This window comes from Hyperolius riggenbachi, chromosome 5 (assembly GCF_040937935.1).
Source record: "Hyperolius riggenbachi isolate aHypRig1 chromosome 5, aHypRig1.pri, whole genome shotgun sequence".
NCBI lineage: Eukaryota > Metazoa > Chordata > Amphibia > Anura > Hyperoliidae > Hyperolius > Hyperolius riggenbachi.
This window is the reverse complement of record NC_090650.1, coordinates 200,269,646-200,341,734: the sequence shown is the minus strand read 5'-3', so window position 1 is coordinate 200,341,734 and position 72,089 is coordinate 200,269,646. Positions and strand designations below refer to the sequence as shown.

The following is a 72,089-nucleotide window of genomic DNA, read 5'->3' as shown; positions in this document are numbered from 1 at the left end:
CACCGATCATGGCTAGCAGGCTGCTTGTAAACATAAGGGGAAAGAGATCCCCTTTGTTTACATGCATACAGCGCTGCAGTCTCCAGCAGCGCTGTACAAGATCGGCGATCCCCAGCCTCTGATTGGCCGGGGATCGCCGTCCTCTCATAGACTGATGCCTATGAGAGGTGGAGAGCAGGACGGATTGCCGTCCTGCTCAATTCTTTAGGCAGAGGGGAGGAGGGAAGGAGAGGGACAGCGCAGCGGCAGCGGCAATGAGAGCCTCTAAGAGGCTGAAGAAAAAAATAAATAAAAGTGACCTTGGCGATCGGACCCCTTAGGGACAAAAATAGGAGGTGAGTCCGATCGCCATATTCCTTAGCTGGGCTGTGCAGGAGGCTGAAAAGCATGCACAGCCCAGTAGTGAAAAAAAGTGCCTGGTCTTTAGCGGGGTTTAACACTACAGTCATCAAGTGGTTAAACAATGATGCTGGCCAGCTTCCCTGCTCGCTACACAGTTTTTTTGGCAGTTGGACGGAGCAACTGTCATTCACTAAGTGCTTTTGAAAATAAATATATCCCTAAGAATCCCCTATAAAGAGATGGACTAGTCCAAAACCTTTCACTTCTGTCAGGTTTCTACTATCTACTGTAAGTGACAGCAACATAGGAGAAAAGTAATTTATGGCTCATTTTACTCTGGAAAAAATGTACTTCTTATTTGTCTGTGTTTGCACTTATTTTAAATTTTACAGTTTTTCGCTGTAGCACCCCTTTAATGCTGGTTAAAATGCTCTTTAGCGTTTTTACTTAATTTCTGAATGCCAGTTTGTAGCTTTTCCAGCATATTAATGTCATTTCTTAAATAACAATTTAAATTTCACTTAAAACACAATTTATGGTTTATTAATTACATGTTAATATTAACCTCCCTGCCGGTTATCCCGAGCTCAGCTCGGGGTAACCTGCCGCGGAGGATTCCTCAGGCCCTGCTGGGCCGATTTGCATAATTTTTTTTTGTTACACGCAGCTAGCACTTTGCTAGCTGCGTGTAACTTACGATCGCCACCGCTCCGCGCCGATTCGCCGCAACCCGCCGCATCAGAGGGTGCCCCCCCGAGACCCGTGCGCTGCCTGGCCAATCAGTGCCGGGCAGCGTCGAGGGGTGGTTCGGGACTCCCTCTGACGTCACGATGGCGATGACGTCGGTGACGTTATCGCGCCCGTCGCCATGGCGACGGGGGAAGCCCTCCTGGAAATCCCGTTCAGAACGGGATTTCCGGATGGGTATATGCGCCGGCGGCGATCGGCGCATTCGGGGGGACGCCGCAGGGAGGGGGGAAGCATGTAGCTAGCGCTAGGCTAGCTACATGCTAAAAAAAAAAAAATAATGCCAAAAAACACCCTCCCTGCCGTGCGCAGCAATTTTTTATAACAGCAGGGAGGTTAACATACATTTATACGTGTGTGTGTGTGTGTGTATATGTATACCGTATTTTTCGGACCATAAGACACACTTTTTCTTCCTCAAACATGGGGGAAAAAGTGCCTGCGTCTTATGGTCCGAATGTTCCAAATTCTGCCCAGCCGCAAGTTGTCCCCGCCTTAGTCCCCGCGGCTGTCCTATCCTCCCGTCTATCTATGGCACCTGTGGGGGGTTTGCAGTCTGTGGAGGGGCTTGCAGGATCCTAATCTGTTTGTTATACCGCGGCTGTCCCGGCCCTCTGTATAGGCGTGTTCCCGCCCCCAAATGCCGCCCCCAAACGCCGCCCCCCCCCCCCCCCCCCCGCCCGGGTCCTCCTCTGCCCGGTGCCCTCTACTGCCTTTCCCCAGCTCTCTAAATGTTATGTGGGGAGTGGGAAGGCTGCCGCTTACCGCCGGATGATAGCGATGTCCTCCGGGAACAGCGGTATCCTCGCTGTTAACAGCCGCTGGGTGGTCCGGGTACAATGCGAAAGCCTCTCTGCCTTCACTTCCGCTTACATCACCAAAGCAGCCTTCCCACTCCCCACATAACATTTAGAGAGCCGGGGAAAGGCAGTAGAGGGGACCGGGCAGAGGAGGACCCGGGCAGGGGGGGGGGGCGGCATTTGGGGGCGGGAACACGCCTATACAGAGGGCCAGGACAGCCGCGGGATAACAAACAGATTAGGATCCTGCAAGCCGCTCCACAGACTGCAAACCCCCCACAGGTGCCATAGATAGACGGGGTAAGAAGAGATATCGCAGGGGGACATATTAGCACACAGGGGGCCACCAAGGGCACACAGGGGGCCACCAAGAGCACACAGGGGGCCACTAAGATCACACAGGGGGCCACTAAGATCACACAGGGGGCCACTAAGCACACAGGGGGCAACTAAGCACACAGGGGGCAATTAAGCACACAGCGGGCAACTGAGAGCACACAGGGGGGCACTTTAGATAACACAGGGGCACATAAGGCATTTAAGTGGACACAAGTAGCACATATGAAGACACAGGGACAGAGGAGGACACAAGGGAGACACTAATGGTACACTTAGGGGACACAGGAGGTACAAGGGGGGGCATATTAATTAGGGAGGAGAGAAGATCCATAAGAGACCCCTGCACCATGGATAGAGATGTAGCGAACGGTTCGCCGGCGAACGGTTCCAGGCGAACTTAGGGGGTTCGCGTTCGCCTGCACCAGGTGAACTTTTGCGGAAGTTCGATTCGCCCCATAATGCACTATGAGGGTCAACTTTGACCCTCTGCATCACAGTCAGCAGGCACATTGTAGCCATTCAGGCTACACTAAGCCCTGGAGCCCCACCCCCCTCTTATATAAGTCAGGGTCCGGCGGCCATTAGCCTCACGCGTGTGCCTGCTAGAGAGAGGAAAGGGACAGCTGCTGCAGACTTTGGGCTTGATTCACAAAGCGGTGCAAAGTGTTTGCACGCCAGTGAAAAGCCCCTTATCACGCCTAAACTCACTTTAGGCGTGATAAGAAGAAACTCGCGCGAAGTTACCGCGCGCGCAGCACCCGACGCTTCGCGCGAAGCTCCCATTAAACCCTATGGGACTTTGCGCGCGCTCTCATGGGACTATGCGCGAAGAGCAGGAAAAAGCGGTGATAACTCAGTGGTGAAAAGGTCATCACGCCTAAAGTCTTTTAGGCGTGATAACTGGGTTATCACCGCTTTGTGAATCGAGCCCTTTTTCTCCTAGGGACAGATTAGTTAGGTTCTAGGCTGCTTTGCTTGCTCCTGACTGATTATTATTGCTTTTAAAGCACCCAGCAACAGCTCTTTTCAGAGCTCATCCTGTCCATTTTTTTTTTCTGTGTGTCAAACTGACACTTTTGTTGCATGCACAGCCTTGCTAATTGATATTGTGAGTGCCACTGCCAGCAGCCCAGCACATTCAGTGACTACCTGTGTGTGTGACAGGGAACTGCACATTGTACTACCCAGTACTGCATATACCCCAGTACCTGTTGTGTTTACTTAACCCACCTCATCACTGCATATACCTAGCTTTGTGTTGAGTGAACCCAGCTCACTGCATCTAACTACCCAGTACCTGTTGTGTTTACTTAACCCACCTCATCACTGCATATACCTAGCGTTGTGTTGAGTGAACCCAGCTCACTGCATCTAACTACCTGTTGTGTTGAGTGAGAACCCACCTGGCCACCTCACTGCATCTAACTACCGGTTGTGTTGAGTGAGAACCCACCTCACTGCATCCTAAATACCTTTACTGTTCAGTGAACCCAGCTCACTGCATCTAACTACCCAGTACCTGTTGTGTTTACCTAACCCACCTCATCACTGCATATACTGTACCTAGCGTTGTGTTGAGTGAACCCAGCTCACTGCATCTAACTACCTGTTGTGTTGAGTGTGAACCCACCTGGCCACCTCACTGCATCTAACTACCTGTTGTGTTGAGTGAGAACCCACCTCACTGCATCTTAAGTACCTTTACTCTTCAGTGAACCCAGCTCACTGCATCTAACTACCCAGTACCTGTTGTGTTTACTTAACCCACCTCATCACTGCATATACCTAGCGTTGTGTTGAGTGAACCCAGCTCACTGCATCTAACTACCTGTTGTGTTGAGTGTGAACCCACCTAGCCACCTCACTGCATCTAACTACCTGTTGTGTTGAGTGAGAACCTACCTCACTGCATCTTAAGTACCTTTAATGTTCAGTGAACCCAGCTCACTGCATCTAACTACCTGTTGTGTTGAGTGAGAACCCACCTGGCCACCTCACTGCATCTAACTACCTGTTGTGTTGAGTGAGAACCCACCTCACTGCATCTTAAGTACCTTTACTGTTCAGTGAACCCAGCTCACTGCATCTAACTACCCAGTACCTGTTGTGTTTACTTAACCCACCTCATCACTGCATATACCTAGCGTTGTGTTGAGTGAACCCAGCTCACTGCATCTAACTACCTGTTGTGTTGAGTGAGAACCCACCTCACTGCATCTTAAGTACCTTTACTGTTCAGTGAACCCAGCTCACTGCATCTAACTACCCAGTACCTGTTGTGTTTACCTAACCCACCTCATCACTGCATATACCTAGCATTGTGTTGAGTGAATCCAGCTCACTGCATCTAACTACCTGTTGTGTTGAGTGAGAACCCACCTGGCCACCTCACTGCATCTAACTACCTGTTGTGTTGAGTGAGAACCCACCTCACTGCATCTTAAGTACCTTTACTGTTCAGTGAACCCAGCTGACTGCATCTAACTACCTGTTGTGTTCAGTGAACCCAGCTCACTGCATCTAACTACCTGTTGTGTTGAGTGAGAACCCACCTCACTGCATATAGCTAGCATACCCCCGAGATGGACAGAATGGACAAACCAGGTAGAGGAAGAGGTAGAGGCAGACCCAGAGGAAGGCCACCAGGCACCGGCAGGTCTGTGGCTGTGCGAGGTGGTGTTGCTGTGATTTCGTGCGGACCTGCCCCAAAATACAGTGCTCAGAAGAAGGCACGTGCCATCACTTCCCAAAATCGTGAGGAGGTGCTTGAGTATTTAACACAGAACACCTCATCTCCCGCAGCCACCAGCGCTACAACAAGCACCACATCCGCTGCATTTGACACTTCGCAGGAGTTATTTGGTGGTGGTGGTGAAATCACTGATTCCCAGCCACTACTGCAACAACAACAAGAAGGCGCAGGTACACCACCTCATACGTCTGAGTTAGGTGGCGATAGTATGGACGTAAAGTGTGTGGATGGGGATGATGGTGGACCACCTGAAGTTGGTGCACTTGAGGAGGTGTCTGAGGAAAGCGCAGCTGGCCAGGAGGATTATGATGACGATTATACGGATACCACATATGTTCCCGGTAGAGGAGATGACCAGGGGGACAGTTCAGAGGAGGAGTCAGAGAGGAGTAGGAGGAGATGACTCCATGATAGAAGCAGAGGGAGCTCGTCCTCAGAGACAGCTGGGGGCAGTGTCCGGCGCCATGTATCACCAGCTATGGCCAGCCAGCCAACATGCCCTTCAACGTCAGCTGCTGATGCCACCGTAGCCATCACCCCAGGGGGGCTCAGCGGTTTGGAATTTTTTTCACGTGTGTGTCTCAGATCGGAGCAAAGCCATCTGTTGTCTCTGCCAGCAAAAATTGAGCCGTGGAAAGGACAACTCTCACGTAGGGACAAGTGCCTTACGAAGGCACCTGGAGAGAAGGCACAAACAGCTATGGCAAGAACACCTGAGGAAAAGCAGCACCCCTCAAAAGACAAGCCACCCTCCTTCTCCTCTTCCTCCTTCAGTTGCATCGTCTTCATCCACTTTCTCCCTTGCACCTTCACAGCCACCCTCCTCCACACCGCCTCTTCCCTTCAGCGGTTCCTTCTCCTCTGCCCACAGCAGTACCCAGCTGTCCGTGAAGGAAGTATTTGAGCGGAAGAAGCAAATGTCTGCCAGTCACCCTCTTGCCCGGCGTCTGACAGCTGGCGTGGCGGAACTATTAGCTCGCCAGCTATTACCATACAAGCTGGTGGAGTCGTAGGCTTTCCGTAAGTTTGTGGCCATTGGTACACCGCAGTGGAAGATACCAGGCCGCAATTATTTTTCACAAAAGGCCATACCCAAACTGTACCGTGCAGTTGAGAGGCAAGTGGTGTCATCTCTGGCACACAGCGTTGGGTCAAGGGTCCACCTGACCACGGATGCCTGGTCTGCCAAGCACGGGCAGGGCCACTACATTACATACACAGCCCATTGGGTCAACCTGGTGACCGATGGCAGCAAGCAGGGAGTACGTGGCTGCGCAGAGGACCGACTTGTCACACCTCCATGGCTTGCAGGCAGGCCTCCAGCCACCTCCTCTCCACCTGCTATCACCGCTTCACTGTCGTCATCCTCCTCCTCCTCCTCCTTGGCTGGTGCCGCCATCTCCTCTCCAGCTACACAGCCCCAGCACCCCAAGGCCTATGCTGCATGCCAGGTGCGACGGTGTCATGCAGTGTTAGACATGTCTTGCCTGAAAGCGGAGAGTCACACTGGAGCAGCTCTCCTGGCTGCTCTTAACAAACAGGTGGAGCAATGGCTGACCCCGCACAAGCTTGAGATCGGCAACGTGGTGTGTGACAACGGCAGCAATCTCATTGCTGCGTTGCATTTGGGAAAGCTGACACACATACCCTGCATGGCACATGTGCTTAATCTGGTCGTGCAAAGATTTGTGTCCAAGTACCCAGGCTTAGAGGACGTCCTGAAGCAGGCCAGGAAGTTGTGTGGGCATTTCAGGCGCTCTTACAAGGCCATGGCACGCTTTGCGGAGATTCAGCGTAGAATCAACTTGCCGGTGAGACGCCTGATTTGCGATAGCCCGACTCGCTGGAATTCCACCCTGCTGATGTTCTCTCGCCTGCTAGACCAGGAGAAAGCCGTCACCCAGTACCTGTATCATTACAGTACAAGGACACAATCTGGGAGGATGGGGATGTTGTGGCCCAACAACTGGACACTGATGCGAAATGCATGCAGGGTCATGAAGCCCTTTGAGGAGGTGACCAAACTGGTGAGTCGCGATGAGGGCACCATCAGCGACTTGATCCCCTATGCCTACTTCCTGGAGCGTGCCGTGCGTAGAGTGGTGGATACAGCTGTGGAGGAGCGTGAACAAGAAGAGTTAGGGCAGCAGGAGTCATGGGAGCCATTTACACATGAACCCGATGTTTCCAAAACACCGGCGGCAGCACAGAGGGGGGAGGAGGAGGAAGAAGAGGAGTCGTGTGGGGAAGGAGAGGAGTCAGACTCTGATGATGGTGATGATGAGGAAAGTGTTTCTGTGGAGGAGGAAGAGGCGGCGGAAGGAGAACAACCGCGGCAGCCACCACAGGGGGCTTCTGCTGCTCCACGTTCCCGTGGGATTGTTCGTGGCTGGGGGGAGGAAGAGGAGTTGCGTCCCGTCACTGAGGAAGAGCAAGAGGAGATGGAGAGTACGTCTGCATCCAGCTTTGTGCAGATGTCCTCTTTCATGTTGTCCAGAGGGACCCCCGTATCAAAAAACTCAAGACGAATGACCTGTACTGGGTGGCCATGCTACTAGACCCTCAGTACAGGCACAAAGTGGCGGACCTCTTAGCAACTCAACAAAAGGCGAAAAGGCTTTACAATGCATTTAAGGGTGATGTGGCTGCACAACGCAATCAAGGTACCACTGGCAGTAACCCTCCTCCTCCCAAGTCCACGCAGGCAAGAACAGGACGCTCCAGCGATCTCAGGGTGATGTCGGACATGCGGACGTTCTTTAGTCCAACTCCTCGCCATAGTCCTTCCGGATCCACCCTCCACCAACGCCTGGACCGGCAGGTAGCCGACTACCTGGCCTTGAGTGTGGATGTAGACTCTGCGAAAAGCGACGATGAACCCTTGGACTACTGGTTGCGCAGGCTTGACCTGTGGCCAGAGCTGTCCCAATTTGCTATACAACTTCTCTCTTGCCCTGCCGCAAGCGTCCTGTCAGAAAGGACCTTCAGTGCAGCTGGAGGCATAGTTACTGAGAAGAGAAGTCGCCTAAGTCACGACAGTGTTCAGTACCTGACCTTTATCAAAATGAATGAGGAATGGATCACGGAGGGCTACTGCACGACCGAAGACTAAGTCAGTCCCCACACACAGCATCTCTGCCTGCAGGCCGCTTGACTGCCTTCTCCGCCACTACCAACAGGGTCCAGGACTCTAGGCGGATTCCTGAATTTTTAAGGTCGCTGCTAGCAGCGGCCGCTACACTATTTTTTTTGGTGCGTGTACATGTGCCCATCCCCCTTCGTGATCATTACCTTGCCGCGGTGAAGGGGCTTGCGCATCACAATGAAGCAATGACCGCCGGCTATTTGAATGTCTCGGGTGGGGGTGGCACACAAAAGATAATAAGGTCGTTGCTTCATTGTGGTCAGATAAAATTTGATCAGCTGGACAGTCACTGTTCTGTCATTCAGCTACATCAGCCGGGCGAGCATATGGGCTGAAAAGCCACCATCACCTGCACTCTCGTCATGGTGCGCACCAGTCCAGCACGGCCGTCACTACACAAACGGCTGTTTGCGGTCACTGCATACCTTTCACTGCATCTGTGACTGCACATTATACCTGGCAGTCAGTGCATAACTTGCACTTGAATGGATACACTTTTAAACAATTTAAAAATACAACCATCTAAACTTTCAAACAATTTAAAAATACAACCATCTATCATTTTCAAAAAATTAAAAAAAAAGGGCAAACAATCTTGCCCTCCGTAAAACATTCTTGGCAAATGCTTTCGACTTGGTTTGTCTTCCGCTGGCTCAAGGGTCCATCTGACCACAGATGCCTGGTCTGCAAAGCACGGTCAGGGCAGCTACAGCATGGGTCTCAGCAGGCTCCCACTTTGGGCCGGAATCCAACCTTCATTCCCCGCGGTGACAATGGCAGACTTGCCCTCCATAACGGATTCCCGTTAAAGGATTTAAAGTTAATTCATTTCAAATACACAGCAGGGCCTCGAAAGTCCGCCTCCTGTATTGTTATTTTTGGTCACTACCTCGGGGCGGGCGTGCATGCCTGCCTGCTGCCCTCCTTGGATGTGTAGTGGTAGCCGTTTCTCAGGCTCCACACCGGATTCCATCCCTCATTCCCCAGCCGTTACCCGGGGTCACAAATGGCAGACTTGCCCGCCTCCATATGATTCTCGAGAAAGGAATGTGGTGTCATCTTTGCCCGCCATAACTGGTTCTCGTTAAAGGATTTAAAGTACATTCATTTCAAATACACAGCAGGGCCTCGAAAGTCCTCCTCCTGTATTGTTATTTTTGGTCACTACCTCGGGGCGGGTGGGTGTGCATGCCTGCCCGCTGCCCTCCTTGGATGTGTAGTGGTAGCCGTTGCTCAGGCTCCACACCGGATTCGAACCCCTCATTCCCTGGCCATTACCCGGGGTCACAATGGCAGACTTGCCCGCCTCCACAGGATTCTCATTGTAGCGGTACTGAACAAGTACACAGCAAGTAGAAAATGTAATTTAAAAACAAAACGTAAGCTTTTTAACAATGCCATGGAAAGTTGAGAAGGAAGTCACACATTACCTGACATCACAGAGTGAGGAAGAGCAATCTCGCCATGTTGCGCAGTAGTCCAGCATGGCCGTCACTACACAAACAGCTGTTTGCGGTGCGTTACACAGTGAGTTTGGTGTGTCAGTGTGAAGCAGTACTCTAATTACACTCCCTGATTGATGTATACACATGCATTTTTTTCCCCTGGTTTTTATCCTCTAAACCTAGGTGCGTCTTATCGTCCGAAAAATACGGTATATATACATATATATATATATATATATATATATATACAGTATATGTATATATGTATATATATATGTATATATATATATATATATATACATATATATATATATATATATATATATATATACACACAGGTCCTTCTAAAAAAATTAGCATATTGTGATAAAGTTCATTATTTTCTGTAATGTACTGATAAACATTAGACCTTCGTATATTTTAGATTCATTACACACAACTGAAGTAGTTCAAGCCTTTTATTGTTTTAATATTGATGATTTTGGCATACAGCTCATGAAAACCCAAAATTCCTATCTCAAAAAATTAGCATATTTCATCCGACCAATAAAAGAAAAGTGTTTTTAAAACAAAAAAAGTTAACCTTCAAATAATTATGTTCAGTTATGCACTCAATACTTGGTTGGGAATCCTTTTGCAGAAATGACTGCTTCAATGCGGCGTGGCATGGAGGCAATCAGCCTGTGGCACTGCTCAGGTGTTATGGAGGCACAGGATAGGGGCCTTAAGCTCATCCAGAGTGTTGGGTCTTGCGTCTCTCAACTTTCTCTTCACAATATCCCACAGATTCTGTATGGGGTTCAGGTCAGGAGAGTTGGCAGGCCAATTGAGCACAGTAATACCATGGTCAGTAAACCATTTACCAGTGGTTTTGGCACTGTGAGCAGGTGCCAGGTCGTGCTGAAAAATGAAATCTTCATCTCCATAAAGCTTTTCAGCAGATAGAAGCATGAAGTGCTTCAAAATCTCCTGATAGCTAGCTGCATTGACCCTGCCCTTGATAAAACACAGTGGACCAACACCAGCAGCTGACATGGCACCCCAGACCATCACTGACTGTGGGTACTTGACACTGGACTTCAGGCATTTTGGCATTTCCCTCGCCCCAGTCTTCCTCCAGACTCTGGCACCTTGATTTCCGAATGACATGCAAAAGTTGCTTTCATCTGAAAAAAAGTACTTTGGACCACTGATCAACAGTCCAGTGCTGCTTCTCTGTAGCCCAGGTTAGGCGCTTCTGCCGCTGTTTCTGATTCAAAAGTGGCTTGACCTGGGGAATGCGGTACCTGTAGCCCATTTCCTGCACATGCCTGTACACGGTGGCTCTGGATGTTTCTACTCCAGACTCAGCCCACTGCTTCCGCAGGTCCCTCGAGGTCTGGAATCGGTCCTTCTCCGCAATGTTCCTCAGGGTCCGGTCACCTCTTCTCGTTGTGCAGCGTTTTCTGCCACACATTTTCCTTCCCACAGACTTTCCACTGAGGTGCCTTGATACAGCACTCTGGGAACAGCCTATTCGTTCAGAAATTTCTTTCTGTGTCTTACCCTCCTGCTTGATAGGTCGGCAGTCTTACCCATGATTGCGGTTTTGAGTAATGAACCAGGCTGGGAGTTTTTAAAAGCCCCAGGAATCTTTTGCAGGTGTTTAGAGTTAATTTGTTGATTTAGATGATTAGGTTAATAGCTCGTTTAGAGAACCTTTTCATGATATGCTAATTTTTTGAGATAGGAATTTTGGGTTTTCATGAGATGTATGCCAAAATCATCAATAATAAAAGGCTTGAACTACTTCAGTTGTGTGTAATGAATGAGAAGGACCTATATATATATAAACTGTATATATATATATACTGTATATATATATATATATATATATATATATATATATATATATATATATATATATATATATGCTATATTGAAGCACAGCCTTATGGCGCATGGAGCCGCCAATTAAGTGCTTAAAATGCTATTTTGCATTTTAAAGTAATAGCGCATACAACCTTTAAAGTTCATTTAAAACGCTATTTATTGTTTAAGGCATAATGTGTATATTATTGCTATATTCCTATGCATTTAAACTTTCTTCATACCATAGGCTTTAATAGTACTGCATTATAAGTGTGTATAATATATGTAAATATTGTGACCACACCTACAACTTAGCCCAAACCCCAGAGAGTGCACTATTGACTCTGTACTGTCGGTCAAAAGAATTAGGTGTCCAGATTTTTTTGACGTCTTGTCTTGCAAAAATGAGAAATGTGGTTGGCAATACTGCTTCAACCACACAACTGCCAATTCACCAACTTTCCTGCAGCTCAAATTATTATTTGCCAATTTTTTTGTAATATCAAGATTTTTGTGTTGTAAGGTGTGTTCTAAATCCAGCAGGCTGGCAGACTCATGTTTTCCAGTGATCTCCAGCTTAAGAGAATTTAGGTAAATCAGGCCAATTATTTCAATAAAGTGCTTTTAACACTGATAGTTTGACACTTACAGTATGAAATACATCATTAAAGCAAAAGGATTCCAGTTAATCTGAAAAAAATACTGCACAGTTTATAACAAGGTCAAGTAGACATTTTTTTTTAGCTTTCATGTTGTCAAAGAAGTAGGTGAATATCTAAATACTGCTCACCTCTGTCATCTCCCTTGTCATCTCTTGTCTTATGATGCACCTTGTATCCAAGCCAACAGATTCCTGCTTCACCTAGCAACATCAGCAATGTGACTTTGTAATGAATGCTGGCAGTGTTGTCAGCATCTCTCAGAAGCTACTTGTCTACAGAATTATGTTGTAAAAGGTGAGTTTAAGGAAAACTTCTAGATGTGTTAAATGAAAGTAAGCTATGTTTATAATGGCTTATCTTTGATATCTATATTCATTTGCTTATAATCTACATTAAACACTTAACGATAAACATCCCCTTACCCGCTTCATTTCTGCCTGCCTCATTCAAACCCCAGATTGTTAATGAATATATAATGTGTTTTAAAGGAATACTGTAGGGGGGTCAGAGGAAAATGACTTGAACTTACCCTCCGCTTCATTCTCACTGATGCTCCAGCCCCGCCTCCGGTTCACTTCTGTAATTTCTGACTTTAAAGTCTGAAAACCACTGCGCCTGCGTTATCATGTCCTCGCTCCCGCTGATGTCACCAGGAGCGTACTGCGCAGGCACAGACCATACTGGGCTTGCGCAGTACGCTCCCGGTGAGATTATTGGGAGCGAGGACACGGCAACGCAGGCGCAGTGGTTTTCAGACTTTAAAGTCTGAAATTCCAGAAGCGAACTGGAGGTGGGGCCTGTGCATCGGTGAGTGGCTGCGCGGGCACAGGATGTCTGCGGGGGACCATTAGAAGCCCCGGGTAAGTTCAACTCATTTTCCCCCAACTCCTCTAAAGTATTCCTTTAAAGAAGACTGACTTGCTTCCCACACACACCCCTAAAAAAATCACAAACCTCCCTACTGTCCAATCCACTCCCCTTCATTGCCACCCCCCCCCCTGGGAGGGGCATTGAATGACAGTAAGACCATACATTCCATTATGATAGCAATTAGTGATGGTTGTAATCTGCTAATTATGATTAGGCAAAATGTTGTGTACATTTTCACAGTTATGACCATACATAATTACAATTTGGACATTCAACTAATTTTGAATAATCCATTTGTAATGTTGCGTAATTTTCACTTAATGTTTTGCATAATGTGTGCCAACTTTAGTGCCTAACAGCTAAGCCCCCATACATGTTATCATCACCAAAATTGCTATGTTTGTTAAGGAGAAGGGTGGGAAAAAGCCAAAAAATACCTTGTCGTTTTTGAGAAAATCAATTTTTAAAATGCAAAGATAAATCAGAAAAATGACAGTTTAAAAACCATTTTCATTTTTATTTTTAAAATCTCAAAAACTACAAGGTGTTTTTGAAAAATATTTTTTTTTGCTTTGTTCCCACTATTGCCCTTACCATACATGTCAGCGCAGGTCAGAATAATCAAAAGGTATAGTACACAGTCCTACTTCACCATAGTGGTAATTTAGCTTTTATGTATTCATGTGGTCACCTTCACCCAAAGATGGAAAGGGGCTCACTAGCTATCAACAACCTACATTATACAGTTGTATGTATCACATTCATCAATCCAAGAACCTAGAAGTGGTATGTTAGAAGTCCAGAGGCTTTCCAATCCCTTGGTTAGAATCACTCTGGTAACCAGGATATTAGCATAAAATTAAACCAAAACGCAACTTTAAGTGTAATCGTTTATTTACAAGGCAAATTCTCATAAAAAAAAAAGAAAAGATTTAAAAGACTTACACACAGGGTCCAGAACATGCAAACCCCCGAAAAAATGTGCGCATGTTTGCTGGTCAACAGCCAATTGTTTTGCAATCCTGCATCATCAGGACCCCCATTTACAAACTACATTAATTACAATTTTATCTGAAATTTTGCAGTTATGATGCAAAATTACAATTGTGCAAAATTTGAGCTCATCACTAATAGCGATAACAAGAACCCAGCTATTCTAATGTTTCTGACCTTGATGTAAGCATATTGTGTCTGATCAAGCCCAACACAGTATTTTGCAGACCAACAATAGGAGGTAGAGCCGCTACAACCACCAATGCAAAGCCGATGGGGAGCCAGGGATCCAGCATCTCCAAGCACAGTTTCCAAAAGGATGTCTCGCTACACCAATTGGCAGGGTAAGAAATCTAAGTCTTTATTTAGAACATCAAATGACACTCATAGCTATGATTTTGCAGACAAGTGTAAATCACAGAGATCCAAGAACACGGTGTGCCTGCCGGCCTCAGAGGGATCATTAATCACACGGGGAGTCCAATGCGGTCAGAGGCCCATCACACCTCACCATAAAGTCCATATAACAGCAACAATCCAAAAGGACTCGACCCTCCAGGAGTGTAATACAGCACAATATTTATTTTTATACAGCGGTGTTACAGCACACTAAAAAGCACAACGTTTCGGGCAGAGGCCCTTTCTCAAGTGCAAATCACAGAGATCTCAGTTGCATATATACAATAAAACAATCCATTCTGCTAACAACTAGAGATGGCCCGAACGGTTCGCATGCCAACAGTTCCAGGCGAACTTTCGGTGGTTCGCGTTCGCAAGCGAAGGCAAACTTTTGCGGAAGTTCGATTCACCCCATAGTGCGCCATTAGGGTCAACTTTGACCCTCTACATCACAGTCAGCAGGCACATTATAGCCAATTAGGCTACACTCGCTCTTGGAACCCCAACCCCCCTTTATAAAAGGCAGGCTCCGCCGGCCATTACACTCACTCGTGTGCCTACAATAGTGAGAGAAGGGACAGTTGCTGGCAGACTCTCATAGGGAAAGATTAGTTATGCTGTTATAGGCTTGTTGGCTTCCTCCTGGCTGATTCTTATTGCTAAAATAGCACCCCACAACAGCTCTTTTGAGAGCTAATCTTGTTCTTGTGATCTATTTTTTTTCTGTGAGTCACTCACTGACACTTGTGTTGCATAAACAGCCTTGCTAATTCATACTGTGTGTGTGCCACTACCAGGCCCAGCATATTCAGTGACTACCTGTGTGACAGGTGCACATTGTAATACCCAGTACTGCATATACCTAGTACTTGTTGTGTTTAATGAACCCACCTCATCACTGCATATACCTACCTTTTGTGTTGAGTGAACCCACCTCACTGCATATACCTACCTTTTGTGTTGAGTGAACCCACCTCACTGCATATACCTACTTTTTGTATTCAGCGAACCCACCTCATGACTGCATATACCTACCTGTTGTGTTTAGTGAACCCACCTCATTACTGCATATACCTACCTTTTGTGTCGAGTGAACCCACCTCATCACTGCATATAACCTACCTTTTGTGTTCAGTGAACCCACCTCATTACTGCATATACCTACCTTTTGTGTTGATGAACCCACCTCATCACTGCATATACTTACCTTTTGTGTTGAGTGAACCCACCTCATCACAGCATATACCTAGCTGTTGTGTTCAGTGAACCCACCTCATCACAGCATATACCTAGCTGTTGTGTTCAGTGAACCCATCTCATCACTGCTTATACCTACCTGTTGTTTTCAGTGAACCCACCTCATCATAGCATATACCTACCTGTTGTGTTCAGTGAAACCACCTACCTACGTGAGTGCACGCAGTGTGATATATCACTCTGTGCATACCTGTTAACTGCACCTGTGTGACTGCACATTGTATTAGTCAAGTCAGTGCATACCTTTCACTTCATCCACCCCCCCCCCCCCCCCGATATGGACAAAACGGACAAAACAGGTAGAGGAAGAGGTAGAGGCAGACCCACTGGCAGGTCTGTGCGAGGTCGTGTTGATGTGATTTCGTGCGGCCCTGGCCCAAAGTACAGTGTTCAGAAGAAAGCATGTGCCATCAACTCCCAAGATTTTCAGGACGTGGTTGACTATTTAACACAGAACACCTCATCTCCCGCAGCCACCAGCACTACTACAAGCACTGCATCCGCTGCATTTGACACTTTGCAGGAGTTATTTGGTGGTGAAATCACTGATTCCCAGCCACTACTGCAACAACAAGATGAAGGTGCTAAGCAAGTTACACCACCTCATATGTGTGAGTTAGGAGACACTATGGACGTAACATGTGAGGAGGAGGATTATGAAGTACCTGCTGTTGGTGCAGTTTTGGAGGTGTCTGAGGCAAGCGAAGCTGGGCAGGATGATTATGATGATGACGATGATATGGATCCAACGTATGTTCCCAATAGAGGAGATGAAAAGGGAGACAGTTCAGAGGGGGAGTCAGAGAGGAGTAGTAGGAGACGAGTTGCTGAAAGAAGCAGGGGGAGCTCATTGTCAGAAACAGCTGGTGGCAGTGTCCGGCGCTATGTATCGCCACCTATGGACAGCCAGCCAACATGCCTTTCAACGTCAGCTGCTGAGGCCACCATAGTGCCATCACCCCAGGGGGGCTCAGCGGTTTTGAAATTGTTTAGTGTGTCTGCCTCAGATCGGAGCAAAGCCATCTGTTCTCTCTGCCTCCAAAAATTGAGCCGTGGAAAGGCCAACACTCACATAGGGACAAGTGCCTTATGAAGGCACCTGGAGAAAAGGCACAAACTGCAATGGGAAGAGCACCAGAGGAAAAGCAGCATACAAAAGAAAAACCCTCCTTCTCCTCTTCCTCCTTAAGGTGCAGTGTCTTCATCCACTTTCTCCTTTACACCTTCACAGCCACCCTCCTCCACTCCGCCTCTGACCTTGAGCGGTTCCTACTCCTCTGCCCACAGCAGCCAGGTGTCCGTGAAGTAAATTTTTGAGTGGAAGAAGCTAATTTCTGCCAGTCACCCCCTTGCCCGCCGTCTGACAGCTGGCATGGCGGAACTGTTAGCTAGCCAGCTGTTACCATACAAGCTGGTGGACTCTGAGGCCTTCCATAAATTTGTGGCCATTGGGACACTGCAGTGGAAGATGTCAGGCCGCAATTATTTTTCTAAAAAGGCGATACCCAAACTACACCGTGAAGTGGAGAGGCAAGTGGTGTCATCTCTTGCACACAACGTTGGGTCAAGGGTCCACCTGACCACAGATGCCTGGTCTGCCAAGCACGGTCAGGGCCGCTACATTACTTACACAGCCCATTGGGTCAACCTGGTGACCGATGGCAAGCAGGGAGTACGTGGCTGTGCAGCGGACCAACTTGTGACACCTCCATGGCTTGCCGGCAGGCCTCCTGCCACCTCTTCTCCGCCTGCTACATCCTCTTCACTGTCGTCATCCTCCTCCTCTTTGGCTGGTCTGCGATCTCCTCTCCAGCTCAACAGTCCCATCTCCCCCGGGCCTATGCTGCATGCCAGGTACGACGGTGTCACACCATCTTAGACATGTCTTGCCTCAAAGCGGAGAGTCACACTGGACCAGCTCTCCTGGCTGCTCTTAACAAAAAAGTGGATCAGTGGCTGACCCCGCACCAGCTGGAGATCGGCAACGTGGTGTGTGACAACGGCAGCAATCTCCTTTCCGCTTTGAATTTGGGAAAGCTGATACATGTACCCTGCATGGCACATGTGCTGAATCTAGTCATTCAAAGATTTGTGTCAAAGTACCCAGGCTTAGAGGACATCCTGAAGCAGGCCAGGAAGTTGTGTGGGCATTCCAGGCGGTCTTAAACGACCCTGGCACGCTTTGCGGACATTCAGCGGAGAAACAACTTGCCGATGAGACGCTTGATATGATATGAATTCGACCCTGCTCATGTTCTCTCGCCTGCTAGAACAGGAGAAAGCTGTCACCCAGTCCCTCTACAATTTCAGTAGAAGGACACAATCTGGGGAGATGGGGATGTTGTGGCCCAACAACTGGACACTGATGCGAAACGCATCCAGGCTCATGTGGCCGTTTGAGGAGGTGACCAACCTGGTGAGTGGCAGTGAAGGTACCATCAGTGACTTGATCCCCTAAGCTTACTTCCTGGAGCGTGCCGTGCGTAGAGTGGCGGACAGGACACTCCAGCAATCTCATGTTATGTCGGACATGCAGGCATTCTTTAGTCCAACGCCTCACCTTAGCGCTTCCGGATCCACCCTCCACCAACACCTGGACCAGCAGGTAGCCAACTACCTGGCCTTAAGTGTGGATGTAGACACTGTGAGCAGCGATGAACCCTTGGACTACTGGGTGCGCAGGCTTGACCTGTGGACAGAGCTGTCCCAATTTGCCATCTAACTTTTGTCTTGCCCTGCCTCAAGTGTCCTGTCAGAAAGGACCTTCAGCGCAGCTGGAGGCATTGTCACCGAGAAGAGAAGTCGCCTAAGTCACAAAAGTGTTCAGTACCTCACCTTTATCAAAATGAATGAGGCATGGATCCTGGAGGGCTACTGCCCACCCGAATACCAAGTCAGTCCCCACACACAGCATCTCTGCCTGCAGGCCTCTTGCCTTCTCTTCCACCACCAACAGGGTCCAGGACTCCAGGCGGATTCCTGAATTTTTAAGGCCGATGCTAGCAGTTATACTATTTTTTCTGGTGCGTGTACATGCCTGCCTTATTTTTCTGGCTGCAGTGCAACTGCAACAACAAAACAAAAGGCATGTACAAGTGCCCATTCCCCTTCGTAATCATTACCTTGCCACGGTGAAGGGGCTTGCGCATCACAATGAAGCAATGACCGCCGGGGGTGGGGGAGGGGGTTGGCACACCAAAGATAATAAGGTCGTTGCTTCATTGTGAACAGACCAAATTTGATAAGCTGGACCGTCACTGTTGTTCTATCATTGAGCTACCACAGCTGGCGACCATATGGGCTGGAAAACTGCCACGGCCTGCACTCTGGCCATGTTGCGCATCAGTCCAGTGCGGCCGTCACTACGCAAACAGCTGTTTGCGGTGCGTTACACAGTGAGTTTGGTGTGTCAGTGTGAAGCAGTACTCTAATTATACTCCCTGATTGATGTATACGCATGCAAGATGTTTGAAAGCACTTTAGCCCTGCAATTTAGAATTCAATGTGATTTCTGCCCTTAAAACGCTGCTTTACGTCAAATCCAGATTTTCCCCGGGACTTTTGGTGTCTATCCCACTCATCCATGCCCCCCTCTAGGTGTTAGACTGCTTGAAACATCTTTTCCATCACTTTTGTGGCCAGCATAAATGTTTCTAGTTTTCAAAGTTCGCAACCCCATTGAAGTCTATTGCGTTTCACGGAAGTTTGCGCGAACCGGACCTTTTGCGGAAGTTCGCGAACCCCGTTCACGAACCTAAAATCGGAGGTTCGGGCCATCTCTACTAACAACCTAGCATGCCACTTATTCTGATGGCTACTAGCAGAAGAAAATCAATTTCAAACTAAGGACCTGTTTCCATTACATGCGGTGCGATGCGGCTACATAGCTGCATCGCACCACGGGTGTCCTGAAACCAATCCACGGCAATGGAACAGTTTCCATTGTGTGCATTACATGCGGAGTGGTGCTGAGCGATCCGAGAATCTGCAGCATGCTGCAGATACTCGCACAGCCGCATCCGCTGGCCATCCCCTCTATACGCTTCCGCATCTCCCGATGCAAAAGTGACTCATGAATGGTGGTGGAAGTGATGCGATGTGGCTAGGTAGCTGCACTCATATCACTTCATAGTGGAAATGGGCCCTAAGAGTAGCGGTCCATTATCCCTTGTGGAGTGCTTTGGTGAAGAGCAAGTGGTTAACTTATAGCAGATACCTTAGTGATGTAGATTGGCATTCATGATTGAAATGTTCCTGATTCTGGCTCTGTTCATGTATTGTAAGTGTTGCTTTAGTATATACTGTATACAGTACAGTGGAAGCTTGGTGTGAGCATAATTCGTTCTGGAAACATGCAGTCCTATGTCAAAGTAAATTTCCACATTAGAATTAATGGAAACTCAGACAATTCGTCACACAATTTACTTTAAACATTTATAGAAAAATATTCAATACAAAGTACTGTACTGTATAAAGAAACATGCATACAGCAAAACAAATGAACTTTCACTTTATGTTTAAAAAGAATTGAGGCTGGTGGAAACGAGATGATGAGGCTTATTGTGCAGGAAGACTTTCATTACAATGAACATAATTATTGCTATCTGTTGGCTCACCCCAATCTTTTCTTTTTGTGCCGCTTTTAAGGGGAACCTGAAGTGTGTAAAATTATTTAAAATAAACACATGACGTAGCTGCAAATAAATATTACATACTAATCATACTGTCAGTTCCTCTCAGAAGCTCACCATTTTCTTCTTACAGTGATCCCTACCAGTTCTGACAATATTTTGTCAGAACTGAAATATACCAGTTGCTGTCAGTTATATATCAGCAGCTGTCAGTTACAACTGAATGTGCAATGTAATGTCCAGGTTTCCCTATGGCTCAAGTGGGCGATATTACAGTTTAAAGGAGTTCTTTCGCGAATAAAGTAGGCAGTTAAAAAATGTGACAGATGACAGGTTTTGGGCCAGTCCATCTTTTTAAGGGGGATTCTCAGGGCTTTCTTTGTTTTCAACAGCATTTCTTGAACAACAGTTGCAAAATCGAACTGACATAATAGTGTGCAAGTGATTAGGGAGGCCGGCTGGTATCTTGCTATTTTGACAGTTAACCACTTGAGGACCGTGGGCTTTCACCCCCTTAAGGACCAGGCACTTTTTTTCCATTCAGACCACTGCAGCTTTCACGGTTTATTGCTCGCTCATACAACCTACCACCTAAATGAATTTTGGCTCCTTTTCTTGTCACTAATAAAGCTTTCTTTTGGTGCTATTTGATTGCTGCTGCGATTTTTACTTTTTATTATATTCATCAAAAAAGACATGAATTTTGGCAAAAAAATGATTTTTTTAACTTTCTGTGCTGACATTTTTCAAATAAAGTAACATTTCTGTATACATGCAGCGCGAAAAATGTGGACAAACATGTTTTTGATGAAAAAAAACCCATTCAGCCTATATTTATTGGTTTGGGTAAAAGTTATAGCATTTACAAACTATGGTGAAAAAAAAGTGAATTTTCCCATTTTCAAGCATCTATGACTTTTCTGACCCCCTGTCATGTTTCATGAGGGGCTAGAATTCCAGGATAGTATAAATACCCCCCAAATGACCCCATTTTGGAAAGAAGACATCCCAAAATATTCACTGAGAGGCATAGTGAGTTCATAGAAGATATTATTTTTTGTCACAAGTAAGCGGAAAATGACACTTTGTGACAAAAAAAAAAAAAGTTTCCATTTCTTCTAACTTGCGACAAAAAAAATGAAATCTGCCACGGACTCATTATGCCCCTCTCTGAATACCTTGAAGTGTCTACTTTCCAAAATGGGGTCATTTGTGGGGTGTGTTTACTGTCCTGGCATTTTGGGGGGTGCCTAATTGTAAGCACCCCTGTAAAGCCTAAAGGTGCTCATTGGACTTTGGACCCCTTAGCGCAGTTAGGCTGCAAAAAAGTGCCACACATGTGGTATTGCCGTACTCAGGAGAAGTAGTATAATGTGTATTGAGGTGTATTTTTACACATACCCATGCTGGGTGGGAGAAATATCTCTGTAAATGACAATTTTTTGATTTTTTTTACACACATTTGTCCATTTACAGAGAGATTTCTCCCACCCAGCATGGGTATGTGTAAAAATACACCCCAAAACACATTTTACTACTTCTCCCGAGTACGGAGATACCACATGTGTGACACTTTTTTGCACCCTAACTGTGCTAAGGGGCCCAAAGTCCAATGAGTACCTTTAGGATTTCACAGGTCATTTTGCGGAATTTGATTTCCAGACTACTCCTCACGGTTTAGGGCCCCTAAAATGCCAGGGCAGTATAGGAACCCTGCAAATGACCCCATTTAAGAAAGAAGACACCCCAAGGTATTCCGTTAGGAGTATGGTGAGTTCATAGAAGATTTTATTTTTTGTCACAAGTTAGCGGAAATTGATTTGTATTGTTTTTTTTCACAAAGTGTCACTTTCCGCTAACTTGTGACAAAAAATAAAATCTTCTATGAACTCACCATAGTCCTAACAAAATACCTTGGGGTGTCTTCTTTCTAAAATGGGGTCATTTGTGGGGTTCCTATACTTCCCTGACATTTTAGGGGCCCTAAACCATGAGGAGTAGTCTGGAAATCAAATGCCGCAAAATGACCTGTGAAATCCTAAAGGTACTCATTGGACTTTGGGCCCCTTAGCACAGTTAGGGTGCAAAAAAGTGCCACACATGTGGTATCACCGTACTCGGGAGAAGTAGTATAATGTGTTTTGGGGTGTATTTTTACACATACCCATGCTGGGTGGGAGACATATCTCTGTAAATGGCAATCTTTTGATTTTTTTTACACACAATTGTCCATTTACAGAGATATTTCTCCAACCCAGCATGGGTATGTGTAAAAATACACCCCAAAACACATTGTACTACTTCTCCCGAGTACGGCGATACCACATGTGTGGCACTTTTTTGCACCCTAAGTGTGCTAAGGGGCCCAAAGTCCAATGAGTACCTTTAGGATTTCACAGGTAATTTTTGTTTCAAGACTACTCCTCACGGTTTAGGGCCCCTAAAATGCCAGGGCAGTATAAGAACCCCACTAATGACCCCATTTTAGAAAGAAGACACCCCAAGGTATTCCGTTAGGAGTATGGTGCGTTCATAGAAGATTTTATTTTTGTCACAAGTTAGCGGAAATTAATTTTATTTGTTTTTTTTTCACAAAGTGTCACTTTCCGCTAACTTATGACAAAAAATAAAATCTTCTATGAACTCACCATACTCCTAACGGAATACCTTTTGGTGTCTTCTTTCTAGAATGGGGTCATTTGTGGGGTTCCTATACTGCCCTGGAATTTTAGGGGCCCTAAACCATGAGGAGTAGTCTTGAAACCAACAATGTCGCAAAATGACCTGTGAAATCCTAAAGGTACTCATTGGACTTTGGGCCGCTTAGCGCACTTAGGGTGTAAAAAAGTGCCACACATGTGGTACCGCCGTACTCAAGAGAAGTAGTATAATGTGTTTTGTGGTGTATTTTTACACATACCCATGCTGGGTGGGAGGAATATCTCTGTAAATGACAATCTTTTGAATTTTTACTTACAATTGTCCATTTACAGAGAAATTTCTCCCACCCAGCATGGGTATGTGTAAAAATACATCCCAAAACACATTATACTACTTCTCTTGAGTACGGCAATACCACATGTGTGACACTTTTTTGCAGCCTAGGTGCGCTAAGGGGCCCAACGTCCTATTCACAGATCATTTTGAGGCATTTGTTTTGTAGACTACTCCTCACAGTTTAGGGCCCCTAAAATGCCAGGGCAGTATAGGAACCCCACAAGTGACCCCATTTTATAAAGAAGACACCCCAAGGTATTCCGTTAGGTGTATGGTGAGTTCATAGAAGATCTTATTTTTTGTCACAAGTTAGTGAAAAATGACACTTTGTGAAAAAAAGACAATAAAAATCAATTTCCGCTAACTTTTGACAAAAAATAAAATCTTCTATGAACTCGTCATACACCTAACAGAATACCTTGGGGTGTCTTTTTTTCTAAAATGGGGTCACTTGTGGGGTTCCTATACCGCCCTGGCATTTTACGGGCCCAAAACCGTGAGTAGTCTGGAAACCAAATGTCTCAAAATGACTGTTCAGGGGTATAAGCATCTGAAAATTTTGATGACAGGTGGTCTATGAGGGGGCGAATTTTGTGGAACCGGTCATAAGCAGGGTGGCCTTTTAGATGACAGGTTGTATTGGGCCTGATCTGATGGATAGTAGTGCTAGGGGGTGACAGGAGGTGATTGATGGGTGTCTCAGGGGGTGGTTAGAGGGGAAAATAGATGCAATCAATGCACTGGGGAGGTGATCGGAAGGGGGTCTGAGGGGGATCTGAGGGTTTGGCCGAGTAATCAGGAGCCCACACGTGGCAAATTAGGGCCTGATCTGATGGGTAGGTGTACTAGGGGGTGACAGGAGGTGATTGATGGGAGTCTCAAGGTGTGATTAGAGGGGGGAATAGATGCAAGCAATGCACTGGCGAGGTGATCAGGGCTGGGGACTGAGGGTGTTCTGAGGGTATGGGCGGGTGATTGAGTGCCCTAGGGGCAGATAGGGGTCTAATCTGAAGGGTAGCATTGACAGGGGGTGATTGATGGGTAATTAGTGGGTGTTTGGAGGAGAGAACAGATGTAAACACTGCACTTGGGAGGTGATCTGATGTCGGATCTGCGGGCGATCTAATGGTGTGAGTGGGTGATCAGATTGCCCACAAGGGGCAGGTTAGGGGGTGATTGATGGGTGGCAGTGACAGGGGGTGATTGATGGGTGGCAGTGACAGGGGGTGATTGATGGGTGATCAGTGGGTTATTACAGGGAAGGACAGATGTAAATAATGCCCTGGCGAATTGATAAGGGGGGGTCTGAGGGCAATCTGAGCGTGTAGGCGGGTGATTGGGTGTCCGCAAGGGGCAGATTAGGGTCTGATCTGATGGGTAACAGTGACAGGTGGTAATAGGGGGTGATTGATGGGCAATTAGTGGGTGTTTAGAGGAGACAATAGATGTAAACACTGCACTTGGGTGGTGATCTGATGTCGGATCTGCGGGCGATCTATTGGTGTGGGTGGGTGATCAGATTGCCCGCAAGGGGCAGGTTAGGGGCTGATTGATGGGTGGCAGTGACAGGGGGTGATTGATGGGTGGCAGTGACAGGGGGTGATTGATGGGTGATTGACAGGTGATTGACAGGTGATCAGTGGGTTATTACAGGGAAGGACAGATGTAAATAATGCCCTGGCGAATTGATAAGGGGGGTCTGAGGGCAATCTGAGCGTGTAGGCGGGTGATTGGGTGCCCGCAAGGGGCAGATTAGGGTCTGATCTGATGGGTAACAGTGACAGGTGGTGATAGGGGGTGATTGATGGGTGATTCATGGGTAATTAGTGGGTGTTTAGAGGAGAGAATAGATGTAAACACTGCGCTTGGGTGGTGATCTGATGTCGGATCTGCGGGCGATCTATTGGTGTGGGTGGGTGATCAGATTGCCCGCAAGGGGCAGGTTAGGGGCTGATTGATGGGGGCTGATTGATGGGTGGCAGTGACAGGGGGTGATTGATGGGTGGCAGTGACAGGGGGTGATTGATGGGTGATTGACAGGTGATTGACAGGTGATCAGTGGGTTATTACAGGGAAGGACAGATGTAAATAATGCCCCGGGGAATTGATAAGGGGGGGTCTGAGGGCAATCTGAGCATGTAGGCGGGTGATTGGGTGCCCGCAAGGGGCAGATTAGGGTCTGATCTGATGGGTAACAGTGACAGGTGGTGATAGGGGGTGATTAATGGGTGATTGATGGGTAATTAGTGGGTGTTTAGAGGAGAGAATAGATGTAAACACTGCGCTTGGGTGGTGATCTGATGTTGGATCTGCGGGCGATCTATTGGTGTGGGTGGGTGATCAGATTGCCCGCAAGGGGCAGGTTAGGGGTTGATTGATGGGTGGCAGTGACAGGGGGTGATGGATGGGTGATTGACAGGTGATTGACAGGTGATTGACAGGTGATCAGGGGGGATAGATGCATACAGTACATGGGGGGGGGTCTGGGGGGGGGGGGTCTGGGGAGAATCTGAGGGGTGGGGGGTGATCAGGAGGGAGCAGGGGGCAGGGGGGGGTAAAAAAAAATAGCGTTGACAGATAGTGACAGGGAGTGATTGATGGGTGATTAGGGGGGTGATTGGGTGTAAACAAGGTTCTGGGGGGTGGGCAGGGGGGGGGGGTCTGAGGGGTGCTGTGAGCGATCAGGGGGCAGGGGGGGGGAAAATCAGTGTGCTTGGTGCAGACTAGGGTGGCTGCAGCCTGCCCTGGTGGTCCCTCAGACACTGGGACCACCAGGGCAGGAGGCAGCCTGTATAATACACTTTGTAAACATTACAAAGTGTATTATACACTTTGTATGCGGCGATCGTCGGGTTAACATCCCGCCGGCGCTTCCGTATGGCCGGCGGGATGTTGCGGCGGGTGAGCGGAGCCAGGCGGCGGCGGAGGATCGCGTCACGGATGACGCGATCGCTCCGCCCATGCCCGTACAAGAACCGCCACCATTTGTCAATACGGCGGTCCTTGCAGGGTCCACTTCCCGGCCGCCAATTGTCAATACGGCGGTCGGGAAGTGGTTAAACTGTTGTTCAGGAAATCCTGTTGAAAACAAAGAAAGCCCTGAGAATCCGCCTTAAAAAGATGGACTCGCCCAAAACCTGTCATCTGTCACATTTTTTAACTGCCTACTTTTTTCGCGAAAGAACCCCTTTAACAATGTGCTGACCAGGAAGCTGTTAGGGGGTAATGGCCATTTTTAAAATGGAGGATGGAAAATGTAATTGATCACAGTGGACAAATGGGACGCAGGAGTGGAGAGAGAGATTGAGTAGTAGACTACACAGGAGGTAAGTATGACCTGTGTATGGTTATTTTGACTTTTCATTTTCAGTTCAGCTTCACTGTCGGGCATAAAACAAGTAATAAGGATGCTAACCGGGCAATCCAAAAGTTAAAAATCACTTTTATTTTTCTTCTTCATAAAACATCATTCCCCAGTTTCCACTTATTTGTGAGTTTCTGAAAGACTAGGAGGGGGGCGGGCAATGATACACAGACAGAGTAAGGGAAGAAATTATGACAGGATTGGCTTCAAAATAGACACAGACAAGATGGAAAATCCTAAGAAGGATTTTTTTTACTATAGAAAAATCACTAAAATCAAATGTGGACCGTGGAATACATATGTTATGTAAGTAGCGCAAGTATTTATCTACTTATATATGGTTTTTTTTTCTGAGGTAGTATGGATGACAGCTCCACTTTAACAAGGAACTTTTTCAATGACAGTTGCTATTGCCCACTTTTGAGGATTTCACAGAAATGTGACAATGAACAATCACTACACTTAAATTTAAAACAATCCTGCAGTGTCAAAGAGAGAAAGACCATTGGCTCAGTTTTGATGACATGTCTTGTTTATATTATCTGTGCTTGTATATCAAGACATTGTTTGCTTATTAACCATTTCTGCCCCTGGGATGTGAGTCTCACATCCACAGCGGCAGCTGCTACAGCTGCAGGGACGCGATAGTCACGTCCCTGCAGTTTGGGGGACTGTTACCGCAATCGTGCTGTTACCGGCAACAGGGGGGATTGGCTGTAGGAGACGTAAATCTGTACATGTCCGCTGAGAATGAACACTGTTTTCATTGAAAAACAGTGTTCATTCTTAAATGGAGACAAGACACACACAAGACAAATAACATTTATAATGCGCTTTTCTCCTTGCGGACTAAAACACCAGAGCTGCAGCCACTACGACGCGCTCGATAGGCAGTAGCAGTGTTAGGGAGACTTGCCTAAGGTCTCCTACTGAATAGGTGCTGGCTTACTGAACAGGCAGAGCCAAGATTCAAACCCTGGTCTCCTGTGTCAGAAGCAAAGCCCTTAACCATTACACCATCTAGCCACTATCAAATAGAGCTGCTTGCTCCCACCCAACGATTTCCACCAATTACCACCGCCGATCATTAGATTAATGAATGGGAACAAAGTTCCCATTCATTAATCTCCCCTCTAGGCCACCGTGATCGTAGGCATCCATTGATGCCTGCGTTATTTCCCAGCCATGATGGGCTGCTCCTCCGTCATCATGTCCATCAATGGCTGTGAGTCAAGCTCCTGAACGACCACACGGCGTTGAGCCAAGGTGCTGAAAATGTCAGCATGTCATTAAGTGGTTAACTAATCACTCATTGGCTAGCTTGCTGAATACAAGTATATACTACAGTATAAGAGCACTGTTAGGAGTAAAAACGCTATGTTTCTGACAAAAAAACGCGCTTGCTGAAGCAGCAAATGGCCTGGAGATGATCCTCTCAGTGCCACAGTCTAGCAAGGATGGAGCTTTTCATCATGGCTGCCGCTTTATATACAAAAGGGGAGGGCAGAGCCTCCCCTCCTATGATTGGTTACTAGGGCCTGGCTGGGGGCCTCTGATTGGCCCAGGGGGATGTCATTTCTGCCCATTTCCGCTAATCACGGCTTTACCCACTGCGATCACGACCGTGAATGTGTTCTGAATATTCTTATTCATGGCATTGCCGTGGTCGATTTCCGTGATCCAGAATCAATCACGGCGTCGAATACTGAAGCGGAATAGTGAAAAAATGCTTGTGAATCACGCTAATCCGTGATCACGGAAAATATCTGCCCACCAGTGCTCTCCTACTGGCATGTTTCTCCATCTTGTGTCTTATATTCATATTCGCCTCCTCATACCATGGCCCAGGGGTACACATGCCCAAGGGTCAGGGCGAATTGCCAGTGACGATGGAGATAGAACACAAGACAAAGGAGAGCACCGGCTGGAGATAGGAGGGCACTCCACTGTGGTTATACTCTGCAAGGGCTGCTTGGGGGTGACAGAGAGACATTGTGGGGGAGAGAATGGCACTGGCTGCCACTAGAGATGGCCCGAACCTCTGATTTTTGGATCGCGAACGGGGTTTGCAAACCTCCCACGAAAGTTTGGTTCACGTGAACTTCCACGCACCGCACTAGACTTCAATGGTGAGGCGAACTTTGAAAATGAGTAAAATTTATGCTGGCCACAAAAGTGATGTAAAAGATGTTTCAAAGGGGTCTAACACCTGGAGGGGGCATGGCAGAGTGGGATACAAAAGTCCCGGGGAAAAATCTGGATTGGACACAAAGCAGCGTTTTAAGGGCAGAAATCACATTGAATGCTAAATTGCAAGCCTAAAGTTCTTTAAAACATCTTGCATGTGTATACATCAATCAGGGAGTGTAATTAGAGTACTGCTTCAAACTGACACACCAAACTCACTGTGTAACGCACCGCAAACAGCTGTTTGCGTTGTGACGGCCGTGCTGGACTGGTGCGCACCATGGCCAGAGTGCAGGCCGTGGCGGTTTTCAAGCCCATATGGTCGCCGAGTTGTGGTAGCTCAATGAGTAACTGTCCAGCTGATCAAATTTGGTCTGTAAACAATGAAGCAATGACCTTATTATCTTGGGTATAACCCCCCCCCCCCCCCCCCGAGACACTCATATAGCCATTCGTCGTTGCCTCATTGTGATACGCAAGTCCCTTCACTGCAGCAAGGTAATGATCACGAAGGGGAATGGGCACATGTACATGCCTTTTGTTTTGTTGTTGCAGCTGCACTGCAGCCAGAAAAATTAGGCAGGCATGTACACGTACCAGAAAAATTATTATAGCGGCTGCTGCTAGCATCGGCCTTAAAAATTCAGGAATCCCCCTGGAGTCCTGGACCCTGTTGGTGGTGGCGGAGAAGGCAGTCAAGCAGCCTGCGGGCAGAGATGCTGTGTGGGGAGCGACTTAGTCTTGGGGCAGACAGGCAGTCACACAGCGTGCAGGAAGTGATCCTGTGTTTGGGGACTGACTTATTCTTCGGGCGGGCATTAGCCCTCCGGGACCCATGCCTCATTCATTTTGATAAAGGTGAGGTACTGAACACTTTTGTGACTTCTCAGTGACAATGCCTCCAGCAGCATGGAAGGTCCTTTCTGACAGGACGCTTGAGGCAGGGCAAGACAGATGTTGGATGGCAAATTGGGACAGCTCTGGCCACAGGTCAAGCCTGCGCACCCAGTAGTCCAAGGGTTCATCGCTGCTCACAGTGTCTACAACCACACTTAAGGCCAGGTAGTCGGCTACCTGCTGGTCCAGGCGTTGGTGGAGGGTGGATCCGGAAACGATAAGGCAAGGCGTTGGACTAAAGAATGTCCGCATGTCCGACATCACCATGAGATCGCTGGAGCATCCTGTGCTTGCCTGGGTGGACATGGGAGAAGGATCACTGGCAGTGGTACCTTTATTGCGTTGTGCTGTGACATCACCCTTAAACGCATTGTAAAGCATAGTTGCCAGCTTGTTCTGCATGTGCTGCACTCTTTCTGCCTTCTGGTGAGTTGGTAACATGTCCGGCACTTTGTGCCTATACTGAGGGTCTAGTAGCGTGGCTACCCAGTACAGCTCATTCCCCTTAAGTTTTTTTATACGGGGTTCCCTCAACAGGCTGGACAGCATTAAAGATGCCATCTGCACAAAGTTGGATGCAGACGTACTCTCCCATCTCCTCTTGCTCTTCCTCGGTGACGTCAGGTAAGTCCTCCTCCTCCCCCCAGCCACGAACAATACCACGGGAACGTCGAGCAGCACAAGCTTCCTGCGATGCCTGCTGCGGTTGTTCTTCTGCCGCCGCCTCCTCCTCCTCCACAGAAACACCTTCCTCATCATCCGAGTCTGACTCCTGTTCCCCACATGACTCTTCTTCCTCTTCCCCCCTCTGTGCTGCCGCAGGTGTTAAGAAAACATCTGGTTCTGATGAGAATTGATCCCACAACGCTTCCTCCTGTAACGGTTCCTGTTCACACTCCTCCACATCTGTATTCACCACTCTACGCACGGCACGCTCCAGGAAGTAAGAGTACGGGATCAATTCGCTGATGGTGCCTTCACTGCGACTCAAAAGGTTGGTCACCTCCTCAAGCGGCCACATGAGCCTGCATGCATTTCGCATGAGTGTCCAGTTGTTGGGCCAGAACATCCCCTTCTCCCCAGAGTGTGTCCTTCTACTGTAGTTGTAGAGGTACTGGGTGACTGCTTTCTCCAGTTCTAGCAGGCGAGAGAACATAAGGAGGGTCAAATTCCAGCGGGTTGGGCTATCGCAAATCAGGCGTCTCACCAGCAACTGTTTTCTCTGCTGAATATTGGCAAAGCGTGCCATGGTCGTGTAAGACCACCTAAAATGCCCACACACCTTTCTGGCCGGCTTAAGGACGTCCTCTAAGCCTGGGTACTTTGACAAAAATCTTTGAATGACTAGATTCAGCACATGTGCCATGCAGGGTACGTGTCAGCTTTCCCAAATTCAAAGCGGAAATGAGACTGCTGCCATTGTCACACACCACGTTGCCGATCTCTAGCTGTGACATCACCCTTAAACGCACTGTAAAGCATAGTTGCCAGCTTGTTCTGCATGTTTTTCTGCCTTCTGGTGAGTTGGTAACTTGTCCGGCACTTTGTGCCTATACCGAGGGTCTAGTAGCGTGGCCACCCAGTACAGCTCATTCCCCTTGAGTTTTTTTATACGGGGGTCCCTCAACAGGCTGGACAGCATGAAAGACGCCATCTGCACAAAGTTGGATGCAGACGTACTATCCATCTCCTCTTGCTCTTCCTCAGTGACAACAGGTAAGTCCTCCTCCTCCCCCCAGCCATGAACAATACCACGGGAACGTCGAGCAGCACAAGCCCCCTGCGACGCCTGCTGTGGTTGTTCTTCTGCCGCCGCCTCCTCCTCCTCCAAAGAAACACCTTCCTCATCATCCGAGTCTGATTCCTCTTCCCCACATGACTCTTCCTTCTCCTCCCCCCTCTGTGCTGCCGCAGGTGTTGAGGTAACATCTGATTTTGATGTAAATTGCTCCCACAACTGTTCCTGCCGTAACTGTTCCTCTTCACGCTCCTTCACAGCTTGATTCACCACTCTATGCACGGCACGCTCCAGGAAGTAAGTGTAGGGATCAAGTCGCTGATGGTGCCTTCACTGCGACTCACCAGGTTGGTCACCTCCTCAATTGGCCACATGAGCCTGCATGCATTTCGCATCAGTGTCCAGTTGTTGGGCCAGAACATCCTCATCTCCCCAGAATGTGTCCTTTTACTGTAATTGTACAGGTACTGGGTGACGGCTTTCTCCTGTTCCAGCAGGCGAGAGAACATGACCAGGGTCAAATTCCAGCGAGTCAGGCTATCACATATCAAGCATCTCACCGGCAAATTGTTTCTCCGCTGAATGTCCGCAAAGCGTGCCATGGCCGTGTAAGACCACCTGAATTGCCCACACAACTTCCTGGCCTGCTTCAGGATGTCCTCTAAGCCTGGGTACTTTGGCACAAATCTTTGAATGACTAGATTCAGCACATGTGCCATGCAGGGTACATGAGTCAGCTTTCCCAAATTCAAAGCGGAAAGGAGATTGCTGCATTGTCACACACCACGTTGTCGATCTACAGCAGGTGCGGGGTCAGCCACTGATCCACCTGTTGGTTAAGAGCAGCCAGGAGAGGTGGTTCAGTGTGACTCTCCACTTTGAGGCAAGATATGACTAATATGGCGTGACACAGTCGTACCTGGCATGCAGCATAGGCCCTGAGGAGATGGGGCAGTTTAGCTGGAGAGGAGATCGCAGCACCAGTAGAGTTGAACTGCCACTCAGCCAAGGAGGAGGAGGAGGATGACAGAGAAGAGGATGTAGCAGAGGAGAGGAGGTGGCAGGAGGCCTGCTGGCAAGCCGTGGAGGTGTCACAAGTTGGTCCGCTGCACAGCCACGTACTCCCTGCTTGCCATCGGTCACCAGGTTGACCCAGTGTAAGCTATGTATCTGCCCTGACCATGCTTGGCAGACCAGGCATCCGTGGTTTAGGTGGACCCTTGACCCAATGCTGTGTGCCAGAGATGACACCTCTTGCCTCTCAACTTCACGGTACAGTTTGGGTATCGCCTTTTTATAAAAATAATTGCGACCTGGTATCTTCCACTGCGGTGTCCCAATGGCCACACATTTACGGAAGGCCTCAGAGTCCACCAGCTTGTATGGTAACAGCTGGCGAGCGAACAGTTCCGCCACGCCAGCTGTCAGACGCCAGACTGGCAGACATTGGCTTCTTCCGCTCAAAGATTTCCTTTACGGGCACCTGGCTGATGTGGGCAGAGGATCAGGAACCGCTCAAGGGCAGAGGCGGAGTGGAGGAGGGTGGCTGTGAAGGTGCAAGGGAGAAAGCGGCTGAAGATGCTGCACCTGAAGGAGGAAGAGGAGAAGGAGGGTGCTCTTCCCATTGCAGTTTGTGCCTTTTCTCCATGTGCCTTCATAAGACACTTGTCTCTACGTGAGTGTTGGCCTTTCCACGGCTCAATTTTTGGAGGCAGAGAGAACAGATGGCATCACCGGGAACCGTTCACCGGCAAACCGTTAAGGTCATCTCTAGTGATAATATCTTCTCTGCTTTTGCGGCTCATCATTTAATTAAATAACATTACTAGTGCTGGTTACAGAGATTTTATTACCCAACTGCAGAGAGCCTTGTGGCCCAAGATTAAATACATATAAGCTATTAAGTGTACTTTAATATGCAATCTCTGCATTTATAGTAGTAGTTAATGAGCAACAGGTACTGGAGAGGGTGCTTAGGAGGGCTCAGAAGGATCCGCCAAGTTCTGGAACCTCTACATCGCCAGCTATGTACCAGCATGTGCATGCCTTGGCTATTGATACATATGCTCAATACTAAAATTAATACTTGACTATTCTGCGGAAATCACTGCTGCACAGCCCTCTGTTGTGCAAAGAGTTGAAGACAAACTCCAAGAAATGGCATAAAATAATGTGGGATGCACGGAGTTGTCAGATTATGCTCTGCAAAGATTCTGGCAGGAAATTCAAATCTTCTATGTGGATCTTCCATGCAGAATCCATTGCTGCAATGGTAGGGGTGCATCACTGGTCACTTCCTATGAGAAGTAGAGATAGGCCGAACCTCTGATTTTAGGTTCGCGAACCCCGTTCGCGAACCTTCGCGGAAGGTTCGGTTTGCGGAAAAGTTTGCGAACCGCAATAGACTTCAATGGGGATGCTAACTTTGAAAAATAGAAAAAATTATGCTGGCCACAAAAGTGATGGAAAAGATGTTTCAAGGGGTCTAACACCTGGAGGGGGGCATGGCGGAGTGGGATACATGGCCAAAGTCCCGGGGAAAAATCTCGATGTGACGCAAAGCAGCGTTTTAAGGGCAGAAATCACATTGAATGCTAAATTGCAGGCCTAAAGTGCTTTCAAACATCTTGCATGTGTATACATCAATCAGGGAGTGTAATTAGAGTTCTGCTTCACACTGACACACCAAACTCACTGTGTAACGCACCGCAAACAGCTGTTTGCGTAGTGACGGCCGCACTGGACTGATGCGCAACATGGCCAGAGTGCAGGCCGTGGCAGTTTTCCAGCCCATATGGTCGCCAGCTGTGGTAGCTCAATGATAGAACAACAGTGACAGTCCAGCTGATCAAATTTGGACTGTCCACAATGAAGCAACGACCTTATTATCTTCTTGTATGTAGGTTGGCATAGGTAGGAGTCCCAGTATAGGTAGGTAGGCATAGGTAGGTGCCTCAGTAGTTAGCTAGACATAGGTAGGAGACCCAGTATAGGTAGGTAGGCATAGGTAGGTGCCTCAGTAGTTAGCTATTCATAGGTAGGAGACCCAGTATATGTAGGTAGGCATAGGTAGGTGCCTCAGTAGTTAGCTAGGCATAGGTAGGAGACCTAGTATAGGTAGGTAGGCATAGGTAGGTGCCTCAGTAGTTAGCTAGGCATAGGTAGGAAAACCAGTATAGGTAGGTAGGCATAGGTAGGAGTCCCAGTATAGGTAGGTAGGCATAGGTAGGTGCCTCAGTAGTTAGCTAGGCATAGGTAGGAGACCCAGTATAGGTAGGTAAGCATAGGTAGGTGTCCCAGTAGTTAGCTAGGCATAGGTAGGAGACCCACTATAGGTAGGTAGGCATAGGTAGGTCCCCTAGTATAGGTAGGTAGGTGTCCCCGTATAGGTAAGTAGGTGCCCCAGTAGTTAGGTAGGCATAGGTAGGTGTCCCAGTATAGATAGTTAGGCAGGGCCTGGCTGGCACAGTAATAACAATTACCAAGGTCCAGCTGCAACAGATAGGGCTGTATAATGTCAGTGTCAGTGAGCAACACACACAAAAAAAAAACACATCAGGAAAACATTAGCTCTCAAAAAAGCTGTTGAGGGGTGCTATTTTAGCAATAACAATCAGCCAGGAGCAAGCCAAGAGCCTAACTAATCTTTCCCTAGGAGAAAAAATCTGCAGCAGCTCTCCCTAGTCTGTCTATTTGCAGCAGGCACACGAGTGAGTGTCATGGCCAGCGAGCCTGCCTTATATAAGGGGGGGTGGGGCTCCAGGGCTTAGTGTAGCCTGAATGGCTACAATGTGCCTGCTGACTGTGATGCAGAGGGTCAAAGTTGACACTCATAGTGCATTATGGGGCGAATCGAACTTCCGCAAAAGTTCACCTGGTCCAGGCGAATGTGAACCACCAAAAGTCGCCTGGAACCGTTCGCTGGCGAACCGTTCGGCCCATCTCTAGTAAGAAGCAGAAGTGGCAATTTTTGGGTTTTCACCTCATAATTTTTTTGTTGTCATATTAGGAATTAAAGAAAGTTAAAATGTGTTTTTCAAATAAAATAAATATTTAAGTTAAAATATCCCTGACCTCAGATTACAATCACATACTTTTTGCTTGTATATTAGCTGTGCTGTGACACAAGATTCACAACATAATCACCCACCTTTAGTGCACCCCCCCGTACCACACACACGTTACATTTTTCCCCAATTATGATAAAAATGATTGGAAACTCTGAGAAAATTGCTAGGGTGTGTATATTAATAAATTGACAATCTAACTCACAACATACAATCTTTATAAAAATTGAATAAACATTTTCAGCATTCTGGATCAATAAAAATAAAAAAAAGGGAAATCTGATCAGATTTTTCAGTCAAATGAAAAAGAAGTTTTAGATTTTTTCGGGAGATCCGATCATATTTATTGAATTGCTGTAAAATCAGATCATTTTATTGTATCATGTGTAGCCACCTTAAAGGGATACTTAAGTCAAAAATAAAAAATGATCTTTACTCACCTGGGGCATACCTCAGCCCCCTGAAGCTGTATGGTGCCCTCGCATCCTCAGTCCGATCCTCCTGTCCCCGCTGGCGGCTACTCCCGGGTTCGGTGACAGCCGCCGACAGGCTGGGAACGCGAGTGATTCTCCGCGTTCCCAGCCGCTATATCACCCTCTATGCTGCTATAGCGTATAACATATATGCTATAGCTGCATAGAGGGTGATATAGCAGCTGGGAACGCGGAGAATCACTCGCGTTCCCAGCCTGTCGGCGGCTGTCGCTGAACCTGGAAGTAGCAATACAGGTAACAAACAACCTGACTATGCTAACAGGAATGCTAGGGCACTCCCAAGGAACTACTCTAAGATAGCAATATTAGCAAACAGTAAGCAAAGGGCTGAGACTCCAGGTAAGTTAGCAGGAACAAACCATCATGTCCAGCAGGGAATTCTGGGAGGAAATTGTATTTATACTGCAAGCCATCAAAGGAAGCAGCTAAGCAATTTGCATGACAAGTGGATTCAAATTCCTCTCCAGAGCAGCAGCTCTGCAACTTGCAGAGTGAAGACAGGTCTCTTTTCCAGGGACCTGCAGCACTCAGACCTAAAAAATGGTCAAAAAGCTGTCTGCCTGTGTAGACAGCAGAGCAGATCATTACATCTACATCTTGTTTTTTCAGCCACCAATTAAGCTTTCATTGGGTGGTACATTTTGCTAAGAATAATGTTTTTCTTAATACATTTGAAATGGGAATATTAAGAAAAAATGGGGAAAAAAAATCATTATTTCTCAGTTTTTGGCCATTATAGTTTTAAAATAATACATGCTACCATAATTAAAACCTATGTATTTTATTTACCCATTTGTTCTAGTTATTACACCATTTAAATTATGTCCCTATCACAATGTATGTCGCCAATATTTTATTTGGAAATAAAGGTGCTTTTTTTCAGTTTTGGGTCCATCACTACTTACAATAATAAAAAAAATGTTCGTAATATACCCTCTTCACATTCATATTAAAAAAGTTCAACCCTTAGGTAACTATTTATTTATTTTTAATTGTAATTTTTTTTTCATTAAAAATTTTATTTGGGTAATTTTTGGTGTGGGAGGTAAACAGTTAATTTTACATGTATTAATGTTTGTTTATTTCATTAAAAAGGTATGTAGATGTAGTTTTACTATTTGGCCACAGTCATTTTTTTCTTTGTTTTTAGTCCTTTACTCTTGCTGCCAGGAAGTATGAGGAGGATGGGAAACTTTTTTCTTCTCAAAGAACCGGGGACTTAGATCAATGAATGGGAAGTATGTTTGGGCAGTCGCGCACGTGATCGCACGCAGCAGCGCGCAGAAGCACAGCAGCAGCCTTTTGGACATTACAGTCACATCCAAAAGGCGAAAATGGTTAAGAAAAATGCTTTTGTAAGTGAAAATTGCTCTGACAGCGTTTACAAAATCGCTAACAAAACTTAGCAGCACTTGCGATTGCACTAGCGATTTACAACGTGAACTAGGCCTTATTTTGCTATTGTTTCCTGGCTTTTTATATTTCCTCTAGCATCTTCTGGTAGGGTAGCAGACCCCACTGTGCAAACAGCATGGGGTTATTTTTTATCATGGGACATTTATTTTTTGAAATCAGCATGCATTTATCAGGGCTTGTTTACACTGCAAGAGCTTTTCTAAGTGCTTTGAGATTTTAAACGCTCTTGCTAATGTTATCCTTTGTGAGTGTTCACACTGGAGCGATGTAATTTTGTAAAAATGTACCATAGCATTGCATTAGCAAGAGCTTTTAAAATCACTAACATTTAAAAAGCTCTTGTAGTGTGAATCAGCCCTAACAAGAATTTGTCCTGCGAAATTAGTAGAGAGTTAAAGAACTTACGAGGCCTGTTTTGTAAAAAAAACATTAAAAAAGTTAGATACCTGTGTCTGTTTGTAAGGCACGCTGGCTGCGGCTGCGCAGTCCGCATAGCCGCGAGTGCGGCTGCGCAGCTCTAAGGCCAACCCCCCGATCCACGCTACTGTTACGTGGATCGGGGGGTTGGCCTTAGAGCTGCGCAGCCACACTCGCGACTATGCGGACTGCGCAGCCGCGGCCAGCTCCGGCGGCTATCTTTGTGAAGGCTGGAGAGCCCGACCCGGGCCGTGCGGTCGGGGGATGTTCGGGGGGATATTGTGCAGCGGGGACCCGGCGGAACGGCACGGAGGGCGCGGACGGCGTCCTCCGTGCCTTACAAACAGACACAGGTATCTAACTTTTTTTTTATGTTTTTTTTACAAAACAGGCCTTGTAAGTCCTTTAAGGGACCTACCTCCTATAAAACACAGTGTTAGGAATACTTTATTCCGCAGATCTCTGCATTTCCCCGCCTCTCTCAGTGAAAGAAGACTGAGAGGTGCGGGGGTTGACTCCAGTAGAGGCATAGCTACAGCCCAAGGCTCTACCTCTACCAGGAAGCGATCCTCCCATTTTGCCCCGGCGATTTGGGGGTATAAAGATCACGTTCTGCCATGGGAATGCAGTGTTCACCTCTGCTCATATTGCTTAAGATAAATAGCAGGTAAAAAGAAGTATTTATTTTCGCTTCAGACTCTTTTTAAGGAGTAACACATGGTAGAGAGGTGCCCAAGAGTATACATTATTTAAAATACAAAAACAAATTGCAGTGGCTTACCTTTTAAAATAAATCACTTATGGTACAGTAAGATGAATAATTTATTGAGCACAAGGCAACACGCTTTGTGAGATTCTACTGACTTCATCAGGCCAATCATTGTGCTGGGTGAAGATAAACATCTAGCATCGAGCGCCTCTCGTGATTGGCCTAATGAAGTGAGTTGGATCTCACAAAGCATGTTGCCTTGTGCTCAATAAATCATTAATCTTACTGTACCGTAAGTGATGTCTTGTATGAGGTAAGCCACCTCAATTTGTTTTTATTTTTTAAATAATTTTATACTCTTGGGCGCCTTTCCACCGTGTGTTGTTTCCAAGTTTTCTTACGCAGAGTGCGACCTATACAGGTGGCAACCTGTGCACGCTTGGAGGCGGTTATCCTCCTCATGCGCAGTTGATGGTTGCCTTCCTTGCAACCCACCTTTGTGAGTACTGTTTTTTTTTTTTAATAATCAGAACACTGCTTTTCCTGAACATACTGCACCATCCTGGCTACCGGTGTCTCTGTGTTTTTTTCTTATGGTTTTCCTTAGCTACCGCAACAAGTTAAGGCGTAACTGACTTGCAGTACGTAGCTTAAGTGACATATATGAAGATGAATAGTCCAACAAACAGAAATAGGCCAAAAGTGAAAAGTGTGTGTGCGTTTGTTTCTGTGTACCTTTGTGTGTATGCTTTCTTACTACATGTATACCTAATTGGCACCACTTTCCCCTCCTTCAAACCAACGGAGCTGATACCTAGTGTTGGGCGAACACCTAGATGTTCGGGTTCGCGAACGTTCGCTGAACATCGCCGCGATGTTCGGGTGTTCGCGCCAAACTCCGAACATAATAGAAGTCAATGGGGACCCGAACTTTCGTGCTTTGTAAAGCTTCCTTACATGCTACATACCCCAAATTTGCAGGGTATGTGCACCTTGGGAGTGGGTACAAGAGGAAAAAAAATATTTGAAAAAGAGCTTATAGTTTTTGAGAAAATTGATTGTAAAGTTTTAAAGGAAAAACTGTCTTTTAAATGTGGAAAATGTCATGTTTCTTTGCACAGGTAACATGCTTTTGTCGCCATGCAGTCATAAATGTAATACAGAGAAGAGGTTCCAGGAAAAGGGACCGGTAACGCTAACCCAGCACCAGCAGCAGCACACGTGATGGAACAGGAGGAGGCGCAGGAGGAGAAGGCCACGCTTTTTGAGACACAACAACCCAGGCCTTGCATGAGGACAAGAAGCGTGCGGATAGCATGCTTTGTACCGCCATGCAGTCATAAATGTAATAAAGATAAGAGGTTCCATAAACAGGGACCGGAAACGCTAACCCAGCAGCAGCACACGTGATGGAACAGGAGGAGGCGCAGGAGGAGAAGGCCACGCTTTGAGACACAACAACCCAGGCCTTGCATGAGGACAAGAAGCGTGCGGATAGCATGCTTTTTACCGCCATGCAGTCATAAATGTAATAAAGATGAGAGGTTCCATAAACAGGGACCGGCAACGCTAACCCAGCAGCAGCAGACGTGATGGAACAGGAGGAGGCGCAGGAGGAGAAGACCACGCTTTGAGACACAACAACCCAGGCCTTGCAGGAGGACAAGAAGCATGCGGATAGCATGCTTTTTACCGCCATGCAGTCATAAATGTAATAAAGATGAGAGGTTCCATAAACAGGGACCGGCAACGCTAACCCAGCAGCAGCAGCAGCACACGTGATGGAACAGGAGGAGGCGCAGGAGGAGAAGGCCACGCTTTGAGACACAACAACCCAGGCCTTGCATGAGGACAAGAAGCGTGCGGATAGCATGCTTTTTACCGCCATGCAGTCATAAATGTAATAAAGATGAGAGGTTCCATAAACAGGGACCGGCAACGCTAACCCAGCAGCAGCAGACGTGATGGAACAGGAGGAGGCGCAGGAGGAGAAGGCCACAGAATGCTATATAGTGTGGCTGAGCGAGGTACACAGAGTGGCAGTAAACAGAATGCTATATAGTGTGGCTGAGCGAGCAGTGTACTACTATTCCCAGCAGACACAGAGTGGCAATAAACAGAATGCTATATAGTGTGGCTGAGCGAGGTACACAGAGTGGCAGTAAACAGAATGCTATATAGTGTGGCTGAGCGAGCGGTGTACTACTATTCCCAGCAGACACAGAGTGGCATTAAACAGAATGCTATATAGTGTGGCTCAGCGAGGTACACAGAGTGGCAGTAAACAGAATGCTATATAGTGTGGCTGAGCGAGCGGTGTACTACTATTCCCAGCAGACACAGAGTGGCAGTAAACAGAATGCTATATAGTGTGGCTGAGCGAGGTACACAGAGTGGCAGTAAACACAATGCTATATAGTGTGGCTGAGCGAGCGGTGTACTACTATTCCCGGCAGGGACACAATGACTGGGGGGACCCTGGCTAGCGTGGCTGGAGCGCGAACTACCCTGCCTGCCTACCCAAAGCTAAACCCACAGACAAATGGCGGAGATATGACGTGGTTTGGGTATTTATTTACCCGAACCACGTGACAGTTCGGCCAATCAGAGCGCGTTCGGGTCCGAACCACGTGACCCGTTCGGCCAATCACAGCGCTAGCCGAACGTTCTGGGAACGTTCGGCCATGCGCTCTTAGTTCGGCCATGTGGCCGAACGGTTTGGCCGAACACCATCAGGTGTTCGGCCGAACTCGAACATCACCCGAACAGGGTGATGTTCTGCAGAACCCGAACAGTGGCGAACACTGTTCGCCTAACACTACTGATACCCCAGTAGAGTGAATCAGATAAATTGGGCGCAATGCGCACCTGATAACTTGGGCACCACAGGCACAAGTGTAATTACTAGTGTAACCCTCTAAAAGAGGGTCACAGATGGTGTCAATGTATTTCAATGGTGTCAATGTGTTTCAATGTGTAAAGTGAATTCAGCATCTAAGGCTAAAATTTGTCTTAGATATTAGCATGATAGAACTAAAACAGCGCATGAGAGAGAGGCTGAGGCGCCAAGATGGTCGCATAGGCTGAGTTGCTAGGCGACCATGTAAGCAAGACAGTGGAACCTTCCAGGAGCCCAGCGCGACTGGTGAGACAGTACAGCGCAGGCACGGAGGTTTTAACCAGTTTTTCCCTCAGCGCGCAGGGCAGTCACGGGAGCGCTCTGAGAGACAGAAGAGGCGGCAGAGAGCGGGAGAGGAGGCTGAGGGAGAACGGCCGCAGCAGTCACCCCATAAGTTTAGGAGGGGACCCGGCGGCGACCCCGAGACCACCAGCAGAGCAAGGAGAGCAACGGCAGCCAGGCCAGAGAAAGACCAGAGGCCAGAAGCAAAGTGTGCAGGCAAGATCTGAGCTGATATGAGGGAGAGACACTCTAGTAGTGTACATTAGTGTGGGCCTTAAAGCCAGTTACAAGCCACAGTGTGTGTTCAGAGAGAGGGCCAGTGTTCAGTGGAGGGTTGCTGAGATATAGAGATAGCTAACCCAAAAGTACTGAAAAGGCATATCCTGATCAATGTGGTGTGACTAGAGACTGCCTGTTTGAGAAAGCTTTAAAGAAACAGAGACATTGTGATGGACATTCATTTGCTGATGCAAGATAGAGCTGCCAGCTAAAGTAAAATAATCTTCTGCTGATTGTATTAAGTGTGAGCCTTGCTGTCATCAGAAAAGTTATCAGCCTCCATTAAGTTCCCCTCAGAGCTGATACAGCTAACTTCTCGCAGTAAACCTGATGCAGAGACATTGTTCCTGTCAAGCTGCTTTCAAGTAGTGTTGGGCGAACAGTGTTCGCCACTGTTCGGGTTCTGCAGAACATCACCCTGTTCGGGTGATGTTCGAGTTCGGCCGAACACCTGACGGTGCTCGGCCAAACCGTTCGGCCATATGGCCGAACTAAGAGCGCATGGCCGAACGTTCCCCGAACGTTCGGCTAGCGCTGTGATTGGCCGAACGGGTCACGTGGTTCGGACCCGAACGCGCTCTGATTGGCCGAACTGTCACGTGGTTCGGGTAAATAAATACCCGAACCACGTCATATCTCCGCCATTTGTCTGTGGGTTTAGCTTTGGGTAGGCAGGCAGGGTAGTTCGCGCTCCAGCCACGCTAGCCAGGGTCCCCCCCAGTCATTGTGTGTCGCTGCTGGGAATAGTAGTACACCGCTCGCTCAGCATTCTGTTTACTGCCACTCTGTGTACCTCGCTCAGCCACACTATATAGCATTCTGTTTACTGCCACTCTGTGTCTGCTGGGAATAGTAGTACACCGCTTGCACAGCCACACTATATAGCATTCTGTTTACTGCCACTCTGTGTACCTCGCTCAGCCACACTATATAGCATTCTGTTTACTGCCACTCTGTGTCTGCTGGGAATAGTGGTACACCGCTCGCTCAGCCACACTATATAGCATTCTGTTCACTGTTCTGTGTCTGCTTGGAATAGTGGTACACCGCTCGTTCAGCCACACTATATAGCATTCTGTGTACTGTTCTGTGTCTGCTGGGAACAGTAGTACACCGCTCGTTCAGCCACACTATATAGCATTCTGTGTACTGTTCTGTGTCTGCTGGGAACAGTAGTACACCGCTCGCTCAGCCACACTATATAGCATTCTGTTCACTGTTCTGTGTCTGCTGGGAATAGTGGTACACCGCTCGCTCAGCCACACTATATAGCATTCTGTTCACTGTTCTGTGTCTGCTGGGAATAGTGGTACACCGCTCGCTCAGCCACACTATATAGCATTCTGTTCACTGTTCTGTGTCTGCTGGGAATAGTGGTACACCGCTCGCTCAGCCACACTATATAGCATTCTGTTTACTGTTCTGTGTCTGCTGGGAATAGTGGTACACCGCTCGCTCATCCACACTATATAGCATTCTGTTCACTGTTCTGTGTCTGCTGGGAATAGTGGTACACCGCTCGCTCAGCCACACTATATAGCATTCTGTTCACTGTTCTGTGTCTGCTGGGAATAGTGGTACACCGCTCGCTCAGCCACACTATATAGCATTCTGTTCACTGTTCTGTGTCTGCTGGGAATAGTGGTACACCGCTCGCTCAGCCACACTATATAGCATTCTGTTCACTGTTCTGTGTCTGCTGGGAATAGTGGTACACCGCTCGCTCAGCCACACTATATAGCATTCTGTTCACTGTTCTGTGTCTGCTGGGAATAGTGGTACACCGCTCGCTCAGCCACACTATATAGCATTCTGTTTACTGTTCTGTGTCTGCTGGGAATAGTGGTACACCGCTCGCTCATCCACACTATATAGCATTCTGTTCACTGTTCTGTGTCTGCTGGGAATAGTGGTACACCGCTCGCTCAGCCACACTATATAGCATTCTGTTCACTGTTCTGTGTCTGCTGGGAATAGTGGTACACCGCTCGCTCAGCCACACTATATAGCATTCTGTTCACTGTTCTGTGTCTGCTGGGAACAGTAGTACACCGCTCGTTCAGCCACACTATATAGCATTCTGTGTACTGTTCTGTGTCTGCTGGGAACAGTAGTACACCGCTCGTTCAGCCACACTATATAGCATTCTGTGTACTGTTCTGTGTCTGCTGGGAACAGTAGTACACCGCTCGTTCAGCCACACTATATAGCATTCTGTTCACTGTTCTGTGTCTGCTGGGAATAGTGGTACACCGCTCGCTCAGCCACACTATATAGCATTCTGTTCACTGTTCTGTGTCTGCTGGGAACAGTAGTACACCGCTCGTTCAGCCACACTATATAGCATTCTGTGTACTGTTCTGTGTCTGCTGGGAACAGTAGTACACCGCTCGTTCAGCCACACTATATAGCATTCTGTTCACTGTTCTGTGTCTGCTGGGAATAGTGGTACACCGCTCGCTCAGCCACACTATATAGCATTCTGTGTACTGTTCTGTGTCTGCTGGGAACAGTAGTACACCGCTCGTTCAGCCACACTATATAGCATTCTGTTCACTGTTCTGTGTCTGCTGGGAATAGTGGTACACCGCTCGCTCAGCCACACTATATAGCATTCTGTTCACTGTTCTGTGTCTGCTGGGAATAGTGGTACACCGCTCACCCGTCACTGTATAGCATTGTGCTCTGTGTCGCTGCTGGGAATAGTGGTACTGTATAGCATTTCTGTACTGCCACTGTACTGCTGCCAGTCAGCGTGTACTGTAAGGATAAGTGAAATGAGGAAGAAATCCGGTGAAAGAGGGAGGGGCAAGGGAAGAGGTGTTTCCCCTGACGGTTCACGTACAGGCCACAGGGGAGCACCCAAGAAAACCCACTCAATACCACCCATGTTGTCCAGGACAACAACCCTCACAAATCCAAAAGAACAGGACCAGATAATTACTTGGATGACCTCTCAAGCGTCCAGCAGTGGGTTAAGCAGCACCAGCACATCACGCACGAGGTCCGAGTCCTCAGCCAGTTACAAGGAGCCAGTGGGCACAAAGCTGACACAACCGGCAGCGACACCACGCACACAACTGCCAGATAACCAGTCCGATGAATTACCTCAGGACACAATGGGGTATTCGCAGGAGCTATTCCCAGCCCAACAAACTTCCACCTTTCAAAGGTCAATGGAGGAACAGCCAGAAATGTTGTGCCTGGATTCACAACCGTTAACTGTGGGAAATGTACCGCGCACTGAAATACGAGGCGAGTCCGAAGAGGACTCGGAAACCCAAATCCCAGAGCAATTTGGGCAGGAGGGGTTGCAATTGCAGGAGGTCGGCCGACAAGATCTGGAAGACGACGTTGGAGTGTGCTGCGCAGAGGTTGTTGTGGGGAGCTCTACTCCACGGCGGTGGCCCACAATGACATATGACGAGTTTGAGGAGATGGAAGAGGAGGGTATGGACAATGTGGACAGAGACCCAGATTTTGTTTGTGAACGAGAACATCGCCGTCGTAGCAGCAGCACAGATGAGTCTGTTGAAGAACACACTGCTGCACGAGTTCGCCTTGTGCCACAAGGTAGGCGGCGCGCAATTTCAGGCACCACAAGCGTGGAAGTTCAAGTGAGAGGCAAAAGAGGAGCAAACAGAAATCGCCAGCAAGGAGGCAGGTGCTCCAAAGTCTGGGCTTTCTTTGAAGACTGCACTGAGGATGTTACCATGGCGATTTGCAAGGTGTGCAAGACCCGCCTGAGCAGGGGGAAAAATATTAACAACCTCTCCACCACCAGCATGAGCCGTCACATGCTATCCAAACATCCCACTCTTTGGGCAAACGCGTCAGGACAGGGTACCAGAAACAACACTGCCTCCCTTGGGTTCACCAGACCCGCCTCAGCAGCAGCAGTAGCCCAGCCATTGCGTGGTTCACAACATTCACAAACATCAGACGACGCTGACACTGTCACTTTCCGGAGTAGTGCTCTTGAGGTCTCCCAGTGTTCATCAAACACAACAACCAACAGCCCTTCCGTGTGCAGCGCTACGGTTCAGTTGTCTGTGTCGGAGATGTTTGAGCGCAAGAGGAAATTGCCAGCAAATGACCCCCGGGCCGTGGCAGTAACAGCCAGCATAGCCAAGCTTCTGGCCTGCGAAATGCTGCCATATCGATTGGTGGAGACAAACAGCTTCAAGGGCATGATGTCAGTGGCCATCCCACGTTACGTGGTTCCCAGCCGCTACCACTTTGCACGCTCTGCAGTGCCTGAGTTGCATGAGCACGTGGTCAGCAAAATAACCCGAAGCTTGAAGAATGCCGTTGCCTGCAAGGTTCACCTCACCACTGACACCTGGACGAGTGCGTTCGGCCAGGGTCGATACATCTCCCTTACCGCGCACTGGGTGAACCTTGTGGAGCCTGGCAGCGATTCCTCACCTGCTACGGCACGGGTGTTGCCCACGCCACAAACAGCTGCACCGCCGTCCCTCCCACTGGATAACAGCAGCACCTACCTCTCTGACTCCTTCTCCTCCAACGCATCTCAAAGCTGTACCTCATCCGGAAACGCTAACCCAGCAGCAGTAGGATCGTGGAAGCAGTGCAGCACAGCTGTTGGCATGCGTCAGCAAGCGTTGCTGAAGCTAATCTGCCTTGGGGATAAGCAGCACACAGGGGAGGAAATTTGGAGGGGAATAAAGGAACAGACGGATTTGTGGCTGGCACCGCTGGACCTGAAACCGGGCATGGTTGTGTGTGATAATGGGAGTAATCTCATTCGCGCTTTAAGGTTGGCTAAGCTGACACACATCCCTTGCCTGGCGCACGTGATGAACCTAGTAGTTCAGCGGTTCCTGAGGACATACCCAGGCGTGCCCGATCTGCTGTTGAAGGTGCGTCGAGTGTCCAAACATTGTAGAAATTCCAGTACTGCTTCGGGGGCACTCGCCAAGATGCAGGAGCGCTTCAATCTCCCCCACCATCGCTTGCTGTGTGATGTCCCTACGCGCTGGAATTCTACGCTGCACATGCTAGCCCGCTTTTGCGAGCAGAAGAGTGCAGTGGTCCAGTACATGACGGCGCAGTACCGAGGCGCATCCGGCCAGCTGCCAAGCTTCTGTGGATCCGATTGGGCCAACATGTTGGACCTCTGCCAAGTCCTCCAAAATTTTGAGCAATCCACGTTGCTTGTGAGCAGTGACAACTCTTCAGTCAGCATTACCATACCACTGCTGTGTTTACTGAAGAGGTCGATGTTAAAAATCAAGGAAACAGCTGTCATGATGCAACTGGGGGAATCTGAAGGAGAAAACGATCAGCGTGATGGTACCAACATCAGGCCATCCGCCTCAGGGAACGCTGGCCCCAGCAGCTATGACGAAGAAGAGGAGGAGGAACAGCTGGAGTTGGAGCAGGAATTTCATGCCACCACTGACGAGGGCCAGAGCGGTGCACGTTGGACTTCCACAATTCAACGCGAATGGTCAGCAGAAGCAGACCAGGAGGAAGGTGACGACTATGATGCATCACAACAACTATCACAACGCTCACAAGAGGATGATGAGGATTCTGGTAGGACTCTGGCACACATGGCTCAATTCATGCTAGACTGCATTGAACGTGACCCACGCATTGTGCGCATTCTGGACAACACCAATTACTGGGTTTATACCCTTCTGGATCCACGGTACAAACACAATGTTCCAAAACTGCTTGAAGAAAGAGTCAGACAGGTCAAAATGGAAGAATACCAGCAGGCCCTTGTGGAGACTTTAGAGAGGAGATTGACATCCTCCCCCTCCTCTAGCCAGTTGTACGCAGACAGACTGACTTCCGCAAACCCAGGACGACCAGGAGGGCAGCAAACAACGCAAGCCGCAGCTAGTACCCAAAAGGGAATGGTATCGGCAGTGTCCTTGGAGTGGGAAAATTTTCTGACACCCATGCAGCCGCAGCCCACTGAACAGCAAGCGTGCAGATCCACCTCCAACACCGATCGCCTGGAGAAGATGGTCAAGGACTACATGTCAGATGGCGTAGCTGTGTCGAACCATCCATCTGCACCCTTCAACTATTGGGTATCGAAGCTAGACACCTGGCACGAACTGGCAATGTACGCAATAGAGGTGCTGGCTTGCCCGGCAGCCAGCGTTATGTCGGAACGCTGTTTCAGTGCTGCCGGAGGCATCGTCACAGATCGGCGTATCCGCCTCTCTACAGACAATGCAGACCGTCTGACTCAAATTAAAATGAATCAATCCTGGATTGGAAATGACTACGCAACACTCCAGGACCCCAACCAAGTAACATGACCAATGAACATCTGGGATGGTGTTGCGTTTCCGGGCCCTGTTTATTGAACCTCTCATCTGTATTACATTTATGACTGCATGGCGGCAAAAAGCATTGCTGCTATATCCGCACGCTTTTTGTCCACATGCAAGGCCTGGGTTGTTGTGTCTCACAAAGCGTGGCCTTCTCCTCCTGCGCCTGCTCCTGTTCCATCACGTCTGCTGCTGCTGGGTTAGCGTTGCCGCGTGGTCCCTGTTTATTGAACCACTTATCTTTATTACATTTATGACTGCATGGCGGTACAAAGCATGCTATCCGCACGCTTCTTGCCCTCATGCAAGGCCTGGGTTGTTGTGTCTCACAAAGCGTGGCCTTCTCCTCCTGCGCCTCCTCCTGTTCCATCACGTCTGCTGCTGCTGGGTTAGCGTTGCCGCGTGGTCCCTGTTTATTGAACCACTTATCTTTATTACATTTATGACTGCATGGCCGTACAAAGCCTGCTATCCGCACGCTTCTTGCCCTCATGCAAGGCCTGGGTTGTTGTGTCTCACAAAGCGTGGCCTTCTCCTCCTGCGCCTGCTCCTGTTCCATCACGTCTGCTGCTGCTGGGTTAGCGTTGCCGCGTGGTCCCTGTTTATTGAACCACTTATCTTTATTACATTTATGACTGCATGGCGGTACAAAGCCTGCTATCCGCACGCTTCTTGCCCTCATGCAAGGCCGGGGTTGTTGTGTCTCACAAAGCGTGGCCTTCTTCTCCTCCTGCGCCACCCTCCTCCTGTTCCATCACGTGTGCTGCTGCTGGGTTAGCGTTACCGGTCCCTTTTCCTGGAACCTCTTATATGTATTACATTTATGACTGCATGCCGACAAAAAACATGTTACCTGTGCAAAGAAAACAGACATTTCCCGCATTTAAAAGACAGTTTTCCCTTTGAAACTTTAAAATCGATTTTCTCAAAAACTATAAGCTCTTTTTGCTAATTTTTTTTTCCTCTTGTACCCACTCCCAAGGTGCACATACCCTGCAAATTTGGGGTATGTAGCATGTAAGGAGGCTTTACAAACCACAAAAGTTCGGGTCCCCATTGACTTCCATTATGTTCGGAGTTCGGGTCGAACACCCGAACATCGCGGCCATGTTCGGCCTGTTCGGCCCGAACCCGAACATCTAGATGTTCGCCCAACACTACTTTCAAGTCAAGGGTTAGAGTTAATTTATTCTCCAGTTGATGTGTTCTGTAATATTACTGAAAGTCTGACATAAGAAGTGAACCAAAGTGTGATCTGTGAGTTACTTAAGCACACGGCTGGACAGAGAGAACGATAACAAAAGCCATGGAGATAAAGTGAACCTGTCAGAAAGAGATAACTGAGTTTTTTAACCCGCCAGCATTAAACAGGATAAGTGGAGGAGGAGTTTAATTGCATCTTGTGATACTAAAGTGTGCTACAGTGAAATGTGGCGTGACATCTGACCAAGATAAAGAGTCAACAAAGTGGATTTACAAGTTTTGCAACGTTACACAATTAGAGCTTATTCAGCCTAGAGTTCAACTTGTATATAGAGAGAGTTATATTGTGAGAGGGTGATATTGATGGTATAGCTGGTTGCATTGGTCACTTTTGCGCTTTGTTTTATTTATTTTTTATTTTTCTAACCCTTTTTGATTATTTGATTAATTCTTTATTTTGGTTTGTTTTGGGAGGCCCAATACAAACGAGAGGTGCTCAAGGGTGTAGTGAATTGAGATATACAACATAAAGAGTAAGACTCTGAGAGATCTTCTGAGTAAGGTGGACATTCTTTGGATGCCATATCGCCCAACAACAAACTGTAGAAACTGTTCAGTACCATATTGAAAAGAGTCACAGGTTCCCCCAAGGTTTCGCTGAGCAATATAGCTTGGACTTGGCTACAAGGGACTAAGACTGAGACTGTAAACTGAATTACTCAGTAGACCTGCCTCTGCTCAAGCCCCTATGCCCCAGTGAATGGTACTGTATTCAAAGGTGTTGTGCTGTAAAGTGCTTGATGATTGTATAGGAAGATCTGTTGTAGCTAAAATATATATAAAAGTTCTGTGTAACTTAACCTTTTTATTCCGCAGCTTTTACCGGTGCACCGGCTGTGAAGAGGAGAAGGCTGTATTATTTTGACCTATGATGTGCAAGGGAAGTGTATTGTATAGTTAAAGTAACTGGTTGAGTGAAGTTACTGGTGACCACTGTTAGGTCATGAATAAATCTTTGATAATCAAAACTGAGTCAGTGTCTGGTGGATTCATCTCAGCTGGGGCCGAGTGCTAAAGGATAAATCGGTTTACACTAGGTATGGTGTTGCTTACAGGAGAATTTGGGCATTGGAGGCACTGGAGTTTGGAAATGATTGCTCGGCTATAGTATTGCTGAACACTGTTCAGCTTCAGTAGTTTGGATGAGCGTGGTTTGGCTGTTGCGGCTCGTCTATGCTCAGGCTTTCAGTAATGGGTACTCAGCTGTAGTATAGTAGTATAGTATAGCAGAGCACTGGGAGGGTTATTAGTTAATGATAGGCATAGATTATTAATGTTAGGCTTAGAGAGGAGTATAGTGGTAGGTGTAGGTAGGTGGGAGGTTAGATTTTGGCGTAGGTAGGTGGTAGGTTAGTGTTAGGCATAGATGGGGGAGTTTAGTATGGGAATAGAATAAGATTAGGTGATATTAGACTATTGGTAACATCACCAATAATTTCACACCTAATTTAACTTGTGGCACTTTTAAATGTACTTCAGTGGGGTGCTGAGTGTATTCAAGAGTCAGTATACTGAGAGGTTGCAGATGGAATTCTTCACACAGAAGATGGAAGTTGTACAAGGAACATGCTACAATACATTTGGCAAGGGTGAAGGGACCAAACAATATAAAATTATTTCCATAGATGCAGAGTGATTAATGGTGGTACAATAGCATAATTAATAATAAGAAGAAATATTGAAGAGGTGACATTGCAGATGAACAGAATATATATTTCCTTTGACAAGGAGTATGAATCAGTCTAGGTTTCTTTGAAAATAGTTAGGGCTGGTTCACACTGGGGCAATTCTTCAGCGTTTTGCTGATCGCCGGTGATCAGCAAAGCGCTGCAACTAATGTATCCCTATGGATACATTCATACTGCAGTGGTTGTGATTTTGATTGATTAATTGCAAACGTCGGGGGTGATTGCATTGTGATTCTGGTTCTATTGAACAGGAATCACAAGTGCAAATTGCTAAAAATCACGAGATTTGGCCTGCCGAATCGCGATCGCGGACTCAAACGCGATTGTAGTAAAGTGCCCGATGTGAACCAGACCTCATAGAGGGATTTAAATTTAAAACAGGTAACTTGGTTGTAATTGCAGCCTGAAGAAATAAGGGCAGTCATATGCACCCATGTTAAATTAAATAATTACCTGTATAGCTGAACTCTACTGTATAGCGGCTTAAATAATGAGGTTAGTAGCAGTGGAGTGACTGGTGAGTGCCCACCGCAAATGCACATAACAAATCACTAAAACACACATAAATGCACAAAAAAAGTGTGTTAGGAAAATTATCACAAAATGTTGTAAAATACATTTATTTTTGGGGGGGCATTTGGCATATTAAAGTGGAAAAATGCTCACTAAGGTTTTTAGATACAAGAAAACAGAGGGTATAATTGATTCAGAAAGCCTGGCCTGGCTTTTCAAAATGTCTCTGCAAAATGTTTCAACCCTAACCTGGGCTATATAGTATACAGTATGTACGGTATATGGTGACATAGGAGTGATATGATTGAAAGCATATGCAAATACAATACGTATATTATAATAAATGTGGCTAGTCTTACATTTAATTTAGGCAAGGGCTGCAAACTTTGCCACCCAGTAGTGACAGTTTTTAATAATTTCTCACTAGTTGTGCTGTATCAAGCTTATTCAATAATCAGCACTCACAGAGATCTAATTCACCACACCAATTGGTTGGGTCAATTTATAGTTCCGTCCTATAAAGTTAATAAAAAACTGATAAAAAGTCTTTATGGTGCTGCAGCCAAACCGAGTGTCATTCAGTATGTTGCAAATTTAGATTATCCTAGGCTGCCCTCTACATACAACACACAAATATCACTCCGAGACACAGTATTTAGGTCACAAATGGACAACAGTCCCTGTTGGAGTTCCAATTATTACCAGATGTTGTGGTCACGAAGGACCTATGTGCCCCTTTGGGGGTGTAGGCTTCCTCCGTCGCCTCTCTGGCTAGTCCTTCAACTTCACAAACACCCTCCAGGCTGGACCAAGCAGTGACGACTCCTCTTCATGGCTCAGTGATATGTGAATAAGAAGAAAAAAGGAAGAGCAGCTTCCAATCATGTAAAACCCGTTTTATTTAAAACTTGCGGTGCAAAGTGAAAAAGGGGGGTAACAGACTTTAACAGGCTGGCTTAGCTCCCGGGTGGCGCACATACAAAATCCCACTCCCGTCCGCGTGCACCGTTGCTTAAAACCTGCATGGCGCCTGACAGCGTCTGCATTAGTTGTGTGTAAGAATCCGCGTGACGCCAAACCGCCTTACTGCAAAAGTACACTGTACAGCATAGCCAATGCGTAACTCGTAAGACGCATGCATATAACGTACTACGTCACTCTGTAGCTCCCCCAATTGTGCGGTATCATTACAGTATTCTCCAGTCAGTGTTTTCCTGCCCCAGAAAGCTAAGTAAATAAAGCCCCTGATATGTAGAGGAGAAGTTTTGCTCTTCCATTATATTTAGAGTTACATTTTTAAATATATTTTATTAAACGTCGAGAGCTTTAGAGAGTTTTGCAAATGTCTGGAATCAAGTAATGAATTCAGGTTAAAATGAAAATAACACTGCACTGTATATGCCCAGCATTGCTTGTGTTTTTTGAATATGATCCATCTGCTCAGTGCCATACACCCAGCCAACGCTACATGTGTGGCACTTACCCTATGATCAGCAATTAAAGCTGATGTCACAGCATATTTGTGGCGTGCCTCCAGGTGCAGAATGGATTTAACCTATAGTTTTCTCCCTCCTATGAAGACATCTTCTCAGCAATAACATGGTGCTGACAAAAGTTATTCTTAAGGACACTCTAGAAAATGCTGTGCATATGAGCACTTGGAAGGATCTAAACAGAACATTTATTATATTCAATACACTTATCACCTGAATGATAGAGAGAAACTTCAGCATTTACAGTTTTTTTAAAACCCATCTGCACTTTTTAGTAAAATGTCCCCCCTTCTTCCAGGTCTCCCCTTCAAGTAACACTAAGGACTCAAGGTACCCTTCCCACCAAAACCTTCCTGCTACATTTACTAGTTACCAAAGTTCTAGCAGTGATAAAATGTTACAGCTTTTAGACTGGTCTCTCTGTCATCTTGGAGCAGGTCATAGTCAGAGTCATAGATGTGACAGCTACTGATGCTCCTAAATATATCATTCATGGAAGGACTGGCTTACATGGTGATGTGAAGGGGGCTTGACAATATGGGATCAGCATGTGGGATTTCTTGGATGCAGTGCAGGGGGTTACGGAAGAAAGGCAGAATTAAGACAGTGGCTCTGGGTGGCTTTGGGCTTCATATCTATCAGTGCAGGTGGTGGGGTCAGGCAACCTAGAAACTGAGAATTCCTTTAGGTGAGTATAAGAGAGAGGGGATGGAAGGCATTAGGTTTGCAAAGGACAAGGGAGGGGCAAGTAAGGAAAATATCATCATGGCCTTTATAGTGGACTTCCAGACAGGCAAATAAAGATGACTGTGCAGGTTTCATTCTTGGCAGACTTATATCTAACAACTTATTGTTACATAGTACCCAATTAGCTCACGGGGACCCAGAATCCTCAGGAAAGTATAAGTGGCAAAGAGACCAAAAACGCCTCTTACTAAAACAACTTGGATTAATATAAATTTGCCTGCTTAGAAAAGAAGGGGCTTGATTCACAAAGCCGTGATAACTCTTATCACAGTCACGCTAGCGTTATATCACGCGTAACAGCCGCGATTTTGCAAGCGAAAAACGCTAGCGCGACCGTGATAAGAGTTATCATGGCTTTGTGAATCAAGCCCAAGATATTTGTAATTATTCAGCCTTGAATGGGTCAGAAAAACCTCCCATCAGGCACCACAGTTGAATTTTTGGTACTTGTGTATTATCCCGTCTTGCAGAATGGGCTCGGCAGTTAGACAGGCTGGAAAAGTGTGCACTGTGCTTCTTGAGCAGCTGATTCACCACAGATCAGCTGCCCCGTTCTACACAGCTTTCCTCACTGCACAGTGTTGGCTTTTCCGTCAGCGATCAGACCGCAGAACAATAGAGAGCAATAATGAAAGAGGCATGAAGCCTTCCTGCCTGGAGGAGGGGAATTACAAGTGACTCTAGCAGCATACCAACTCTGCCTAATCACATTACAGGGAAGAGGACTTGCTGAGCACCAGCACAAGGTGATCCACCTCACACCCCCTGCTATGCACAGCGCTGTGCTCTGCAGCAATCTGCCCGCTATCATACAGCTTGTCTATAAAAAGGTCTCGCCCCCAATCGCAGCCCGCCAGGGGAGAGCTTACCTAAGCGGGGATCAGCGGCTGCTGTCTATGGAGCGGAGGTCACTGCATTCAGTGTGCTGTACAGCCCTTCTACTCACATCTTACACAGACAAGTGCTGTGACTTCGGGAAGGGCTACAACACTGCGCAGTGAGGAAAGCTGAATGGAACGGAGCAGCTGATCTGTGGTGAATCAGCTGCTCAAGAAGCACAGTGCACACTTTTCCAGCCTGTCTAACTGCCAAGCCCGCTCTGCTAGACGGGATAATACACAAGTACCGAATTTTTTCTATAGTAAGGCTTTTTTGAATTACATGAGATTTTTTAATGATGTCTTGAAATATTTTGAAAATTGGTGCAGACACAGGCAGAGGGAAGCCTCTGGATCCTATAGAGCAGGCTTTCTCAACCAGGGTTCCTTGAGTGCTTTGCAGGGGTTCCTTGGCATTTTCCCCCATCGTGGGGGAAGTGTAATAGAGCATACAATAATAGGTGGTATTGTAACAAAAAACACAAAATTGAGGGCTCAGGAGACAGTATAATGAGTGGCAGTGTAATTTGGGGTAGTGAAATAAGCAACCACACTACTTTTAAAGACTATGCCTCCTGCAAAATAAATGCAGGGGTTGCTCGAGATCAAAAAATTGTTTGCAGGGGTTCCTTGAGATCCAAAAGTTATTTGCAGGGTTCCTCCAGGGTAAAAAGGTTAAGAAAAGCTGCTATAGAGGCTTCCCATGCCATCCTCCAGTCCCCCATTGCTAAGCATGGACCCCCCAAATAAAAGCTGATAAGGGCATGTCCTTAAAAAGATCTGGGCTACGGTCCTCTTCAGTCAAGAGTGCGGCCATACTGCACCTGCGTGTGTACAGTCATGTCTGTGCAGTAAGCCAGTGCTGTTCATGCATGACTCCATGCTACCAGGCAGGTGTGACCATGCCCATGTGCCAGTGTTCTGGAGGGTCCTGGCGAGCCACGAGCCACGACAGTGGCAAGTAGGACATGGGAAACCTCTACAGGATCCAGAGGCTTTACTCTTCTTAGTTAAGTGCCATATGACATTTGTTACCTGAGGTTTGCCTCAGGTTCCATTTAAGAATAATCATTTGCCAAAAGATCCCACTGAGTGTGTGTGTGTGCGCGCGCGATTGTGTGTGTGTGTGTGTCCTCCCCCTCCTATCTGATGTGCTCCATGCCATTTCTCAACTTTTGACACATTTGCCTTTCAGTTTAGTAGGAGACAAGTGTTGGTGGATGGAGCATGGCATGGAGTGCATTGGAAGGGAGGAGGTGGCCTAGGTGAATTAACTACTGCTTGTAGAGCCCGCATCCCTGAATGTTCTGGGACAATTTCACTTCCTGTAAAACCATTCTTGCTGATCCCTAATAGTTGATGCCATTTTTGTGAAGAAAGAACAATGAAAAAACATTCAGAAAAATAATCAACTAAATAGAAAAAAAAATGTTATCAATCAATCAATCAATCAATCATCTGACTTTGGTTTGGCCAAGTTTACTCCTTCACAAAGTTAACCCCTTGTGTGCTTCCTGTATCCTAGTAGACTGGAAGCTCTGATAGGCAGGACAGTCTCTCCTATTGAAGGCCTACCTAATCAATTAGCCTATTTTAACTTTTTACAACACACGTTGGTAATTTATTCCATAACTCTATGTTTCTTCGGCAGCTCTGAATATAACTGTAAAGCTAAATGGGTCCTAAGGATAATAAAGACTATTCCAGGTATAAAGTTTAGGGCATTAAAAGAAAACATAATCATAGCATTTAGTTTGCTTAAGATGACCCAGGTACTTTTTAATATATGACCTTCATCTTCTTTAAATTCAAGCAGTAACTGTCTCTTCAGTAACAAGTAAAGAGTGTCTCTTGGGGAATGTGAGCCATTCATGTTGTGTTTTTGTATTCTCTTTTGCTGTGCTTGGGTTTTGTCTTCAAGCTTGTGAAGTACAGCTGGCATGATAAAAGTTTGATCAATGCACGTCTAACACACGCAGTGTATATTTCTTGTAAAATACATGTTAAGAATTCCTCCCCATTCAGCACTATTGCTTATTGCATAGTTTTAGACTTTTTTGTCTGACTGCTAAATTTGTTTGATGATTTTGTCTTTTGTTTTTTTTTTTTCTTGTTTTAAACCTTTTATAAAAAAAAAAAATATATATATATATATATATATATATATATATATATATATATATATATACATACACACTGTGTATTAAAATTTCTCTCAAACTATGTGGGAAGTATGTGATTTTCCTTTACCTCGGTTCCTTTACTAGTGGCCTGGGAGCTTGAGGGTTCTGCCTGTATCTTATGCTGGGCATACACGAGTCGCCGGATCGACTCCCGCCGCGTCCCCGCTCGTCCCCACGGCCGCCCAGATCGATTTCCGCTCGTCCTCGTGGGCGTTTCCTAATCTTCCGCTCGATTGTCCGCCCACGGGGATCGAGCGGGGAAACGATCCGGCAGGTCATCGCACCTGTGGGATATTATCAGTCGAGCCATCAATTGATAAGGAACAATCCATCCGTGTATGCCCAGCATTAGCTGTTCCTGGTTCTGGATCTGTTGGAGCCACTCCTCTTGTTTGGGCATCACAGCCCTGTGGGGTATTGGATTTCAAAGAGCAGTTGGACACACGATAGCATAATATAACACTATAACACAACTGCTTGGTTGGACTTATACTGGGGGAGGGGGGGTCGTAATGTGGTGCAGCTCCATGCAACACAACAGTGTCTTAAACAATTAAATCGATGAGAGTAAATATTTTATAACCCGTTAGAGGTATACTGTATGGGGTGAAACTCTGAGGAATATTAAAAGCCACAATATGCAATAGTCGGTTACCCTTACTGAAAAAGTCAAAATGGGATAATATGAAAGTAATTTTATAGGGGTAAGCAATGGGCACAGTTTAACACAAGTGCTTGGTTGGACTTTTATAGTAGGAAAACGAATGACAGTTTTCTATGTTGCTAGCACAATACAGCTAATTAACCTCCCTGGCGGTAAGCCCGACACAGTGTCGGGCTAGCTGCCGCAGGGGATCGCATGTCTCCGGGAGGATTTTTGGCTCTAAAATGTTATTAATATTCTTCAGCTAGCACTTCCCTAGCTAAGTATGCTGCCCAAGTGCCTCCGGTCCCCTCTGATCGCCGCCGATTGCCGCCGGTATATGTTCCCCCCAGGAATCCCGCGATGGCGCAGCCTCCCAATCAGCTCCCGGCTTAGCTATGGGGAGGATCGGGACTGCGCATGAGGTCATGTCCGATCGTCGACATAGCAACAGTGAAGCTGCTTGGAGAAGCTGCGGCTCTCGCGTGATCGCGAACAGGTAAATATTACCAGCAGCGATCGGGGGGATCAGAGTGGACCGGAGGCACTTGGGGGGCATACTTAGCTAGCGCAGTGCTAGCTGAAAGGTATAAATAACATTTTATAGCAAAAAATCCTCCCGCGGATCCAGTCAATGAAACTGCGTAACGCCAGGGAGCTTAAAGAGAACCTGTACTGAGTAAAATTATTTAAAATAAACACATGAGGTAACTTCAAATGAACATTACATAGTTACCTTGCCATCAGTTAGTCTCAGAAGCTCACCATTTTCTTCTGACAATGATCACTTCCAGTTCTGACAACATTTTGTCAGACCTGAAATATATCAGTTGCTGTCAGTTACAGCTGAGAGGAGAACTGATGTGTCCATGTTTCCCTATGGCTCAAGTGGGCGATATTACAGTTTAACTCTGTGCTGACCAGGAAGCTGTTATGGGGTAATGGACATTTTCAAAATGGAGGACAGAGAATTCCATTGATCACAGTGGACAAACAGGACACAGGAGAGGAAAAAGAGATTGAGGAGTAGAGTACACTGCAGGTAAGTAGGACTTGTGTATGGTTATTTTGACTTTAAATTTTCAGTACAGGTTTTCTTTAAGGGACACTGTGACCCTGCAGTACTAATACAGTACTTACCTAGTGGAACACACACATCTACCTAAGTATGTGCCTACTGAATCAGCACTGAAGGAATGCTATAACTGACAGTGTTTCTCTCAGTATTAAGTGCAGTAAATCTAGCAACAAACAAGCTGGACTCTGGAGAACGCTCTGTTCGCACCGTAGCTATGTAAATCATGCACTGAATAAATCCTGGTTATAGCTAGGGATGGTCGTAAATATTGATTTCCGATTCTGCAGAAATTCCGATTTCCACCACTGGTGATTACTGATTCCACAGATTTCCAAACAGTTTCCGATTTCCGAGATCAGATTTCCGATTTCCAAGTAGTATTTATGTTGGTCATTTTTTGCATTCTTTGATTGGCCAAGTGCTTCCGAGTTGACTCTGCATTCTCTGATTGGTCCAATGCTTCTGAGTTCTGTGATTGGGCTAAAATTACTAAGTTGTGGTAATGCAGTATATCTACATAAATCAGATTTCCAAGTTTGGATTTCCGATATAGTAGTGTGTTTTTTTTCAGTTTTTTTTTAATTCTCTGATTGGCCAAATACTTCCGAGTTGTTTCTGCATTCTCTGATTGGTCCATTGATTTCGAGTTCTGTGATTGGGCTAAAATTACCGAATTGCAGTATTAGGGCCCTTTTCCACTAGAGCGATTGCGATTGCTGAATCGCAAAATCGCAAATCGCTAGTGATTTTTAAATCGCTAGGGTTGTTACTTTATCATAGAAATCACGAGAAGTATTTTCCACTACAGTGATTCGATTTGGAAATCGCTAATCGCAAATCGCAATCGCTTGCTGGAGCGATTTTTACAATGATAATGCAATGCAAATGAAAATCGCAAATCGCAATCGCATAACAGAATGAATGAAAAATCGCAATCACTGGCGTTTGTGAATTGTGATTGCGATTGCTAGTGGAAAAGGGCCCTAATGCAGTATTTCCACAGAAATCCGATTTCCGAGTTCCATTTTCCGATTTCCGAGTTCTGATCGGAAATTCGGATTTCCAATCGGAAATTCGGAAATTTAAATTCCGTGAAATATGAATGAGCATCCCTAGTTATAGCCACAAAAGTGATGGAAAAATAGTTTCAAGGGTTCTAACACCTGGAGGGGGGCATGTCGGAATGGGATACATGACAAAAGAAAATTACGTATTTGACGCAGAGTAGGGTTACGATCCCTAAAGGGCAGAGATCACATTGCTTTGCTAAATTGGAGGCCTAAAGCACTTTAAAACATCTTGCGTGTGTCTACATCAAGCAGGTAGTGTAAGTAGTGTACTGCTTCACACTGACAAACCAAACTCACTGTGTAATGCACTGCAAACAGCTGTTTGTGTAGTGATGGCCATGCTGGTGCGCACGTTGGCGAGAGTGCAGGCGATGGCGGTTTTCTGGGGGTATGCAGTACTACTAACAATATTTAGTAGTGGTAGACAGTGTGTGTAATCACAAAGAGGCACACAATCAGTGTCAAATACACAGCAGCTGTGTGTGTGTGTGTCTGTGTGTCTGTGTGTGTATCACAGGGCTGTGTACTTTAACACACACAGAGAGATATCCTACAGTACTTTCAATCACAAATACAGTTGCAAGCTAAGCACTGCTTATGATACACAGTGCGCTGGCTTGTAATATAGATAGAAGAGGATGGTAGAACTGCAAGGCCCAGGAGTGACTGTGGCCTGGCCTGTATGCATCGTGTAACCCACACAGACAGATATCAATAACAGATACAGTTGGAAGCTAAGCACAGCTTATGATAGACAGTGTGCTGGCTTGTTTGCAAAAGTTAGAAGAGTATAGTAGAACTACAAGGGTTAGCAATTGACTGTGGACTGTATGCAGTGTGTGTAACCCACATAAACAGATATCAATAACAGATACAGTGGCAAGCTAAGCACAGCTTATGATAGACAGCTTGCTTGCAATATAGATAGAAGAGTATAGTAGAACTACACAGCCCAGCAACTGACTGTGAACTGTATGCAGTGTGTGTAACCCACACAGACAGATATCAATAACAGATACAGTTGCAAGCTAAGCACAGCTTATGATAGACAGTGTGCTGGCTTGCTTGCAATATAGACAGAAGAGCCACTAGCTTAGGAAGGGGGGTGCTATGAGTGTGATCCGCACTAGGGTGAAACCACAGGAGAGGGGTGACTCCCTCTCTCTATTTTACATAGTCTGCAGCACATTACAGATAACATAGTCATGTCAGTGACTGTCCACAGAGAAACTCACAGTTTAATCCTACCATAGTCATAGTCTAATGTCCTTATTATTATGTATTTCTACAGCTTTGACTTCTTCTGCAGCTTTTTAAATAGTACATAGTCATGTCACTGACTGTCTTCAGGAGCTCACAATCTAATACTACCGTAGTGATAGGCTAATGTCTTACCATATAATTACTATGTATTTATATTTACTATGTATATATATTTATATAGCGCTGACATCTTCTGAAGCACTTTACAGAATACATAGTAATGTCACTGACTGTCCTCAGAGGAGCACACACTCTAATCCTACCATAGTCATAGTCTAATGTCCTACCATATTATTATGTATTATATAGCACTGACATCTCCTGCAGCACTTTACACAGTATATAGTCATATCACCGACTGTTCTCAGAGGAGCTCACAATCTAATCCTACCGTAGTCATAGTCTAATGTCTTACCATATAATTATTATGTATTTATATGACACTGACATCTTCTGCAGCACTTTACAGAGTATATAGTCATGTCACTGACTGTCCTCAAAGGAGCTTACAATCTAATCCTACCACAGTCATAGTCTAATGGCCAGCCATATTATTATTATGTATTTGCATAGCACTGACATAATCTGCAGCACTTTATTGGCTACATAGAGGAGCTTACAATCTAACCATAGTCCATCTAATATCTATCATGCAGTCTAAGGACAATTTTGGGAGGAAAAAAACATTCATTTGTTTGTATGTTTTTGGGATGTGGGAGGAAATCAGAGTGATTGGAGGAAAGCGAGGTAAACATGGGTATAACATTCAAAATCCATGCAGATAGTTTCCTGGAGTTTTTCTGGACTGTCTCTGCAGCAATGTCTCTTCCTTCTACTCACTGCAGCAGCAGCACCAGACTGAGAACATGGCCGGCGCTTCTGCGTTTTTATAGAAGGGGGGGCGTGGGTGAGTGCATCCTGATTGGCTGCCATGTGTCTGCTGACTGTGATGTAGGGGGTCAAAGTTTAGCCCAATGACGAGGTATAGGAGGCGGATCGAACCGTCCTATCTGTTCAGTACCCGCCGCGAACACGAACAGCTGATGTTCGCCGGGAACTGTTCACCGGTGAGCCATTCGGGCTATCTTTACTTATTGGCTGCTGGGCCTTGTTGTGCATCCTAGGAGCAAATGATTCACTCAGCTTCCCACCAAAATGTTGGCACTGTGCTACCTCCTAGTTTTTCACATGCTCTTTCAGCAAAAAAATGACCGTATTGCGAATCACTGGGCCTTTCTCGTGAAAACCTTTGGGAATTGAGAAAGGACTGCTATGCCATGAGATCGAACTTACAAATCATGCTCGCTCATCCCTAATAAAAATGACTAATGACAAATTTTGACCTAGCTTTCATTTACTTCGTACAGTTACTAATATTTTCTCTGGAATACTTAAACTTGAAAATGTTGATTTTTTTTTTTTGTACTGACCTGAATTTCAAAGATCAAAGTAACTCTGCCCACTTTTTCTAACCTCCTTAGCACAAACTCTCATTGGCCAAGTTTGTGAGCTTTGGGGTCCTTAGAATCAGTCATTTAAATTTTCCCATTGAAATTAAGAAAATCTAATTGGCTGTTTGTGGCTCCACTCCCTTTTGTGAATTTGAACCTCAGTCATCCAATGACCACTGTAGCAGGTTTGGTTTGAGGCCTCTGGAATTAACAGTGTAAGAATGGCAGTAATGTAAATATTCCCCTTGAAAATCAATAGATGAATTTCGATTGGCTGCTGTAGGCTCCACCCATTTTCCTAAATATTAAACCCAGTCACCTAGTCACCAAGTATGCCAAGTTTAAAAACCCTGCAATTAACAGTGTAAGAATGGCGGCAGTTTTCATTTTCCTATTTAAAATAAAAGGCTGAAATTTGATTGGCTGTGTTATGCTCTGACGACTTTTCCTGAATCTATAACCTTGGTCACCAAGTGACCAACTGTGCCAAGGTTGGTGACTCTGGCTTTATTACTGTGAGAATGGCAGCCTTTTCCATTTTTCCATTAACATGAATGGGTGAAATCTGATTGGTTGTTTGGTTGTTTGTGATTCCGCACAAGTCTGCAGGGGGGGATCCGAGATCCCCAGAATATATCATCCCAGGTAATAAGGAATCTTCATACCAAGGTTTGTTGAAATCGGTCAAGGCGGTTTTGAGTGATCACGGCACATACACACACAGCTGATTTTATATATATAGATTACAGTAGCTTTTTCTATTACAAGTTTACTTTAGAACTACATTCGCCATAATGGAAGCCTGTGAGGCTGGGTTTTGTATACACTTCTTTTTTTTTTTTTTTTTTTTACTATCTGGAGATATTATTTTCTGGAGAAATTTTCAATGGCTTAGTTCTACTTTAAAGGGGTTTTGTGGAGGGGTTAAATAAACAAAAACCGACACTTACCTGGGACTTCTATCTCCCCCCTGCAGCTGTCATGTCCCGCGCCGTCCTTCTACGATCCTAGGATCCCGCCACCGGTCCCAGTGTAATATTTGTCTAACAAGATGAATAACGCACAATCCCGCGCACGCCATCGGGACCTTACTGCACAGACGCAGTACGAAGTTTTCTTGTACTGCGCCTGCACAGTAAGCTCCCTATGAAGCGCGCGGGACCGAGCTCGTGCACGGCCGCACAGCCACAGTCTAATTAGACGCCAGATTAGACCGGGACCAGCAGTGGGGAACGGAGGATCGTAGGAGGACGGTGTGGGACATGACAGCACAGTGGCGTAGTGGTTAGCTCTCTCGCCTTGCAGCCCTGGGTCCCTGGTTCAAATCCCAGCCAGGGCACTATCTGCAAAGAGTTTGTATGTTCTCTCTGTGTTTGCGTGGGTTTCCTCCAGGCACTCCAGTTTCCTCCCACATTCCAAAAACATACGGATAAGTTAATTGACTCCCCCTAAATTGGCCCTAGACTACAGTACTTACACTACATAATATAGACATATGGCAATGGTAGGGATTAGATTGTGAGCTCCTTTGAGGGACAGTTAGTGACAAGACAATATATATACTGTACAGCACTGCGTAATATGTCGGCGCTTTATAAATACTAAATAATAATAAAATAATAATAATGACAGCTGCAGGGGGCCCATAGAAGCCCCAGGTAAATGTCTGTTTTTGTTTATTTAACCAGTTCACAAAACCCCTTTAAACAGATGGCCTCAGATTGGAAAATGCAAATCATAAAGTTATGGACTGAACGGCAGTGACTTAGTTTAAATAGTGTAGCCCCATTGCTTATAGCATCTTGTCAGTTCTGTATTCAATGTAATATTGAAAATATAGCAATATATATATATATATTTATGACATAGATGCTCCCCATAAATACGTGGAAATATAGGACTCGGAGGTTATTTATTTGTATGAGTTTAAATATACAGTGCTGCCTAGAATTATTCATGGCCCTGGCAAATTTTGAAAAATTTTGCACTGGATACTTTTTGCTCAAATGTAAATAAACACTATGGCCTGGTGCACACCAAAAACCGCTAGCAGATCCGCAAAATGCTAGCAGATTTTGAAACGCTTTTTCTTCTTTTTCTGCAGCGTTTCAGCTAGCGTTTTGCGGTTTTGTGAAGCTTTTTGTGGTGTAGTAGATTTCATGTATTGTTACAGTAAAGCTGTTACTGAACAGCTACTGTAACAAAAAACGCCTGGCAAACCGCTCTGAAGTGCCGTTTTTCAGAGCGGTTTGCGTTTTTTCCTATACTTAACATTGAGGCAGAAACGCATCCGCAATTCAAAATCTGCAGCAGCCCGGGAGTATGCGTTTCTGCAAAACGCCTCCCGCTCTGGTGTGCACCAGCCCATTGAAATACATTACCCTAGCGGATCCGCACCCGCAAGCGGATCGCATACCGCAGCTGAACCGCTCTGGTGTGCACTAGGCCTGAGAAATCATTTTCTTTCCACAATAATGCTTTTTGTACATCATCTTATTATCTTTTGGAAGACACCTACAGTATGTCATTTCCAGTAAAAAAAAATTACTTGCTGCTTGAATAAAAGTAACTTTTTAGTCAAAATTTGCCAGGGGTATGAATAATTATGGGCAGCACTGTACAAATACAATGTGCTGTCAATGCAATATGTAATAATAATATAAAATTGCATGCAATGATACATCCTGCTATTTTACTTGGTCAGGCAAAGAAAATCAAGAAGCCACAATATTGACAGTTCCTGAAAATCCCTGAAGATGGAGCTAGATACTGTTTTAATAGAATATCCTATATGACATCTAGTCAGTGAAGAACTCTTTATTTTTGTGTATAAAATTGTGTTTATTCAGCATAAAAAGCATGCTCTGCGCTGTTACAATGGTTGGTGCACTGCCATTATTCTAACATTTTTCTGTCTCTTTCTCTTCATCTACGCAAACAAATATTTGTGCTTAAATGCTTAAGTCAACACAGATACAACATTTTTTCTTGAGGACAGGGATTTATAGGAGTTCAACATTTTATATGTGCCAGGAAATGCATTGGTGAGATCTATGTGAAGGGATTTCCCCTATATGAGAAAACTCACAACAACAAAACCTAGTGACTGCACATTAAAGAGAACCCGAGCAGTGTTGCCAACCGCCCGTACATTTACGGGCAGCCCGTAATTTTTTTATACAAATTAAGCTGCCCGTGAATTCTGTAAGGAATTCAGCAGCATCCGTAACCGCCCTGTTTCAGGAGGACAGCGGCGCAGTGGAGGGAGAGCTGTGGGCAGCGGTGGAGAAGGGGGGCAATCTCCCCCCCCCTTCTCTCACCATAGTGCTCTCCCTCCCTCGCTGACTGTCCCCCTCCTGATCTAAGTGCAGAGTGGCGCTTGGCAGCGGGCGGGACTTACCTTCCGTCTCGCTCCTGCGCCGGAAGTTCTGCTGCTCTGGTCTGGACCAGACCAGAGTAGCGGCAGATCATCCCGCGCCGGCGATGAGAGAAGACGCAGGTAAGTTCCGCTCACTGCCGCCTGCCACTGCCAGCCCCTCAGTCACTTAGTTCAGGAGGGGAGAGCGAGCTGCTCCCCTCCTGCTTTAGGGGGTCACCTGGCTACCCATGGGCACATATACATCTGGCTACATCTACTGGGCACATATAACCCTGGATACATCTACTGGGCACATATAACCCTGCTACATCTATTGGGCACAAATACATCTGGCTACATCTACTGGGCACATATAACCCTGGCTACATCTACTGGGCACATATACCTCTGGCTACATCTACTGGGCACATATAACCCTGGATACATCTACTGGGCACATATACCTCTGGCTACATCTACTGGGCACATATAACCCTGGCTACATCTACTGGGCACATATAACCCTGGCTACATCTACTGGGCACATATAACCCTGGCTACATCTACTGGGCACATATAACCCTGGATACATCTACTGGGCACATATACCTCTGGCTACATCTACTGGGCACATATAACCCTGGCTACATCTACTGGGCACATATAACCCTGGCTACATCTACTGGGCACATATAACCCTGGCTACATCTACTGGGCACATATAACCCTGGATACATCTACTGGGCACATATACCTCTGGCTACATCTACTGGGCACATATAACCCTGGCTACATCTACTGGGCACATATACCTCTGGCTACATCTACTGGGCACATATAACCCTGGCTACATCTACTGGGCACATATAACCTTGGCTACATCTACTGGGCACATATAACCCTGGCTACATCTACTGGGCACACATACCTCTGGCTACATCTACTGGGCACATATAACCCTGGATACATCTACTGGGCACATATACCTCTGGCTACATCTACTGGGCACATATACCTCTGGCTACATCTACTGGGCACATATAACCCTGGCTACATCTACTGGGCACATATACCTCTGGCTACATCTACTGGGCACATATAACCCTGGATACATCTACTGGGCACATATAACCCTGGCTACATCTACTGGGCACATATAACCCTGGCTACATCTACTGGGCACATATAACCCTGGCTACATCTACTGGGCACATATAACCCTGGATACATCTACTGGGCACATATACCTCTGGCTACATCTACTGGGCACATATAACCCTGGCTACATCTACTGGGCACATATACCTCTGGCTACATCTACTTGGCACATATAACCCTGGCTACATCTACTGGGCACATATAACCCTGGCTACATCTACTGGGCACATATAACCCTGGCTACATCTACTGGGCACATATAACCCTGGCTACATCTACTGGGCACATATAACCCTGGCTCCATCTACTGGGCACATATAACCCTGGCTACATCTACTGGGCACATATACCTCTGGCTACATCTACTGGGCACATATAACCCTGGCTACATCTACTGGGCACATATAACCCTGGCTACATCTACTGGGCACATATAACCCTGGCTACATCTACTGGGCACACATACCTCTGGCTACATCTACTGGGCACATATAACCCTGGATACATCTACTGGGCACATATAACCCTGGCTACATCTACTGGGCACATATACCTCTGGCTACATCTACTGGGCACATATAACCCTGGATACATCTACTGGGCACATATAACCCTGGCTACATCTACTGGGCACATATACCTCTGGCTACATCTACTGGGCACATATACCTCTGGCTACATCTACTGGGCACATATAACCCTGGCTACATCTACTGGGCACATATAACCCTGGCTACATCTACTGGGCACATATAACCCTGGCTACATCTACTGGGCACATATAACCCTGGCTACATCTACTGGGCACATATAACCCTGGATACATCTACTGGGCACATATACCTCTGGCTACATCTACTGGGCACATATAACCCTGGCTACATCTACTGGGCACATATACCTCTGGCTACATCTACTGGGCACATATAACCCTGGCTACATCTACTGGGCACATATAACCCTGGATACATCTACTGGGCACATATAACCCTGGCTACATCTACTGGGCACATATACCTCTGGCTACATCTACTGGGCACATATAACCGTGGCTACATCTACTGGGCACATATACCTCTGGCTACATCTACTGGGCACATATAACCCTGGCTACATCTACTGGGCACATATAACCCTGGCTACATCTACTGGGCACATATAACCCTGGCTACATCTACTGGGCACATATACCTCTGGCTACATCTACTGGGCACATATAACCCTGGATACATCTACTGGGCACATATACCTCTGGCTACATCTACTGGGCACATATAACCCTGGCTACATCTACTGGGCACATATACCTCTGGCTACATCTACTGGGCACATATAACCATGGCTACATCTACTGGGCACATATAACCCTGGCTACATCTACTGGGCACATATAACCCTGGCTACATCTACTGGGCACATATAACCTTGGCTACATCTACTGGGCACATATAACCCTGGCTACATCTACTGGGCACATATAACCCTGGCTACATATACTGGGCACATCTAACCCTGGCTATATATACTGGGCACATATAACCCTGGCTCCATATACTGGGCACATATAACCCTGCCTACATATACTGGGGACATATACCTCTGGCTACATATACTGGGCACATATACCCCTGCCTACATATACTGGGGACATATACCTCTGGCTACATATACTGGGCACATATATCTGCTGGCTACATATACTGAGGACACTGGCTGTTTGCCATTATATGCATTTACTGGTGAAAAGCTGTCTCTTATTATGTGCATTTACTGGTGAAATGCTGTCTCTTATGTGCATTTACTGTTGCAAAGCTGTCTCTTATTATGTGCATTTACTGGTGAAAAGCTGTCTCTTATGTTCATTTACTCGTGAAAAGCTGTCTCTCATTACGTGCATTTACTGGTGAAAAGCTGTCTCTCATAACGTGCATTTACTAGTGAAAAGCTGTCTCTCATTACGTGCATTTACTGGTGAAACGCTGTCTCTCATTATGTGTATTTACTTGCCATGCCCACTTTAGTCGCCGCAAATTTCCTCGAACATGTTGCCCCCTACCCATTTGACTGCCCCCTCATATGTGCCAGTCTAGAACCGGCCCTGTACCCCTGCCTACATATACTGGGCACATATACCCCTGGCTACCTGTTCTGGGGACATCTCTCCCCCTGGCTACCTGTTCTGGGGACATCTATACCCCTGGCCACCTATTCTGGGGACATCTATAGACCTGGGGCTACCTATTTTTGGGGAACCACTGCCATCAGATTAAATGTATTTTGGGGAACTGCTGCCAGATTATGTGTATATTGGGGGAATCGCTGCTGCCAGATTACATCTATTTTTTGGGAACCACTGCCATATTATCTGTATTTTGGAAGAACCTCTGCCAGATTACGTGGATTTTTGGTGAAATGCTGTAAGATTACATGTATTTTGGGGGAAGGGGGGAAAACACTATGGCAGAGCTCAAACTTCCCTGGCAGACTTTTCACAGCAATATTAAAATCATGTATATTTGGCTCCACCCATGACCAAGCCCACATTATGTTGCGTGGCCACACCCGTTTTTCCGGCGCTACGCGCGGCGCAGGGGGTTTTATCAGTAAAAAAAATCTTTTGTCAGTAAATTTTTAGGTATTTGTCAGTAAAAAATAACGTGAAAGGTTGGCAACACTGAACCCGAGGTGGGATTTAATTATGTTACTGGGGCACAGAGGCTGGTTGTGCACACTAAGACCAGCCTCCGTTGCCCCATGGTGTGCATCCAGGACCCCCCTGCGCGCCGCTTTACCCCCGCAGTGCTGGCGACACGCAGCGTGTCGCCAGCACAATGTTTACCTATGCGCTGTCTGTCAGCGCCGCTCCCCCGCCTCCTCCACATCGGCGCTGCTCGCCCGTGTCCCTTCCCTCCCGCTGATAGGAGGGAAGTGACGCGGGCGGGTAGCGCCGATGTGGAGGAGGCGGGGGAGCGGCGCTGACAGACAGCGCATAGGTAAACATTGTGCTGGCGACATGCTGCGTGTCGCCAGCACTGCGGGGGTAAAGCGGCGCGCAGGGGGGTCCTGGAGGCACACCATGGGGCAACGGAGGCTAGTCTTAGTGTGCACAACCAGCCTCTGTGCCCCAGTAACATAATTAAATCCCACCTCGGGTTCTCTTTAACTAAACAAAAGACAGCATTGTGCACTTCATACGCACAACTCATGATGTTAGATAAATAATTCTCTAAGGCCCCATTCACATATAAAAATGTAAAATACTAGCGCTTATCGCTAGCGTTTTGTGCAAGTGATTTTACTGTGATTATTGTATTAAAATCACTGGACACATCCGTGATTCAGAGTGATCGCGGTCAGCGTTATATTAACCACTTGAGGACCACAGTCTTTCTACCCCCTTAAAGGGAAGGTTCAGGGACACTTTGAAAAAAATAAAAATCGATATCCACTTACCTGGGGCTTCCTCCAGCCCGTGGCAGGCAGGAGGTGCCCTCGCCGCCGCTCCAGAGGCTTCCGGTCGTCTTCGGTGGCCGACCCGACCTGGCCAGGCCGGCTGCCAGGTCGGGCTCTTCTGCGCTCCAAGGACGGGCTCTTCTGCGTCCCACGTGGGCGCGCTGACGTCATCGGACGTCTGCCGGGCTGCGCAGTACAGCCCGGCGGACATCCGATGACGTCAGCGCGCCCGCGTGGGACGCAGAAGAGCCCGTCCTTGGAGCGCAGAAGAGCCCGACCTGGCAGCCGGCCTGGCCAGGTCGGGTCGGCCACCGAAGACGACCGGAAGCCTCTGGAGCGGCGGTGAGGGCACCTCCTGCCTGCCACGGGCTGGAGGAAGCCCCAGGTAAGTGGATATCGATTTTTATTTTTTTCAAGGTGTCCCTGAACCTTCCCTTTAAGGACCAGAGCCTTTTTCTCTATTCAGACCACTGCTGCTTTCACGGTTTATTGCTCAGTCATACAACCTACCACCTAAATGAATTTTACCTCCTTTTCTTGTCACTAATACAGCTTTCTTTTGGTGCTATTTGATTGCTGCTGCGAGTTTTAGTTTTTATTATATTCATCAAAAAAGACATGAATTTTGTCAAAAAAAAAGATTTTTTTTTACTTTCTGTGCTGACATTTTTCAAATAAAGTAAAATTTCTGTATACATTTTTGTCCAAATTTTTCAAAAAAATCCATTCAGTGTATATTTATTGGTTTTGGTAAAAGTTATAGCGTTTACAAACTATGGTGCCAAAAGTGAATTTTTCCATTTTGAAGCATCTCTGACTTTTCTGACCACCTGTCATGTTTCATGAGGTGCTAAAATTCCAGGATAGTATAAATACCCCCCAAATGACCCCATTTTGGAAAGAAGACATCCCAAAGTATTCACTCAGAGGCATGGTGAGTTCATAGAAGATCTTATTTTTTGTCACAAGTTAGCGGAAAATGACACTTTGTGACAAAAAATAAAAATAAAAAAAAGTTTCCATTTCTTCTAACTTGCGACAAAAAAAAATGAAATCTGCCACTGACTCACTATGCTCCTCTCTGAATACCTTGAAGTGTCTACTTTCCAAAATGGGGTCTTTTATGGGGTGTGTTTACTGTCCTGGCGTTTTGGGGGGTGCTAAATTGTAAGCACCCATGTAAAGCCTAAAGGTGCTCATTGGACTTTGGACCCCTTAGCGCAGTTAGGCTGCAAAAAAGTGCCACACATGTGGTATTGCCGTACTCAGGAGAAGTAGTATAATGTGTTTTGGGGTGTATTTTTACACATACCCATGCTGGGTGGGAGAAATATGACATGTGTGACACTTTTTTGCAGCCTAGGTGCGCTAAGGGGCCCAACGTCCTATTCACAGGTCATTTTGAGGCATTTGTTTTCTAGACTACTCCTCACGGTTTAGGGCCCCTAAAATGCCAGGGCAGTATAGGAACCCCACAAGTGACCCCATTTTAGAAAGAAGACACCCCAATGTATTCCGTTGGGTGTATGGTGAGTTCATAGAAGATTTTATTTTTTG

General features: G+C 46.6%; 1 long non-coding RNA gene across 2 annotated transcripts; it reads left to right on the top strand.

Moving 5' to 3' along the window:
* The first annotated feature begins 12,291 nt into the window (after positions 1-12,291).
* LOC137517553 (uncharacterized) lies at positions 12,292-50,447 on the top strand. 2 transcript variants are annotated; one of them, XR_011020568.1, is made up of 3 exons: positions 12,292-12,377; positions 14,164-14,290; positions 50,373-50,447. It is a non-coding gene; the product is annotated as an uncharacterized lncRNA (long non-coding RNA). The 2 variants fall into 2 exon arrangements; XR_011020567.1 differs by lacking the exon at positions 50,373-50,447 and adding an exon at positions 37,128-37,215.
* The last annotated feature ends 21,642 nt before the right edge of the window (positions 50,448-72,089 follow it).